The sequence below is a fragment of the Carcharhinus amblyrhynchos genome, chromosome X (genome assembly GCF_965287045.1).
Source record: "Carcharhinus amblyrhynchos chromosome X, sCarAmb.v2.hapA, whole genome shotgun sequence".
Lineage (NCBI taxonomy): Eukaryota > Metazoa > Chordata > Chondrichthyes > Carcharhiniformes > Carcharhinidae > Carcharhinus > Carcharhinus amblyrhynchos.
The window spans coordinates 5,091,023-5,163,111 of NC_137359.1; the positions used below are offsets into that span (position 1 = coordinate 5,091,023).

General features: G+C 43.7%; 1 protein-coding gene across 1 annotated transcript; it reads left to right on the forward strand.

Annotated features, from left to right (window-relative positions):
* Nucleotides 1–4,079: 4,079 nt before the first annotated feature.
* On the forward strand, nucleotides 4,080–48,494 carry marchf9 (membrane-associated ring finger (C3HC4) 9). The gene is made up of 4 exons (XM_080217956.1): nucleotides 4,080–4,644; nucleotides 35,176–35,331; nucleotides 43,170–43,362; nucleotides 47,739–48,494. Exons 1-4 carry the CDS (start codon nucleotides 4,294–4,296, stop codon nucleotides 48,059–48,061), a joined length of 1,023 nt encoding a protein of 340 aa, XP_080074082.1. The 5' UTR covers nucleotides 4,080–4,293; the 3' UTR covers nucleotides 48,062–48,494.
* Nucleotides 48,495–72,089: the final 23,595 nt, after the last annotated feature.

The window sequence follows — 72,089 nt, forward strand, 5'->3', positions numbered from 1 at the left end:
CGAGGAGTCCGGCATGCCAGTTTAATATCCAGAGCTAGCTGCACAGTCTGGAGACAAAAGTAAACCCCATGAAACACCAAGCCCCAAGAATGTAGAAGCATCTTTCAATTCAAACCTTAGCATTACACAGCTCGCACTGTGGCGAACCCCCAGGCAAGATAAGATGGTGTTAGCTGGCACCACTCCCCCTTTTCAACATCATGACTGGCACCATCTCTGATGTACCCCGTCAGGATGCCATTCTTGATGTCATGCATTGTCTCTGAAGCACTTTAGTGCTATGCAAGGTTGGGATTAATGTTATTTACAAGGACATGGGGAAATGTGCAGGTCTGATACCATGGCGTAATGGAGGCTATTCATCCTGCTGGAGTACAGGGGAAGCTATGTGGGGATTGGTTGTAGTGTCGAAGGGGGTGCTGTGAGGGAGAGCAGAAATTCACAGTTAATGGAAGCACTGGGGTGGAAGTCACAGATGTGTGGAGCAATAAGGGTCAGGCTCTGTGATGCCTCCTCAGCAGATGGAATTTAATCCTGAAAAGTGTGAGTTGATGCACTTTGGAAGGAGTAATTTGACAAGGAAGTATACTATGAAAGGTCTCACACTGGGAAGTTCCGAAGAACAAAGGGACCTTGGCATGTTTGTCCAGAGATCTCTGAAGGTGGAAAGGCAGGTTAATAGGGTGGTGAAAAAGGCATATGGCACACTCGCCTTTATCAATTGGGGTATAGATTACAAAAGCAGAGAGGTCATGTTGGAGTTGCATAGAACTTTGGTGAGGCCACAGCTGGAGCACTGTGCGCAGTTCTGGTCACCACATTATAGGAAGGATGTGAACACACTGGAGGGGGTGCAGAGGAGATTTACCAGGATGCTGCCTGGGATGGAACATTTAAGTTATGAAGAGAGGTTGGATAGGCTTGGGTTGTTTTCATTGGAGGAAAGAAGACGGAGGGGTGACCTGATTGAGGTGTTCAAGATTATGAGGGGCATGGACAGGGTGGATAGAAAGCAGCTGTTCCCCTTAGTTGAAGGATCAGTTACGAGGGGACACAAGTTAAAAGTGAGGAGAGGGAGGTTTGAGGGGGATTTGAGGAAAAGGTTTTTACCCAGAGGGTGCTGAAGGTCTGGAATGCGCTGCCTGGGAGGGTGGTGGAGACGGGATGCCTCACATCCTTTAAAAAGTACCTGGATGAGTACTTGGCACATCATAACATTCAAGGCTATGGGCCAAGTGCTGGTAAGTGGGATTAGGTAGGCAGGTCAGGGCATTTCATGTGTCGGTGCAGACTCACTGGGCCGAAGGGCCTCTTCTGCACTGTAGTATTCTGTGATTCTGTGAAATCTAGGATCCAGTCACAGAGGGAGATGAGTTTTGTAGGAATCATGGTGTTGAAGGTTGAGCTGTAGTCAATAAATAGAAGGCTGACATAAGTGAGTCAGTGGACTGGTCAATATTTAAAAATTCAGCGACCAGCCTGAACGAGTACACCATTATAGTAACTGACTTCATTAGTAAGTGTGTGGAAGACTATGTGCCAAAGAAGCAAATCTGTGTGTTGCCCAACTGGAAACCATGGACGAACAAGGATATCTACTGCTTGCTGAAGTCCAGGTTTGAGGCGTTCAAGTCAGATGACCCTGAACTGTACAAGAAATCCAGATACAATCTATGGAGGTCTAACAAAGATGCCAAAGGACAGTACTGGACCAAGATAGAGTCCTAGGCTAGTCACACGGACCTCGCTGACTATGGCAAGGTCTGCACAACATAACAGGCTACAAGATGAAGGCATGTAAAATCACCAGCACCAATGCACTCCTCCCTGATGAGAACACATTCTATGCCCATTTTGAGCAAGAGGTCAGCTAGAGCACGTCTTTTGCCCTAGAAGTCTCGGCCAAACCAGTATCCGAGGTCACCATCGCAGACATCAGATCAGCCTTCTCGAAAGTCAACTCACAGAAAGCGACTGGCCTGGATGGAGTACCTGAACAAGCACTCAGGTCCTGTGCAGACCAGCTGGTGGGGGTATTTGCAGATATCTTTAACACCTCTTTTCACCAATCTGAGGTCCCTGTCTGCTTCAAGAAGATCACCATTATTCCTGTATCACAGAACAGCCAGGCAGCGTGACTTAATGGCTATTGCCCTGTGACTCTGACATCCATCATCATGAAGTGCTTCAAAAGGTTAGTCATGGCACAAATCAATTCCAGCCTCCCACTTTGCCTGGATCCACTACAGGTCAGGCTGGATAGACTAGTTGGCATTTTCGACAATAACTTGCTTTTACATCGTGCCTTTATCATAGCAAAACATCCCAAGATGCTTCACGTGAGCGTATTTAACACAATTTACATAAAGAGATATTAGGACAGGTGACCAAAAAGCTTAGTCAAAGAGATATGTTTTAACGAGAGTGTCCCTTTGGGTATATTGCAGGTAAAATCTAATATTGTCGTCAACAGAAACGACAATAGAACATAGAAAAACTACAGCACTAACAGACCCTTCGGCCCACAAGTTGTGCCGAACATATACCTACCTACTAGGCTTATCTATAACCCTCTATCTTACTAAGTCCCATGTACTTATCCAAAAGTCTCTTAAAAGATCCTATCGAATCCACCTCCACCACCACTGCAGCAGCCGATTCCACGCACCCACCACCCTCTGAGTGAAAAACTTACCCCTGACATCTCCTCTGTAACTACTCCCCAGCACCTTAAACCTGTGCCCTCTTGTGGCAGCCATTTCAGCCCTGGGAAAAAGCCTCTGAGAATCTGAGATCAATACCTCTCAAAATCTTATACACCTCTGTCAGGTCACCTCTCATCCTTCGTCTCTCTAAGGAGAAAAGACCGAGCTCTCTCAACCTATCCTCATAAGGCATGCCACCCAATCCAGGCAACATCCTTGTAAATCTCCTCTGCACCCTCTCAATAGCTTCCACATCCTTCCTGTAGTAAGATGACCAGAACTGAGCACAGTACTCCAAGTGGGGTCTGATCAGGGTCTTATACAGCTGCAGCATTATCTCCCAACTCCTAAACTCAATCCCTTGATTAATGAAGGCCAGTACACCATACGCCTTCTTGACCACATCCTCTACCTGCGAAGTGGATTTGAGCGTCCTATGAACTGGACCCCAAGATCCTTCTGATCTTCCACACTGCTAAGAATCTTACCCTTAATATTATATTCCGTCATCCCATTTGACCTGCCAAAATGAACCACCACACACTTGTCTGGGTTGAAGTCCATCTGCCACTTCTCTGCCCAGTCTTGCATCCTATCTATGTCTCATTGCAACTTCTGACATCCCTCCAAACTATCCACAACACCTTCAACCTTTGTGTCATTGGCAAACTTACTAACCCATCCCTCCACTTCCTCATCCAGGTCATTTATTAAAAATCACAAAGAGCAAGGGTCCCAGAACAGATCCCTGGGGCACTCCACTGGTGACAGACCTCCATGCAGAAAAAGACCCATCCACAACCACTCTCTGCCTTCTGTGGGCAAGCCAGTTCTGGATCCACAAAGCAATGTCCCCTTGGATCCCCTGCCCCAACATGGAAAATATAGAGAATGGGATCAGATCAATTATTCCCAGGAACCCATCCAATTACATCTGCTGAAATTGACAAGGTGCTGGTTCAGATTCCGCGGGAAATTTACACGTGGACGACGTCAACGTGCAGCCGCTAAGTTTCAATAGCATAAAGAAGGAGGGGGATAAAATGGCAATAAATATTTAATTTGAAAATATTAAAAATATGAATACTGGAAGGAAGACGTGATTTGAAGTGTGTTGGGAAGAGACTGGGCCGGAGGTACTCTGTGCGTGTTGGGAGGGGGAGGGAGAGTGATCCCTATGTTTTTTTTCTCGTTTGGTGGAGAATCGTATCGCCCAGGGGATGAAGGCAAGGCTCCGGCTGGTTTGAAACGCACACACGTCGGGTTTAGACGTGCGCGGGTTAGGGAATGTGCCGAGAAAAGATGAAAGAGGCCGGCGGGCGGCGCCTGGTGCCGGGGAGGAGCGGGATGGTAGAAAGCGGCTCGGAAGAAGCTATCAGCACCCTCTCCTCTGGATAAGCCGTGGACAATGGGATGTGCTGCTACAATGGCATCGGCGATTTCTTTCGCAGCACCAATTTTACGCCCAATCGAGGAATTTAGCTGCCAGGAATTTTAAATCCATATTTTTAGTTGCAACCGATAATCGACTATTAATTTTTCGGATTTTTTTGTTTTGCATACCATTTAGTGCAAACACCAGATGTAAATGATGTTTAAGTATCACATCCGCATGGTTTTCAATGACCTAAAAGTGCTGGTTTTGATGAGATCTTTCGCAATGCAAAGGAGCGAGCAGGATTTAGAGACGGGCCAGAGGAGAGAAAGAGAAGAGGGAGGAGGAGGAGGACGGCTGGCCGGATCGGGATGCGGTTGGCCTTCGTTCCCCAATTGCTCGTCCCGGGCCGACGAGGATTGTTATGGGGCGGACGGTGCCGGAGCTGGAGGAGGAGAGGAGGAAAAGGAGAGGAATGCATCTCTTCAGACCGGGATAGACTCGGTATCGCTCAACAGCACCGAGAGCCCTTTGTGCAGGATCTGTTTCCAGGGACCAGACCAGGTACAGTGAGCATAAATGCTGAGATAGTACATTCTGCTCACATATTCCCAATGAGGCACGATTCTCATCACCAGGTCTTTGCATCGAGTTGTTAAAGGAATAATAATATAACAGGATTTGTAGATTTTTGAAAATATACATTTATGATAGAAACGTTATCCCTCCCAATGAACTAATTGAGGTGTCTAAAATGATTAAAGGATTTGATAGTTTCTCTACATCTGCCCTTTTTCCTCTGGTGGGGGAACTTCAGAATAAAGAATAATCTCAAAATTAGAGCCAGGACGTCCGTGGGGGTTGAGTGTCAGGAAGCACTTACTCAAAAAATGGGTAGTGGCAATCCGGACCTCTCCCCACCCCCCACCCTACGCCTCGCCAAACAAAACATAACCTGTTCAGGCTGAGTAAAGGCAGATAGGTTTCTGTTGGGTAAGGGATGTGGATCGAACGTAGGTAAATGAGTGAGGGTACAATTCAGTCGTACTCTCGATGAATGGTGGAGCAGCTACGAAGGGCTGAATGGCTCCCTCCTCTTCTGAGGTTACAAGAAGATAGTTTTCATTGCTTTTATTGGTTTGAGTATATCAAAAGGGCTGTAGCCTGAAATCACTGGCGATAGCACTATTGGCATGCCTCTGTTATCAGAAGATGCTGCAAATGCACAGCAGGTCCATCAGCGTCTGAAGAGGAAAGGTGCCTTCATCAGAAATGACATGGTTAGAGTGGAGAGGTCCCTTTTACTGAACTAACCAAAATACATTTGGGGTAAGAGGGGGAAAATGGGCTGATGGTCAAAGAGCCCAGCAGGAAAATGGGGTTGAGGCCTAATGTTATTGGGATTTGATGATGTTGGGAGCACCCACGAGGAAGATCAGATCTTGTTTCTGAAATCTGTGCTGAGATTGAATCTGATTTTGTCTTTTGGTTCAATGAAATTAGGTAGATTATATTGACTGTCTCTTCATTTTTTGCAACAATTTATATCCTAATTAATCCTCCAGTTTGGAAGTGATTGCTCACGAGATTCATGGACTGTTAGCACAGAACCAACACAGAAGGGATGAAAAACTGATTTAAACAGTCTCCCAAATTCCACGGTGCTATTAAGGAAAATTGGTGGCTATATGAAGAATTGAGGTATAAACTTTGCTCTCTGTTTACGGGGTTATGTAAACCATTTGAGAAAATCACTATTTTGGCCATAATTTTCCACAGGGAATAATTTTAACCTAACTTTCCAAGCAGACATAGGATTGGATGGGACGCAGGTTTTTGACTCATCCATTTAGACTGATATTGGGCAGGGTATAAAGCTAGCATTGCATCTAATTCCGTCAGATTATTGACAGTCGGATTAGGTTAAAATTGCTCCCGATTTGACCAAGAATGTGAGCTACTGCCTCTTGGAGTGTAGGTATGAACTGAGATGTTCAGTGATGCTCTGTCACTTTAGCTGCTTAACAACACCATAACCCAAGGAAGTGGTTTTCTGGTGCTAAGGGAACATTTCCTCTTGTTTGCTGTGCCTCAGTGACATTGTGAACGTGGTGGGTAGATTTCTTGTGTGTGCTACTTCTTTTAAAATTGTAAGCACATTAAATGACCAGGAGACATCCACCCCCACCGTGCTCAGCTGCAGTCAGTATTGTGGTGAATGGAACCTTCTTTGATTAAGCTGATTTTATGGAACAGAGCAAATTCAACAATGGTAAATATTAATATCTGATGCTGTCACTCGGGGATGTAGTGAAGCACCGGTGAGAGATTGTCTCTTTGTCCAGTGTTGTGTCTCTGACTTGTGGTTGAAGATTGCATGTAGTGAGAACTTGTGATGGTTCACGCTGGGTGGGGGAGGGGTTAGGGGTTCTGTCACATGTGCACATATGGGGTGTAATAGTGTCATCTGTGGCTTAATGGTACTATTCTTGCCTCTGAGTAAGAGGAAAGTAATGGATTTAAATCCCAGTCTCGAGCTTTAATAAAATAATCCAGGCAGACTGACACTCCTAGTAGAGTGGGAGACAAAAACTTTGGCTGAGGGACTGCTGTACTTTTGGAGGTGCCATGTTTTGAAGGAGTTATTAAACTGTGGCCCTCAACTACTTCATTGGGTGCTATTTTGAAAAAGAACAGTGGTTCTCCTTGTGGCTGAACCAATATTTATCCCTCCATCAATATTTAGAAACCAATTATCTAGTCACTGTTGCTGGGTCAAAACCCTGGAACTGCCTCCCTAACAGCACTGTGGATGTATCTACACCACATGAACTACAGTGGTTCAAGGAGGTGGCTCATCCACCACATTCTCAAGGGGAAATTAGGGATGGGCAACAAATGCTGGGCCGAGCCAGCGACACGCACATTCCCTGAATGAATAAATAAAATCACATCACTGTTTTGGGGGGAGCCTGCTGTGCCCAAATTAGCTGCTGTGTTTCTGACATGATAAGAGTGACTACCCTTCAATCCGATTCATTGGCTGTAAAATGCCTTGGGACATCCTGAAGTTGTGAAAGGTGCTATAGAAATACAAGTCTCTCTTTACAGAAGCCAGTGGCGGAAGACCAAAATGTCTTTTGCCTTACAAGTGAGAGGGTAGAGTGGAGTAACTGAAATCCAAATGAGGACAATATCTGGCTCTTTTCTATGGAGCTGAAATAGACCAATCTTTGATTTGTAGACAAATGCCATATATGTTTAACTTCAGCTATGTTGGATAGCTAGAAAATAAATACACCTCCTTCCATTAAATTCTATTGACTGAGAATGTGAGAATTTTGGGTTCAGAGAAGTTTGTTTCTGATTTCTTGTTATTTGTAGTGAATTTTCATAACATTACATTCCAAGCGCTGTACCTATCATAGGAGGACATTTGGCCCATCCTTTTGAAAGGCTATTCAAATTGTGCCACTTGCTTGCTCTCCCACACTCCCTTTGTCCCTCCCCTCACCCCCCCCACCTCCCATGACCCCAAAATAATGTTTCTTTCAAGACCATGGGCAGGACTTTCCGGCCGCGCCGGCCCCAAAGCCAGAAAATCTCGTCCAAGGTCAACAGAGCTTTGCATGGGCTGTGTCTCGCCTGCTACGATTCCCGTGGTGGGTGGGATGGGAAAATTCCGTAACATGAGTCTGGCAGCGGTTGCAACTCTCAAAATAGCCCTGGACCCCACCAACTTTGCAGTCCCATAGTTGCATTGTATTCTATAGTGTGGTTATTTGCAACTGTTTCATCTGCACACAACTGATTGCAGTTCCTGCTGGTTTTGTGTTTCGCCGGATACATCGCAGTGTTATCTTTGTTTTGAGGACAGGACTGCCATTTAAACAAGTTTTGGTAAATTTTACTTTCCCACATTGGGTGCTGTCAGAATTGGAACCCCTACTGTGCCAGGGCAATAATTCCATTCTCCACACCAGCTATTTTGTGGCTGGTCAGAATGAGATTGCCAGTAAGTGCCACATTAATTTTTTTTCATTTATTCATGGGACATGGGCGTCACCCAAGGACAATTGAGATTCAACCACATTGCTGTGGCTCTGGAGTCACATGAAGGTCAGACCAGGTAAGGACGGCAGATTTCCATCCCTTAAGTGAACCAGATGGGTTTTTCTGACAATTGACAATGGCTTCATGGTCGTCAGTCTTCATTCCAGATTTTTTTTATTGAATTCAAATTCCACCATCTGCCATGGTGGGATTTGAAACCTGGTCCCCAGTTTCTACATTAATAGTTTGGTGAAAATACCAGTAGGCCATCATCTCTCCGTGCTTTAAGTCCATGCACCATAAACTGCTCAAAAGGCATTTTACACAGGACCTGCAGACAGCAGGCAGAGGGGAATTTTCATCTCATCAATCTGGGCTGGTTTAAAACACAAATTCCAGAGGTGTGTGCCAATTGCTTACTGATCATCATGTAGACAGTTTTTAAAAAGCTTACAGAAAGGAATTTGTACATCTGTTGAGGGAAAACCAGATAACTGCATGCGGTACAAAGGAATGGAAGCTTAGTGCCATACTGTTGGGGCAGTGCCAAGGGGACGGAGCCAGAGTTGGCGGGGGGGGGGGGGGGGGCGGTGGCGGATCCATGACAGGGAGCGAGGGAAAGGGAGCTTCACAGGGGTGGGAGGAAGACCACTCTGCAGGGGTGGCGATCAGAGAGGGAGATGAAATAGGGATGGGAAGATGCTTGTAGAGCATAAATGCAAAGGATAAACCAGTTGGACAAAATAGCCATCTTTTGCATGGTCTGCAGAATTCGATGGTCATTCTTCTATTAACCCCTGCCCCCTGCTGCCGATCACCCCTGTCTGAAGAGTTACCCCCCTGCTGATTGCTCCTGTCCGCAGAGATTCCCCCATTCACCCAAGGACTTCAACCTCCTGTAGAATTGGAGAGCCTCTTCTATACAGATTTTCTGTATTTATCTCTCCCTGATTGCCAGTGCTGGCTGTTGGAGACTTAGGGTGCAATCTTATGAAAAAATTACGAGTACCGAACAAGTGAGAAACCAGAGGAAAATCGTATTGATTTTTTGGCCAAGCTGCAAGTTGCAATCTTGTGGCACTTAGTGCAAAAAAAAGAGCCAGGATGTGAGCCAGAGCTCACCAGAGAAGCCAGCTGCTGAGTTCTTGGGGCACCATTGCGTAGGCGCTCTGATCTTCCAATGTACTGGGACATCTCCTGTACACCCCCCCAACCTGCCCCACGACATCGCCCCCTTCTCTACCTCACCGATTGCCCCCTGTGCTGGTCTCTCCACCCCCCACCCCCAACCACGCACGGACATTGGACCATCCCCCCCACCCCGGCTGATTGCCACCCCTGCAGAGTTCCCTCCCACCTCGATCGCCACCCCTGCAGAGTTCCCTCCCACCCCGATTGCCACCCCTGCAGAGTGCCCTCCCATCCCGATCGCCACCCCTGCAGAGTTCCCTCCCACCCCGATTGCCACCCCTGCAGAGTGCCCTCCCATCCCGATCACCACCCCTGCAGAGTTCCCTCCCACCCCGATTGCCACCCCTGCAGAGTGCCCTCCCATCCCGATCACCACCCCTGCAGAGTTCCCTCCCACCCCGATTGCCACCCCTGCAGAGTGCCCTCCCATCCCGAACACCACCCCTGCAGACTTCCCCTGTCGATCGCTCCCCCCGTCTGCAGAGTTCTCCTCTTGCCCCCCCGCTCTGATCGCCACCCCTGCAGAGTTCCCTCCCTCCCACCCACCCCTGTGAAGCTGCCCTTCCCTCACTCTGTCATGGATTCACATTCCCCCCACCCCCCACCCCCCCCCGGCTCTGTCCCTTTGGCACTGCCCCAACAAAGTCATGGTCCCTGGTGGGTGGGCACTGCCAGGGTGCCAGGCACTGCCAGGCTGGCAGTGCCCCATGGGCACTACCTGGCCCTGGCTCCCAACCACCCGGGGGGTTCAATGGCCTCCAATCCCGCCAGTGAGGCCATTACATCTGGTCTCTGTCAGTGGAAGCCATCCGTGATTCTTGCCGGTGAGAACCTCGACTGGTGAGTAGGTAAATTGAAGTGAGCCTGGACAACAGCGAATGGGACTTGCTCATGACATTTAAATTATGTTATTAATATGTCTGATTTCACAGGCAAAACAGGGCCAGTACGATTGAGGAGGCAAAAAACCAGGCACATTTTTTTGCCTCTCACCCGATTGTATCACCTCACCTCGCTGAAAGTCGGATGGGATGAGGTCGTAAGATTGTGTCCATAGTCTGACTCTGAATCCAGCCAACTCAGGGAAACAGTTCCTTTTTTTTGAAGGAAAGTACGATCTTGCATTTGTATAGTGCCTTTCATGAGCCCAGAGCATTCCAAAGTGCTTCACAGCTAAGTGTAAGTTTCAAACATAATCACTGTTTTAATGTAGGAGCCACAGCAGCCAATTTGTCTTTGAGATAATGTTTTAGCAATGTTATTTGTGGGATAAATATTGCCTGGGGCACAAGGGAGAATGCCCAAGCTCTTCTTTGAACAGTGTCACAGGACTTTTTACAACCACCGGACAACAAACAGGGCCTCAGTTTAATGTCTCATCTGAAAGACAACACTGAAGGTGCAGCACTCTTTTAAGACTGCATCAGATTATCAGTCTAAATTTTGTGCTCTAGTCTCTGGAATAGGATTTACACCCTCCTTCTGACTTTGAAATGAGAGTGTTACCAACTGAGCCACAACTAATGTTTGAAAGGAAAGTAATTGATTGGCACTTTGTCTGATAGTTGAATGAAGTATTGTGATACTGAGCCCGATTAAAACAGTGAAGCTCCACATTTGATTTTTGATCTGTTCTCACCTTACAGCATTAAGGTGGGGAATAATCAGCCTACAGCCTGATCATTATTTTGTGACTTGAATATAGAAGTTTGTGACAAAGATCAGGCTAATCTGTGATGCCATCTACAGTCAAATAGCCCAATGATGTGGGGCAAAGCTTCCCACTATGAAAGGAGTAGTAGATTGGCCACCAGTTATCCTCTCCCTGCAATAGATTTTTTTTGATTGAAACCAATAGACAGTGATTGGGTTGTGTTTGTAACAGCCACTTGATCCATAACCACCCACTTTACATCCCTGTCCAAGTTGAAAGCTTTTCCCGCTCTGATGAGGCTCATAGAGGAAAAATGACAATGTACCAGAAGGCAATGATGAAAATATCCCTGATATGTCAATGCTTTTAGGATGTGGAGGAGAGGGCAGAAAGTGAAATGATGACTGCAATTTATACACATAAGTGTCACTCATTCTGCTGCTTGTCTTTTAACAGAAATGCCAAAAACTGGAGATTGGTTAGTGACAATGCTGTAAATGTTATGTAAACTGTGTAATTGTTCTTGTGCACATGTGTAAATCTGTGAGTTTTATATAACGTAAAATTGGCTGTGTAACTTCCTTCAAGCTTTCTAAATACACTCGTTCACTACTCTACTGTTTAACATCAATCTCTTCTAATCCTGTTTTTCAGTCCCCTTTCGTATTTTCTACCTTTTCCCTTCGTTTTCCTTTTCCTGTCAATTCTTCTGGCTGTCTTGGCTTTTTCTTATCTCCAGTTAGCAGTGCAGCTGTTCTTAAAACACAGACAAGAAAGGAATTGGCTCCAAATGATAAGATGCTTTTGCATTCCTTGTCAAAGTGTGGGGGTGGTGGGTGAGACTTAAGCCGCCTCGAATGCTGTTCTTACGTTGCTAAACTGCTTGAAGGAATGGAATTGGAAATATTGCCCAACTGACTGTCTCATATTGGGTATGGTGGGGGGCAGTTTCACAAATTCAACTGCACCTGTGCAAAAGCTTTCAAGTGCATGTGTTTTTCACCTCAGCAACCTGTATTTCTGCAGCACCTTTACCAAGATGCTTCACAGGAGCATTATCAAACAGAATTTGACAGTCACATAAGGAACATCTTAAAGGCAGAATTAGAGATTTAGGAATTGAATTCCAGTGCTTGGGGTCATCAATGGTGGAGCGATTTAAATTTAGGATGGTCAAGAGGCTGGAATTGGAGGAGTACAGATATCTTGATGCATACTAAAGTTGGAGGAGCTTAGAGAGATAGGGAGGGGGTGAGGACCACGGAGGGAGGGGAATTTTAAAATCAAGGTGTTACTGGATTTTGCATTTGGCAGTTAGACCTTCACCAATGACTCGGCAACCAACAAAAAAACAGGCGTCACAAACCAGAATGTGGGTGGAGAAAAGATAATAGACTCTACTATGGACAGCCAGCATTATATTGCACTGTTTTCCATAAAATTCCACCCCTCCCCGCCCCCATCCCTGCCACCACTATTAGCAAGACCTTTTATATTTCAAAATGGGTGGATGTTGAGTGTGTGTGTGTGCATTGGGGGGGTGGTGGCAATTGGATGTATGGATAACTGAATCTTCCACAAAGATTTCAGGAAAGTAACCTTAAATGGCCTTAGGAGTGATGGGGTGATGTCAGGAAGTGCTTCTTAACAGTCAAGGGAGTGAAAATCTGGAACACTTACCCACTCCCCTTTAGGAAATGTAGGGATTGGTTGAAAATATTAAAACTAAGTGGTAGATTCTTGTTAGGCAAGGATATTAAAGTTATGGAACCAAAATGGAACTAAAATACAGATCAACCACAATTTGACAAACCTTGTGGAGCAGGCTCGAAGAGGAACTGAATTACTTCCTCTTGTTCTTACGTAACAGGCTGGAGGGGTGATGGGGCTGAATGGCCTCTTCCTGTACTTGTGTAAACCACTATCATCATTGTCCAAGTTGAGTTTTTTTCTTTTAAATCTGATTTTGAAAAGCTGAACACGTAACTCACCTATATCTGTGTGGTCTTTAAGAATGGTTTAATTGCACCTAACAAATGAATTAATGAAAATACAGTTACGTAGGTGAAAATTCATAAAATGCCTGAATTAAGAAAAGATTGAATTTTTTGAAGATACTATCAGTAATCGTCAGAAAATCAAAAGGAATTGTCTGTTATTTCTCTTGGTGTATAATTACAGACAATTTAGCAGTGATTGCAATTGGAGCAGTTTGAAATGCGATCAAACATTTGTTGAGGGAAATTCAAGCTTTTTTTTGGATATTAAACAGAGGCCTCCATCTGTTCTCCTGGGTGGTCATAAAATATCCCGTGGCACTATTTCACAGAGGAACAAGACATTCCCCTGGTGTCATGACCAATATTCATCCTTCCGTCAGCATTGATCAAGACCAGATAAGGGCGTATAGCTGATGGCCAACTTCGAGCAGGCTCCTGGACCAGGAGGTCACACGTTTGACAAGGGTTGGGCCTCAGGACTGATTGTAATCATTTGTGTGAACTGCCAGTGGCTCCAGAGGCAACTTATCTGTGCAGTCTGATCCAATTTAAGGCCGTCTGCCTCATCAGTGGCAGATTCCTCTCACTTCAATGTCTTTTTGAGGGCTTAGAGTAACTGGGGTCAGAATTGGGGGGCAGTGGGATAGGATCTGACTATTTTGCATTGGCTATTCTCACCAATCTGGTAGGGTTGCCAACTGTGGTTAAATGTATTCCTGGAGGTTTCATCACCTGACTTGTCTCATACTCCAGCCTTTCGTTGGCCAATACATGCATCTTTGTGACGCATTGCCTTCCTATACCAATTGGAAACTTATTTTCCAATTAGATAATGTTTGACTGTCAGCCAAACAGCCATTCCTCCTCCCCCCATTTCCAATATTTCTATGTAAAGAGAAATGTTCAAAGCAGATGATTCAAAAAATCTCCAATTTTTAAAAATGTCCATATATTTCTCCAGGATTGCACAGCTGTATCCTAGAAATTGATCTTCAATTCCTGGAGACTCCAGGCCCATCCTGGAGGGTTGGCAATCCTTCAGTTTGGGTGTAACTTGGGGAAATGGAGGTTTGACTGAGAGGGAAAAGAGGTGCTGGCAGGCTGCATTGGTGAGTAATCAATAGGTCTAGTTTGAAAGATTTTTACTGGGTATAAATTGGTCTTGTTTTCAGGCCAGGAGGTCTATAAATTGTGTTTCTAGGATTGTCTTGTCTATTACACAATCCAGAAGGCCCCTTTCAACAATCCAGACGCCTGGATGGTGGCAACTTGCTGATGCAACAGAAAGCCCAGTGTGGGGAGACCATCTTGCCCACCTGCCTTATTGTGGGCTTTCAGTGGCACAAATAAAGATTCCACCTGTCCAGGCCAATGTAGAAATTCACCTCAGCAGCTCCATGAGACAGAGATCTGACCCAGAATTTTCTGGCCATTCACTTCCCGTCGTTGCAAGCATTCACTGCATTGGGATCAGAAAATCCTGCCAGCATGAACAGAAGGAAAATTCTGCCCCTGTTGTTTCTGGGTCCCATCGGATTTTTGTCCCCCCACCATTCAAGGATTTCTGTTGCCTTTTTCTTTATTCTTTCATGGAATGTGGGCATTGCTGGCAAAGCCAGCATTTATTGCCCATCCCTAATTGACTGGTATAGAGGGATATGGGCCAAACACAGGCAATTGGGACTAGGTTAATGGTAACATCTGGGCAGCATGGACAAGTTGGGCTCAAGGGCCTGTTTCCATGCTGTAAACCTCTCTGATTCTATAACTTTGAGCTGGGCCATTTCATTAACTGCTAGGCAGTTAAGAGTCAACCATATTGCTGTGGGGGGCCCTGTGGAGGTGTTGAGAGGCTCTTGTGGGTGGGGGGGTGTGGGCTTCCAGCTTGGAGGTCTCTATAGGAGGAGGGCTAGAAAGGTGAGAGGGAAATCTCAGTAAGGGAGCTCCATGGAGGGGTTTACAGCCTGTGGAGGAGAGGTTGTAGGGGTGGGGGATCTGGAAAGGTTGCATGGGGGGCTGTCTGGGATGGGTGAGGGACCGAAGGGGTGAAGAGCTCTGTGGGGGTTAGAGGGGTGAAGAGCTCTGTTGGGGGGGGGGGCAGTGGAGGGGTGAGGGCTTCTGGGAGTTAGGAGTTGGCTCTCTGCTGGAGGAGTTCAGGGCGTTCTCTGGGGAAGTGGATGGTGGGATGCGATTGGAGGTGTTGGTTCGGGGGGGCTCTGGGGGGTAGAGGGCTTGGAGGTCTATGGGATGGGGTTTTGACAAGTGGTGGTGGAGAGTGTTGGTGGGTGTGGTTGGGTTGTGGGGTGCAGGGGACATTAGGGGGCTCTGTGGGGGTTAGAAGAATGGTGGGTGTTGTGGGGTATGAGGAGTGGGGAAGGTTGTCACATTATTTTTGCCATTGGAGTTTCATTCATGTCATTTTATCCATTTTGGCTGTAAATTCACAGTATATAAACAATTTGTGTGACAGCTTATGGGGAAAGGCAAAAAAATCCAGTTCTTGAGTTAAGGTCATGCTGAATTTACGTGCCATGTATCAATCTTCTCCTGAGCTGTTGGTGGATGTCTAAGTGACAAATCCTGGGGATTATATCATTAGCATAAAAAGGAAAGGTGCCAGTTATGGTATGTTGTGGGTTGTTGCCAGAGAAGTCAGAAAAATATGGTTGTATTGTCTACGAGATGTTTTGTAAATGTGGTGATTTATTTGTAGGCACTTTGCTAATATTGGATGATTGCTCTGATTAATTATCCACAGAGAATCAGCACTGGGCCTCCAATTTCACCATTGCTACAGTCATTCTGCCTACTTTATTCAGATGTAATGAAAGAAAGACATTTATACAGCACCTTTCACAAAGACTCAAATCGATTTACAGCCAATTAAACGCTTATGAGTTGTAGTCATTAGCATAATGTAGTAAATGTTATCAAATGGCAGAGCAGGCATGAGGGGCCAAATGTCTTCTGCTTGTAATATGTATGTTCATATGTCATTCTGGATGGGTGAGATGAGCTGAGCTAGATGACCTTTGTCACTCATAATTATCTTGCAAACAGAGAGTGGAATCAAGGCTGGAGTTCAGTTTATTTTGTTCCTAATGAAAGTTTACTGGGAGCAAGCTTTGTGGGGTGAAATTACCAGGATAGGAGTGCATAATGGGTTCCTAGTGAATCAGTAACCTGTTTGAAACTGCACATGATTCTCAAGAGTATTTTCCATTGATTTCAATCTTGTCCTTTTGTCGACTTGCCTATTATCCCAGTCTACCATGGTGCTTTTATGAATTTTTTTGAGGAATGAAATATTGTGATAAATTGTATTGCATAGTAGACATTGAAATTATATTGTAATGAGAAGGAGTGATTAACAGAGTCTTCAGACTTGCCGTTCAAAAAAGCACAGATACAATTGTCTTTGCCTCTGGCCTCTTAAATGTTTTGTCGCACCAATATACCTAAGGGCTCCAACACTTCTCCCTGACAGTGAAGACCTTTGTTGTTCAATTATTCCACTTTGCCACTTGGGAGTCATTTGATCTTTCTACCCTGAGATTACTGATAAACTAGAATCTAATTCTAACCCCTTGTATGAAATAATTACATTGAAAAGTATCATGCGCCCAGGCAGGAGATAGTCTTCTACAGAATGGAAAAGATCTTGTGCACTACTGAATTCCCCAAGATGAATTTCCTGTCATTATGTTCATATGGTGTAACGTGCAGAACATGTTATTTTACTGGCAAATTAACAATATTGCACAATGCTGAGAAAATTAAATTTGTACTCGGGCTTAATAGAGTGGGAGCACCTATAGGATGCACACAAACTAACAATACATTAATATTAAGAGCTGAAATTATATAATGACTCATGCTGCATATATATTCAGCATGTTGGCAACTGGATATTTGTATCCACTTGCCAACAATGGGCCTTATCATTTTACAAGTACCTTGCTGTGATTAGTGAAGCTTGAAAGGAGAAAAAATACCATGCATGATTTGGTGAGAATGGGGAATAAGGGGCCTGGAAAAAGAAGCACCAGTTGTCCATGATTTCTCTCCTTGACCCTGCCAGCATCCTAACCATCACCAAATCCCATTCCTCTGTCATCCCTGTGTTGACCTACATTGGCTCCAGGTTAAGCAGCACCTTGATTTTAAAACTTATATCCTTGTTTCCAAATCTCACCATTTCCCTTGCCCCTCCGTATCTCAACAACTGATTCCCCAAAGCCTGTTCACAATCTACAAGGCAAAAGTCAGGAGTATAATGGAATACTCCCCTTGCCTGGGTGAGTACAGTTCCGGCAACGTTCAAGCTCAACACTATCCAGGACAAAGCAGCCCCGCTTGATTGGCAGCCCTTCCACAAACTTTCACACCCTCCATCATCAATGCACAATAGCAGCATGGCAGCAACTCACCAAAGCTCTTTCGGCAGCACCTTCCAGACCCAGTACCACTATCATCTAGAAAGACAAGGACGGCAGACACATAGGAACACCATCGCCTGCAAGTTCCCCTCCAAGCCACTCACCATCCTGACTTGGAAATATTCCTTCACTGTTGCTGGGCCAAAATCCAGGCACTCCCTTCCTAATAGTACCGTGGGTGTACCTACCTGGACTGCAGCGGTTCAAGAAGGCAGCTCACCACCACCTTCCCAACAACAATTCGGGATGGGCAGTAAATGTTTGCCTAGCCAGTGAAACCCACATCCTTTGAGTGAATTAAAAACTTCTCGCCATAAAACCCTACAAAATATCTATGCAACTCCAATTCTGGCCTCTTGCACATACTTGATTTTAATTGCTCCACTATTAGCAGCTATGCTTTCTGCTGCCAATCTTTTTGGCAAATCAATTCAACTAAATCAAATAAACTGAGGGACAAAGTAAAAGGGGCAGCCCCCAAAAAGAAGGGAACCGCCGGAAACAAAAAACAAAGTGGAAAGGAAACTGAAACATGAAATTGAAATGTGGTTAAAGGGGTCGATAATACACCCCAGTCCCTGCAGTGCCCAAAGAGCATGGAAGGCCTTGATGGTTCCCTCGGACACTGCATGCTCCCTCTCCAGGGATACCTGGCCATGAATGTAGCCACAGTGGATGGGCAAACAGTCAGGCTGGATGAACCCCCCCTCAGTCGCCCACTGCCTGGACCTGTTTATGGTGAGTCTGCACAGTAAGAAGTCTCACAACATCAGGTTAAAATCCAACAGGTTTATTTGGTAGCACAAGCTTTCGGAGTGTCGCTCCAGAAGCTTGTGCTACCAAATAAATCTGTTTGGCTTTAACCTGGTCTTGAGACTTCTTATTGTGCTTACTCCAGTCCAACAACGGCATCTCCACATTATGGTGAGTCTGGCCAGGCCCAGGAGCAGGTTCATGAGGAGGTCTTCTGCTCCTCCCCCTCTCCCCCCAACCCCCATCTCCATCCCAGGTGCCCATAGATCTGGTACATGGAACTGAAGTGCAAACAAAACAATAGTAATAGGTTTTTGAGATAACTAAAAAAGGAGTGCAGCCTATAATGCTTTCTGCTGTCTGGGCCTAAAGCTCTGGAATTCCCTCTCTAGACCACTCCACCTTCCTACCTGCTCGTTTTAAGTTGCTCTGTAAAACCAACCTCTATGACCAAGCTTATATTTGGTATCTTTATGTTTAGTATCTTTCTTCTGAAGCACTTTGGGACATTTTGCTACATTAAAGGTGCAGGTTGTTGCTTAGCAACACCAAGCTCTCCAGTACCCTATCCAAGTGGTCATCCTTCAGTTGCAGCTTTGGTCTGTTAATGGGCAAATTAACAGCCAGCAAACTGCTTTGTTGATCATGTTTGTAAAATATTGCAACGCGCTGACGGAAATGGCGTGCAAGTGATGATGCCATCGCCACAAAAACATGGGGTCCTTCTGTTCTCCTCCCCTTGGCTGCAGAAACAGCAGCTTCAGATTGCGCTGTTGATTGATCCGTTTTGAGTGCTACATTTCTTCTCTTGTCATTCACCTAGAAAATGCTGTCTGTCGCCAAACAGTTGTCAAGATGATTTTCTGATAGGTAGCAGCTCAGTGCTTCATCTGTAACTGTGTTTTTTCCAAGGGATTCCAGTTTTGTTACTTTTGCTTTTATTGATTTGGTGAGCTGGAAAGGCAGCACTGCAGAATTAAATATAGATTTTTTTCCTACTGCTCATGGAGCACTTTGTTCAAACCTCCTGCATGCTGGGCTAAGTTGAGAAAGTATCTCGTAACCAAGACCTGATGCTCTCTGACCTCTGGTGTGTTTTCTGGGTCCACTATGTAGGATGTGATAGAATCGAGACAAAGGCTTGAATGAAATTTGCCTCCTTCAGTCCAAGTCAGAATGGATATGATCTCATGTTACACAGCACACCTCCAATTTCCCTAGTTTGCAGCATCAATAGACTGAAAATATGAATGTACAGTGGAGAAGAATGTTTCACTGTATCAGTTCAGTGGGAGGGTGATGTTTCACTGGACATCCATGCAGGAGCACTTGTTCGCTGGACTTGCAGTCGCACGAACTCTGAAAGATTCCCCTGCCACCCCAGACAAACTGTACCACTTCCCCATCACCACACCAACTCAAATATCGGCTAATTCAACACAGGGCTGAGGTCTAAGCTTGGGATCTTCTGACTGTATGTGAATTAGCTATATAGTGGCTGCTGAATTTACTCGCTGAACAAGCAGGGGTGGGGAGTGTGTGTGGCAGGTTTAACACAGCCACTGGCAGCAGACAAGAGGGATCCTCTTTCCATTTTTAATGTCACTACTTCACAAAGCTGACAGCCAGAGAGAAACATTCAGCACGGTGCACTGCACTCTGTAAGGGAATGACAGCAATAATATTTCAAGTACACGAAGGTCAGCTCCAGACTTGGGCAGAAATCCAGTGGTGGTGGAAAACCTCAGGCTGGGGTGGAGAGGGGACAGTGACAGGGGACAATGACAAGGTGTGCTTGTATAGCACCTTTAACAGAGTAAACACAATTTGATGCCGAGACACCTAAGGAACTACTGGTGCAGGTGAACAAAGTTTAGTCAAAGAAGTAAGTTATTAGCAGGGAGAAGATTCTAAATCATGGGGCCTAAGCAGCTGAAGGCATAGCTGTCAATGGTGGAGCGATTATAAAACTAGGGATGCTCAAAACATCTGAATTACGGAAGCACAGATCTCTCAGAGGGTCACAGGAGCTGGAGAAGCTTACTGGGATGAGGGCAGGAAAAGGTTTGCAGATGAGGATGAGAGTTTATAAATCAAGGTGCTGCTGGACTGGGAGCCACTGTAGGTCATTGTGCACAGGGGGTAATAGTTGAACGAGGCTTGGTGCAAATTGGAATACAGGCGCAGAGTCTTGGATGACCTCAGGTTTATGGAGGGTGGAAGATGTGTGGCCGGTCAGAAGAATGTTTAAATAGTTAAGTCTGGAGATGACAGAAGCAATGTGCAGGTGGAACAAACAGTTAAAACCCAGCTCAGCGCTGAATAACTAAGCTGTGTTTGATTTTTGCTCATTGCTTTACCTCTACTTATTTTCCAGTTTATTGCCATCTTTTTTTCAATCGTAATGACTCATACTCGAACAATGTGCTGCAGTCAATTTGTGCACAGCAAGCTCCCATAAACACAGCAGTGTGAATATGACCAAATAATTTGTTTCTAATAATATTGGTTGAGGGATAAATATTGGCCCAGGACACAAGGGAGAACTGTTCAAAACAATGCTAGGGGATCTTTCTCGATCTGAGAAGGCAGATGGAGGCCTCAGTTTAATATCTCATCCAAAAGACGCCCCTATGATAGTGCAGCAGTCCCTTAATACTGTACTGGAGTATCTGACTGGATTGATGTGCTCTAGTTTCTGAGTCAGAAAATTCAAGCACCATTCCAGAGGTGAGATAGGGGTCATGGGTAGAGAGGTGGACTGGTGGTGTTGAGATGGCAGCGTGGGCTCGTTGGGCCGAAGGGCCTGTTTCCCGGGCTGATTTTGTTCTTTGTTCTTTGAGTCTGTGAGGTGACTCACTAAGCCCTAGCTAATTTGATGAAAGCTCCCAGCGCCATGTGGCTGGAAACCCAACTTTCCAATTCTAGAGAACAAAAGAAGCAGAAATAATTCATGGTGAGACATCTGGTTCTAATGGGCAGGGTAGTGGGGAAGTTTCACCACCAGAACAACTGCAGGTCATGCGACATTTGATGCACATTTGACCTCTCCAGCTCAGGCAGCTTGTCACTGCACTCATTGCAAGATGGTCCATCTACTTACTGTGTGGCTCTGTTCTGTGTCGAGTGTGAAATGGTCCTGGTTGTTGTCTTTATGTTTTCAAATGGCTAGGAATACAGTAGATTACAGGTCTTATTTTATTCCATTGGCCTGCTTTTGGCTTTAGTTCAAACACCAACTGCATTACCTCTTCAACTGATTCAATTTGAACTGGCATAGTTTTGGCAGTCTTTAAAAAAATAAATAAAAGGCTGGCTCTCATAACAAAGGATGGCACAAGTGACATTAGTCTGAAGTGCCTCAGTTGGTGAATGTGCAGCTGGGTGTGGTGTTGAGTCAGAAAGACCCAGGTTCTATCTTAACAGACCTCAGCCTGGGTGATGGCTGACAGATTAGATGCTCCTTGTCTGTCTCTTGTTTCAAGACAGAAAATCAGCCAGGACCCCCATTTGTGATCACAATCCAGTGAGCCTGGATGCAGTGGCACTGGCGAAGAACAGAATGAAGCACAGGAACAAGAAGAAGCCATTAACCCCTCAAGCTTGTTCTGCCATTCAACTGGGTCAGATTTGATCAGCATCTCAACTCCATCTACCTGCATTTGCTCTATAACAATAATCTGCTGCTTGATCATAACTGGAAGGGGCTGGGAGTGCTCTAATGTTCAGCACAGACTAGTAATCCGGAGGCCCAGGGTAATGCTCTGGGGACCTGGGTTCGAATTCCACCATGGCAGATGGTGAAATTTGAATTCAATAAAAATATGGATGATTGATAATCTAATGATGACCATGAAACTGTTGTTGATTGCCCTTTCGAGAAAGAAATCTTTTTGAATGCCCTCCAAAATGGCCCAGCAAGGCACTCTGTTCAAGGTCGCAGCCAATGACACTCACATCCCATGAATGAATCAAAAAAAAATCTGTACAGTACACTCCACCTGTACATTTCAGTGCACAAAATACAAATGTGTCCGCCTACAACTGTTTCAAACACTTTCTCTTTTTGCACATCAAAAAATTTTGCATTTTTCTGAGTTTGTTACCTGATTTTCCTGTACCTACAAGTTCTTGGATGTGTCTTTGTTGCTAATGTTGCATGCGTGTTTATAACAGTGATTGGCAAACTTTTTTTGTTTGGAGGACCCCTTTTCAAATAGATCAGTTGTCATAGATATCCTGTGCTCCCAATCTAAATTATAATACTGTATAATATTCTTAAGGGAGCCAGTTAACTCAGCTGTTAGATGGTCAACAGCGCAGATTTGATTCCTGTTCCAGCTGACGTAAACTTGGGGTCTGCCTCCTTGCTTTGCTCCTGGGAGTGAAAGCCAATGGAAAACCACCACTGACAAAAGCTGCTAAGGAAATGGCTCAGGATGAAGTATCAGCAGACAATGAGCCAAGGACCTGCCTTCAGCAGAACACACATGAATGAATGAATAATACTTCTAATACAAAAGGGCTGCATGTAAAGAATGTTTTAAGAAAACAGGTATTCAATTACAGACATCAGTGAGTTGAGTGTACCTGCTTCTCACTGCACTGGGCTGGGAGAGAACACTAGAGTGGGGCAGTGGGGTGCGAGAACACCTCTCGTGCTGTGGATGGTCACCCTGTCCTGTGGATCTCCTGGAATGTTTCTGCACACCCCAGTTTGAGAATTATTGGTCTAGTGGGTACACATCATACACAGTGGTATGGGAGCAGTTTTCAAACTGGCTTTATTATATAGAGGACTGCTAGAGGCAGACTCCCCCAGAAAACATTCACATGACATGTGGTGATGTGTCCCTTTGTGGGAGGGGGTTCAGGGCCACATGACCTATCGGGCCAATCACGGAGAGGCGGTTGTTTGACAGTTGGCGTCTGGGAGTCATTGAGTTTAAGCTTTCTTATCACTGTCCTATGTATATGGTTGTTTATTTCTAGAATAAACCTCTAGTTTGTTTAGTAGCATTGTTACATAGAACATAGAACACTGCAGCACAAACAGGCCCTTTGGCCCACAAGTTGCGCCGATCACATCCATACCTACCAAGCCATCGAACTATCTGTAACTTGCAATGCCATTAGATCCCAGGTACTCATCCAGAAGTCTTTTAAAAGACCCCAGTGAGTTCGCCTCTACCACCACCGGCGGCAGCCGATTCCACTCACTCACCACCCTATGAGTGAAAAACTTTCCCCTGACATCTCCTCTGCACTTGCTTCCCAGCACCTTAAACCTGTGTCCTCTCGTAGCGACCATTTCAGCCCTGGGAAATAGCCTCCGAGAATCCACCCTATCTATTCCTCTCAACATTTTATAAACCTCTATCAGGTCGCCTCTCAACCTTCGTCTCTCCAGGGAGAAGAGACCGAGCTCCCTCAACCTATCTTCATAAGGGATGCCTCCCAATCCAGGCAACATCCTTGTAAATCTCCTCTGCACCCTTTCAATAGCTTCCACATCCTTCCTGTAGTGAGGCGACCAGAACTGCGCACAGTACTCCAAGTGGGGTCTGACAAGGGTCTTATAAAGTTGCAGCATTACCTCCCGACTCCTAAACTCTTGTTGTTCATCAATTCCCCGCAGTCATTACATTTGGCAATGAGGTAAAGTGGAATTTTTTTCTGTCATCTGCTGTAAATTGGGAGAACAATCCTTGAATCACAACCCTTTTGAGGAATACTACTGCAACAACTTGTGAGTGCCAAAATTCAGTTTGGAAGTTGGAATCATTTGACCCTGAAATAGTGCAGTGAATCCAGTATGTGGAGTATCTCCAAGTAGTTTATCGGCAGCTGGTGTGGGGGGGGGGGGGGGGGGGGGGGGTGGAGAGAAGAGGGAGGGAAGGAAAGAAGCAAAATGTAATCCTTCTAACCATCTGCAGGGTTCAGACTTATCATCTAATTTGAAGTTTGACTTCTTCAGACGCCCCAGATAGTAAAGCATTCAAGCAGGTGGTTGAACTGGTCAAAGAGCACTACCACCCAAAACCATCAGTAATAATGCAGCGATATAAATTTAATTCTACAATGAGAAACCCAGGGGAGACATTAGTGGCATTCATTGCATGGTTCAGGATTGATACTAAACAAAATGTTAAGAGATAGGTTGGTTTGTGGTGAATAACTCCACCATACAAAAAAAATTAGCAGAGACAGAACTTACCTTCACAAGAGCGTTGCTCAGGCTACAGAAAGTGCTGAGAAAAGCACATTAGAGTTACAAAGCGTGCAGCTAGGCAAGGTCAACTTACTTTGGCAGGAAACCTCAGGAAGTTGTGGTTCCAAGGATGAGGATACTGAAAGCTGTGAGTCAAAGATGGCGAGCAAGATAGGGGACAGAGATACAGAAACTCCGAGCTGCAGACCATGAACTTTGAAGAATGCTGCCGGTGCAGGGGAAAAGCACCCCAAGGAGAGGTGTAAATTTAAAGATGTAACTTGTTTTGCCTGTAACTGGATATTAGGATTAAATGCAGAGCCACACAAAACCTACCAAGGGCCAACGAAAAAAAATCCAACTCTGGTGCATAGTTTTGAAAACAACTCCAAAGATGAATCTAAAGTTTACAGAGTAAACAATACTAAAATAAGCAAGTCAACCGCAATTGTAACTGTATTAATGGCAAATGGTTCACTACTAAGAATGGAGATTGTTGTACCTGTTAATTCTCAGATACTTTTGACCAGTTTGCTTACTCCAAGGTTTTAACCCAGTGCCTTTACTTGCAAGATGGACAAAGGACAAACACAAATAAAGGTTCAACAAGTTTATTAATAATAACACTATTAACTTTTAAATTACCCATATAAAACAAGAGGATACGCCAGATTCAAGTATACTCCTGCAAAGATGGTTTGGTTAAAACTCAAGGCTCAATTCTGAGTCCCTCTGGTCTGTCATCACGAAGGTGAGTCTCCATGGCAGCTTCTTCCTTCCTTCCTTCTCTGGTCAGTCTTCCGAATGGTCAAGGTCGTCTCCCTCATCGAGTCTTCGAGTGTCTGAAAATGTATCCATTTATCCCCTGCCTGCTTGCCTTTCCAGAAACTTCTCTGGCTTCTGGCCAATGAGGTCCCAGGTGGGGGTTCCAATACCCAGTGGGTTTCTTGATGTCTGCCTGACAGGACACCAGGGTCCGCCCCCAGGTGTCCATCTCCAAGCTGTTGCTTACATGTTATCAGATTAAGCCAACTGCAGGAACTCTTGGTGACAGAAAGTCTGGCCCGATCTGGGCTTCCAACAATAGACTGGTGCATTTCAATGGGGTGCAATGATCTCCTGCTAAGTATCCGTAGAGTGCAACGATCTTTGATGGGTGCTTGATGAATCAGGCCCAGACATGTTTGTGTATTGTACAATTCATCTGCCCGAGGTTTGACTGTGTTTGATTTTAATATGCCCAATTCTTTAATTTAGGATATCCAATTTTATCAGCCTTAAAACTAGGCCCTGTTTATATTACAAGATGGATACAGGAGCCTCTGTCGCTGTCATAGAAGAGCAGACATATTGGTTGGCCACGTGACCAGAGAAGTCTTGAAGATACTCAGTACCACAGCAGCACCAGTAACCTACCAACATCAATCAGCCCAGTTACCAATCATTGTGGCCAAGTCTAATGGGGCGAGATTGGTTCCGTCAGATCTGAATAAATTGGTTGGAGATTTTCAGCGTTTATGAAGACAATTTTCATGGAATATTTTGGAAATACCAAGAAGTATTTCAGAACAAACTGGGCAAGATATAGCATATCAACACAAAGGTTTATGTTGATCCTGAGGCAACACCCAAGTTCTACAGAGCTCGTCCAGTGCCCTATGCTTTACATGAAAAAGCAGAAGCTGAGCTCGAGCGGCTGGAGAACTTGGGAACAATTGAGCCTGTACAGTTTACTGGGGCTACCCCCATTGTCTCTGTTGTTAAGCCAGACTGCACTGTCAGGATTTGTGATGAATATAAGCTAATCATCAACCAAGAAACAATACTGGATCCGTACCCGACACCAAAGATCAAAGATCTGTATGCCAAGTTAGCTGGAGAATTAACTTATACAAAACTCAACATGAGTCATGCTTATCAGCAGATAGAGTTAGATGAGGGATCTAAGGAATTTGTAACAATCAACACCCACAAAGGCTTATATCAATATACATGGTTGCTGTTCGGAATATGTTCAGCATGCACCATATTTCAAAGCACTATGGAAAACTTGTTACAGGACCTGCCCAAGGTCGTTGTCTATTTGGATGATATACTGATTATGGAAGAAGAACACTTAGCAAATTTGGAGGAAGCGTTGAAAAGATTAAAAGAAGCAGGGGTAAGGTTCAAGAGAGAAATAGGCACGTTCCAAGCACATGAAGTAACATATTTGGGATTCAGGGTCAACGCTCAAGGGCTGCATGTTATGGAGGAGAAGGTTAAGACAATCCAGGAAGCACCAGCCCCAGAAATGTATCTGAACTTAAATCATTCTTGGGGAAGATAAATTATTATGGACGATTTATCCACACGCTGTCCACGATGCTGGCACCTTTGCATACGCTTCTCAGGAAATACCAAAGGTGGCATTGGAATGAATATCAAGCAAAAGCATTTGAGCGAGTTACAATGACATTGCAATCTTCAAGCTCCTCAGTTCATTTTGATCCTGCAAAAGAAATATTGCTGACCTGCGTGATGCCTCGCCCTATGGAATAGGAGCAGTATTGTCCCACAGACTTGAGGATGGTGTAGCTTTTGCTTCAAGAACATGAACAGATGCTGAGAGGGTCTCTTTCCAGATCAAAAAGGAAGGTTTGGCTCTTCTTTGGAGGGTCAAAAAGTTTCATCAGTACACTTACAGATAGCACTTTACAATAATTACCAACCATAAACCACTTTTAACATTGTTCAGAGAGGAAAAATCCATTTCCCCCATAGCTTCAGTGAGGGTCCAATGTTGGGCCCTGCTGTTGGCGGCATATGATTATACATTCCAACATAAGCCAGGTACCCACATTGTCAATGCAGATGCTTTAAGCTGCCTTCCTTTGCCACAAAGTATTCCACCACCACAAATGCTCCAAGAAATTGTGCTTGCTGTTAACTTTCTAGACACATTACCTGCATTGGCATGACAAATCAAGTTGCGGACCCAAAGGCACCCCATTTTGTCTAGAGTCAAATTGATGGTCCTTTACGGTTGGCATTGTGAGAAGTCTGAACAATTCCAACCTTTCCAAATCAGGAAGGATAAGCTGAATTGCAAAGATAGACCACTGTAGTGGGGAGGTACGGTGGTTATTTTTACTCCTGTTTGGACAGCGCTATTACAAGAATTGCACTGCACATCCTGGTATGATGAAAATGAAAACGTTAGCCCAGAGTTACATGTGGTGGCCTGGGATCAATACAGACCTCGTTGGACACTGCAGCCAGGATCAAGTACAGCTGGGGCAGCATGATGGCACAGTGGTTAGTACTGCTGCGTCACAGCACGAGGGACCCAGGTTTGTTTCCCAGTTGGCTCACTGTCTATGCGGAGTCTGCAGGTTCTCCCTGTGTCTGCGTGGGTTTCCTCCAGGTGCTCCCACAGTCTGAAAGATGTGCTTGTTCGGGTGCATTGGCCATGCTAAATTCTCCCTCAGTGTACCCGAACAGGCGCCAGAATGTGGCGAATAGGGGATTTTCACAGTAACTTCATTGCAGTGTTAATGTAATCCTACTTGTGACACTAATAAATAAACTTTAAACTAGTTAAACAATGCTTACCATCCTTGGCTCTTTTGCAACTGTGGAAATGGCCAGGTCAGCTGTGGATGCAACTCCATATTGATTTTGCGGGCTCCTTCATGGGCAGCATGTTTCTCATCATTACTGACACTCATTCAAAATGGGTGGACATGCATAAGATGAAAACCACAAAATCCTTAGCCACAGTCAACAAACTACGGCAGACATTCACCACACATGGGTTGCTTGAAGTGCAAAGCCTCTAACAATAGGACTCCATTTGGGGGAGAAAGAAATTACAAAATTTCACGTAAACCAATGGAATTTTGCATGAAAGAACAGCGTCCTATCACCCGGCCTCAAATGGGTTAGCTGAAAAACGCATCTAGATGTTTAAATGTGTCATGAAGAAACAATCCTCTGCACCTTTACAACTTCGATTGGCCCATTTTCTACGAATGTACAGAACTACTCCTTGTGCCACAACAGCACTTACCCCTACTGAATTGCTCATGGGAAGATGTCTTCGGACAAGACTCGATCTAATATTTCCAAATTTGGTAGGAGATTCGAGGCAAACAAGATGCACAGAAGAGATATCATGTCTCCACTGATGTTGCGAGGGTTTTTCAGGTAAACAATTTAGTTTATATAAGCAATTCCAATACTGGTCTGAATTGGGTCCCTGGGAAGATCATGGCTAAGGCAGATCCAATTGTAATAACTCACAAATCCTGACTGGAAAGGGACACAGTTTATTACAGAATGCAAAGTAAAACCACTGCCCTGATGACATTAGACCTTGCCTGGGACTGCAATTCAGCAGGCCCACTCCTGGGCCTGCCTTATAAAAGGCTCATTTAATGAGTTCCAGCGGGGTAGGCTACTACCAGTTACCAGTGGAATTCATACTCGGTGGGCCCCACAGGGAGATCAATCAATGATTCCCCATGGACCTTATGGGGGTTATTGCACCCTGCCCCACCCCTTTGTCTGAGGCTTCTCCCTCGCTCCCATGATGATGGAATCCACAGGGAGCCATTGCCGAAGTTCTTCATCTGGGCTGTATTTCCCAGTTTGAAGTCTCTCTCTTGTCTCTAACCATCGTGGTCTTTCTGGGCTGCTTCTTTTAAATCGATGCTGCTGGCCAAATTTGGGAACTTCAGGTTAAGCCTAGTCCGCAGGTATCAGTCCATCAATAGCTCTGCCGGGACTATTCCCGTCATCATATGCAGCATAAGATCATAGGATATAGGAGCAGAATTAGGCCATTTGGCCCAATCAAGTCTGCTCCGCCATTCAATTATGGCAGATAAGTTTCTCAATCCCATTCTTCCACCTTCCTCCCATAACCTTTGATCCCCTTACCAATCAAGAACCTATCAATCTCTGTCTTAAATATACTCAATGACGTGGCCTCCTCAGCCTTCTGTGGCAATGAATTCCATAGATTCAGCATCCTCTGGTTGAAGAAATTCCTCCTCAGCGCAGTTCTAAAGGGTCGTGTCTTTATTCAGAGCCTCTGCTCTCGGATCCGAGTCTCTCTTACTAATGGAAACATCTTCCCCACGCCCACTCTATCCAGGCCTTTCAGTATTCTGTCAGATTCAATGAGATTTCCCCATATCCTTCTATACTCTCATCAAGTACTGGCCCAAGGTCCTCAGACTCTCCTTATACGTCAAGTTTTTCATTCCTGGGATTGTTCTTGAGAGCCTCCCCTGGACCTTCTCCAAGGGCAGCACATCCTTTCTTAGATATGAGGCCCAAATCGCCCAAATGTGGTCTGACCAGAGCTTTATAAAGCCCCAGCAGTACATCCCTACTTTTATGTTCTAATTCTCTCAAAATGAATCCCAACATTGCATTTACCTTCCTAACTACCAAGTCAATCTTAAGAGAATCCTGTACTAGGACTCCAAGTCCCTTTGCGCTTCCGATTTCGGAATTCTCTCCCATTTAGAAATTAGTCTGCACCTCTATTCTTTCTATCAAAGTGCATAACCTCACACTTTCCCACATTGTATTCCATCTGCCACTTCTTTGCCCATTCTCGTAACCTGTCCAAGTCATTCTGCAGCCTCCTCGCCTCCTCAATACTACCTGTCCCTCCAACTATCTTTGTATCATTTTCAAACTTAGCCACATGCCCTCAGCTCCTTCATCTGGATCATTTATGTATAGAGTGAAAAGCTGTGATCCCAACACTGACCCCTGCGGAACTTCACTAGTCACTGGCTGCCATCCTGAAAAGGGCCCTTTTATTCCCATTCTCTGCCTTCTACCAGTCAGCCAATCTTCTATCCATGCCAGTATCTTGCCTCTAACACCATGGGCTCTTATCTTATTCAGCAGCCTCTTGTGCGGCATCTTGTGAAAGGCCTTCTGGAAATCTAAGTAGATAATACCACTAGCTGTCCTTTGTCTAACCTATTCATTACCTCCTCAAAGAATTTTAACAGATTTGTCAGGCATGACCTCCCCTTGGGGACTTATCTTATTCAGCAGCCTCTTGTGCGGCATCTTGTGAAAGGCCTTCTGGAAATCTAAGTAGATAATACCACTAGCTGTCCTTTGTCTAACCTATTCATTACCTCCTCAAAGAATTTTAACAGATTTGTCAGGCATGACCTCCCCTTGATGAAACCATGCTGATTTTGCTCTATTTTACTATGCACTTCTAAGTATTCTGAAATCTTATCCTGAATAACGGACTCTAAAATCTTGAATTTCTGATATGTTACTGGTGTTGTCCCCTGTGAAGACTGACATAAAGTAACCGTTTAGTTCCTCCGCTATTTCTTTGTCCCCCATTACTACTTCTCCAGCATCATTTACCAGTGGTCCAATGTCCACTCCTGCCTCTCTCTTACCCTTAAATATCTAAAAATACTTTTGCAATCTTCTTTTATATTACTGGCTAGCTTACCCTCATATTTCTTCTCCCTTCCTTATTTTAGTTGACGTCTGTTGGTTTTTAAGGGCTTCCCAGTAATCTTCAGCATAATGTGTGTGCTTTTCCATTTGCTTTTATGTGGTTCCTGACTTCCCGTCAGCCATGGCTGCTTTGTCCTTCCGTTAGTATGCTTCTTCTTCTCTGGGATGAAATTTTTCTGTGCCTCCCAAATTACTCCCAGAAACTCTTGCCATTGCTGTTTCACCTTCTTTTCTGCTAGGCTCCTATCCCAATCAACTCTGATGATTAGTTCCTCCCTCATGCCTCTGTAGTTCCCTTTACTCAACTGTAATACCGTTACATCTGATTCCAGCTTCTCCCTCTCAAACTGCAGAGTGAATTCTATTTTATTACAGTCACTGCCTCCCAAGGGTTCCTTCATTTTAAGCTCCCTTATCATACCTGCTTCATTAAACATCACCAGATTCAGAACTGACTGTGCCTGAATGGGCTCCATCACAAGCTGCTCCAAAAGCCATCTCATGAACATTCCACAAATTCCTTTTCTTGGAATCCACTACCAACCTGATTTTCCCAGTCCACCTACATATTAAAGTCCCCCATGATTACTGTAATATTGCCTTTTTTATATGCCTTTTTTATCTCTTGGTGTATCTTGTGCCCCACATCCTGACGACTGCTCAGAGGCATGTACATAACTCGCATCAGGGTCTTTTTACTTTTGCAGTTCCTCAATTCTATCCACACAGATTCTACATCTTCTGACCCAACATTGTTTCTTGCTACCAATTTAATTTCTTACTAACAAGGCAACTCTGCTCCCTCTGCCCACCTGCTTATCTTTTCGATGGGATGTGTATCCTTGGATATTTAGCTGCCAGCCCTGATCCCCTTGCAGTCACGTCTTGTGACGCCCAAAACATCGTACCTGCCAATTTAAATCTGCGCTACAAGCTCATTTACTTTATTTCGTATACTGCGCACATTCAAATACAACACCCACAGTCCTGCATTAACCATCCCACTTCTCATTGTTGTCCCCTTATCTGCTATGCACAGTTCTATAGTTAAAAAAGCAACATGTGAGCTTTGTTTCGACAAAATCTGTGGTTTGTTTCTTCAGGCCACATTTAAACGTCTGGACTGCCCACTCAACCAGACCATTTGAGGACAGGTGGTAAGGTGCTGTGCAGATGTGCCTTACTCTGTTCGTACTTATGAAGGTCTGAAACTCCCCACTGCTAAGTGGGATCCTGTTCTCTGTCACAAGAACCTCAGATACACCATGCGTACTAAAAGACTGACAGGGTTTCTCTATGGTATTGTAAGAGGTAGTAGAGGCCATCTGGTGCATGTTGATCCATTTTGAATGAGCGTCGATGAGAATTAAAAACATGGAGCCTATAAATGCCCCAGCGAAGTTTGCATGTACTCACACCCAGGATCTCCCCAGCCATTCCCAAGGATGCAACGACACTGCTAGTGGGGTCTTCAGGTTTTCCTGGCAGGTTTTGCACCACTCGACCAGGTTTTTGATACCATTGTTTCCGCCAGGTCACCAGACCAAGCTCCTTGTGAGCATTTTCATCTTAAAGAAATTCCTGGGTGGCCATTGTGCAACTCTTGAAGTATTGGTCGCTGGGCTGGATACAGGACAAGCACCCAGGCGCCCCACAAAAATGATGTCATCTTCTATACTCAACTCCTGATATTTAGAGAGATAAGGTTTCAACCTTCTGTAGGACATCCTTTTGGTCTACCATTGAGGACAATGTGATGTTTTACCAGCGTAGGGTCCCTTTGAGTCCAAGCCTGGATTTGCTTGGTCGATACTGGCAGAGTGTCCATGAGGTTCAGAGACATGAAGACTTCATCCATCTTCGGAGGAGAAGTTAGGCTGATGGGTAGCGGCAGGCAGCTCAAGGCATCCACATTGGCTAGATAGTTCCCTGAGCAATGTTGAAATTTAGCCCTGGAGCCAACATCAGTCCAGCAATGGAGGGAAGAGCATTAACACAATGGTGACCAAAAGTCCTCTTTCTTCTAAATCTTAATCTTGTTGCCATGATCATTTACTTCGTTATTTTCATAAGAATGTGATTGATTAGCGCATTTAAAAGCAGCAGTTTTTTTGTAACATGAATTTTTTTCTATTTGAAATGCGCTGTTGTGGGGTGGTGCAGGAGGCAAGCTGCGCTGTCATGGGGGTGATGCTGAGGGAGTATCATGTGGTCACGGTGCCAGTGCTGAGGGAATGTCACAGGGTTGGTGCTGGGGGAGTGTCACAGGATTGTGCTGGGGCAGCACTGCACTGTCATGACACTGGGAGACTGACCCAGGAGCAGGGCAGTGCTGGGGGAATGGCGTGCTGTCGCGGGACGGTGCTGGGGGAACGGTGCGCTGTTGTGAGACGGTGCTGAGGGAACGGCGCGCTGTCGTGGGGCGGCGCTGACGAACGGCGTGCTGTCGCGGGGCAGTGCTGGGGGAACAGCGCGCTGTCGTGGGGCAGCGCTGACGGAACGGCGCGCTGTCACGGGACGGCACTGACAGAACGGCGCGCTGTTGTGGGACGGTGCTGGGGAAGCGCTGCACAATTGGACGTTTGGATAAGATTTTAATCTCACAAGCAGTATACCCTCTCGGGTGGGTGTCACAGATTCTATGGTATTATTGCAAGAAGAGAAATGGTGTTCCCTCTGGTGTCCTGTCTAATATTTATCTATTAATCAACATCAAAAAATTGATTGTTTGATCATTATATATAGCTGTTCGTGAGAGGTTGCTGTCCGCAAATTGGCTGCTGTATTTCCTACCCCATAGCACTGAGTAACTGCACCTTAATGTCATTCATTGGCTGTCAAGTGCTTTGGGATATACTAAGGTTGTAAAGGCACCATATAGATACACCACATGTGCAAGTGATATCATGATGGGTTTCAATGTTAAGAAGTGATCATGTTGATTTTTTATAAAGGAATGAGGCAAGGTTTGGCGTGACCTATTCTCAATGGTACTGCTGCTTTAAAAGGAAGAGTAGTTTTAAATTGTGGGAAATAGGAGAAATTCATGGTCAAAAGTTAAACAATAGAAATAACCAGACTTCGAGATCATAGAATCCCTACAGTGCAGAAGAGGCCATTCGGCCCACTGGGTCACAGGGAAATGCACTGGGCCTCCTCATAGCCTGAACATGTAAAATGTAATAAAACTTTATATGGATGTGCCTGCACATGAGCAAGTGTTACAATCGGCTAGTTTTTGGTCCTGGGTGTTACCCGGTGATCTCTCACCCCGTTCAATGATTTGACTACATGTCTAGACATTGGATGATGTTGGCATTGGACTGGGCTACAGTATCCATCTTGGTTGAATAGCCTGGCAAACCTCGCTGGGCTCACACATGAAGAATATCAGTTTTGGGTAGAGTTTTGGAGGGCTGTTGTATTCCAGTAGGAGTCACAAGGGATTGGTGGTGGTGATGGCGGGGTGGCAGGGAGAGGGGGCGCTGAGTGTGCATGCGCGGGCCATTTGGAGATGGGGAGTTGTTGAGGAAAGATTAAATCTAATCAAAAAAGATTAGATCAAGGAATGTGTTCGACAAGAGCACTTGTTAAGAGCTTTTTTAAAATATGTGTGAAAATAACAGGGCTGAAGTAATTCAGGATCCCTGTGGGGATGTCATCTGTAATTGTGCCACCTAGAATGGATAATAATAGACTCCATGTATGTGAGGGCTGTGTTATCATAGTTGATGTGGATCTGCAAGCATTGAGACATGTTGGAGACGACAGGAGCAATGTGGTTCATCGCCACTTCAAAAACCAATGGAAAATTCTTATCTAGTTAATAAATCAGCATATGTCAGCTGTGGCTCTGTGAGTAACAGCTTGTTTCCCACTCTGGAGACTTGAACCCAAAATCCAGGTAGACATGCCCAGGTCAGTCATGAAGGAGCGCTGCACTGTTGGAGTCTCACTCTCTCAAATGAGACTTTAAACTGAAGCCCTGTCTGCATTCACAGCTGTGTGCAAATGATCCCATGGTACTATTGGAAGAACAGCAGAGGAGTTCTCCCTGGTGTCTTGAGCAATATTTATCCTTCAATCAACATTTGACCTTTTTCAAAAAAAAATTAATCACTTTGCTACTTGTGGGATCTTGCTGTGTGCATAAAAGCTGCCATATTTCTGACACTGTGACCGTGACGACACTTAAAAAGTTCAAGTTTGTTCTTTAAATGTTTGTGACTTGCTGTGTACAGCACCTATGAGATCTCCCTGAACATTTGTGATTAATGTGCTGTACATTTTCTGTTTTTACAGGGTGATTTACTGAGCCCCTGTCGTTGTGATGGTTCTGTGCGCTGCACCCACCAGCCGTGCCTAATCCGCTGGATCAGCGAGCGAGGCTCATGGAGCTGTGAGCTGTGTTACTTTAAATACCAGGTCCTGGCAATCAGCACCAAGAACCCCCTGCAGGTCAGTTGCGGATATCCATTGGCATGTTGGGAAGCAGAAATGTACTTTGGATGTGTTTAATCTGTCTTGGTTGTAGTCTCTTGCTTGGCCTCTCCATGACAGATCACCCAGCCCACAGTTTGAGTGAGTATACATTATAGTCCCCGCCAATTCTTCAAGGCTGTCAGATGGTGTCTGAACCGCCTTGTAATGTTCCAGTACTTTCTTCCTCAGGGCTGGGATTGGTGAGTCATGTCACGGGAGGCTCTACTGCCTCCTGGTAGCTATTTAGTCCCGGCAAGCTGTCAGATCCAGATATGAAGAAGGAGGCAGGGTAATTATAGAGATGCCTCCTAAAGATTCAAATGTGTATTGGAGCTTCAGCCCACTGTCATCCAGTCACAAACCTCTTGGTGCTATGCATGGTGCTCATGCCATGTTGGTGGCATTTATCCATTTACCACAAACAAGGCAGTATCGCCAGCAGGATAGGAAAAAATAAAGCCCCACCCCACCTCTGCTACTATCAAATGTTGTTGTGGGATATTAATTCCAATCTCGGCAACACTTTCTTATCAGTTACTCTTTCTACAAAGAAAGGTGTTAATGCTGATAGGAAGGTACTGGTGAGTACACAACACCATTTCAGATCCACTGGAGAAAGAATGTATTCAGCACAAATCAAAATGATGACAGGCTTTTAATTCAAAAAAAAGACTCCACCTCCTAACTGCTCAGAATGTGTCCTCACCTCCTACACTTTCCAGTCCTGAGTCGAGAGACAGTGAGGCCTCCTCCGTACCTTAAGCCTAACAACAGCTTTTGCTGCACACTGATACGAAGGTGTGGTGTGAATCCAGAGCAGCTTTGGTACAGACTCAGCAGCAGAACAAAGCAAGACATCCTCCTTCCAAGCAATATAACACCACACTCTATCTCAACCTGACTCCAGCCTCATGTGAACATGTTTGTGTCAGTGAGCATTGATTCCGATTTGTACTGATGTCACAGCTGTTCTATGAATGTTGGCCAAGATGGATAAACTTTCTGATTTACAAACAGTAACACCTACATAGTAACAGAGAGACGAGAGACTGATGTATATGTGGAATTTCCCAGAAGCGTGCAAGAAATCTGTAGTCATTTCACCTCCTCCTAGTTTTTGAACCTCTCCCTATCTTCACTACCACCACTCTCTTGACTAAGGGGCTGGCACAAAGTTTCACATGCACCAGCTTCCCTCAGGTACCTCACTCACTCGCTTGTTTATTACATGGAGCCTGGACATTAAGGTTTAGCAGAGCATTCAACCCTGGGTGGCATTGTAGCAAAGCTTGAGTGTGTTGCCATCCCAGCATCTGCACACACGCACTTTCCGGTAAGTGAGGGAGCAAGGGGTGGAATGATGATTTTTAAAAAAAAATAAGGCAGCACTCTTGGTTAACTCTCACCCTCCATAACCCACATCGCTGGGGACCACTGCAACTTAGCTGAACTCAGCCAGCGCAGAAGCTAATTCAGCACCAACTGAGGACCTGATCAGGTCCATATGGCTCAGTACTGCACTGGGTCATGCAGTTAATGACCTGAATCACAAACCTACCAACTAAGGGCATTAGTCTTCTGGGGATGTCGCTTAAGAGACACCACAAACCCACTGTCATGCTTTTCTTTTGGACCCAGGTGCCATGTCTTACGTGAATTGCACAACACAACTGGTATGATGAGGGCGGGGGTGAAGATGGAAAACCTATTCTTACAGGCGCAGTGTTTGCATGAAAAAGTGCTTGGCAACTGTTTCACATTTGCTAACAAAAACAACAGAACGTTGGTTACCTTGAATGTGACATCGATGTGATATAAAACAAGTCTCTGGATGCAGCTCTCTTCACAAGCAAACAACAAACTCTGCACCCCCACTGCCCAACCCCATTCCACTCTTCCCAGCACTTTTTCTTGAAATCAGTGTCCCCTTTAAACATTGAAGCGAATGGTTTTATTAATGAGTGATCAATCTAATGTTGTACAGGGAATTTGAAATATGAACTGGATGTGGGGGCTGGATGGGTGGGGGAGGCGGTGGCGTGAAGAGGAGGGGCTGGTTTAAATTGTGTTTTCTATGGGTTGATTATTTTTGGCTTACTGGTGAAAATGTTCCTAAACAGTCACACTCCTCCAAATAGTTGTCTTCAATTACAAAGTACTGGAACATCAAATAAATTGATGCACTCCCTGCAGCTAGTCTAAGCCAGTTACCAGAATGTGTATATTTATTTCTCGGTCACCTCTCCTCAAATCCCAGTGCATGCTGTCACATATCCAGCTGAAGGACTGTGGATGAGCTATAAGATGCGACATGCTAGGCCACTGATAACAGACATCCAAATAACCTGAGGTGAGTTACATGACAGTAATCCAATCAGAAGATGAAAAGATGTAAAGAGTGTGAGTGGCTGATTAATGCCATCAGCTCTGATCAACTTTGCTTTGAGATTCTGCAATGGAAACATAGCACAGCTTTAAATCTGTAAATTGTCTTCGCTTTGACTTTCGATGAGAAGCTATTATTTTTAATGGACGTCAGCCGTGGCTTGGGGTTAGACCTCTTACCTCTGTGTCACAAGATCATGGGTTCAAGTCCCACTCCAGAGACTTGAGCACATAATCCATGCTGACACTCCCTGTCTGGTGCTGAGAGACTGCTGCATGCAGAAGTGCTGTCTTTTGGTTGGACTGAGACCCCATCTGCCCTCTCAGGGAGATGGGAAAAATCATGATCGTTATTTGAAGGAGAGCAGTAAAGTTCTCTCTTGTGTCCTGTGTGCAATATTTATCCCTTAACCCACACCTAAAATCAAATGATATGGCCATTTATCGCATTGCAGTTTGTGAGACCTTGCTGTGCGCAAATTGGCTGTGGCATTTCCCTAATGGTCAAAGGTACTTTGGCTCTAGAGTACTTTGGGATGGCCTAAGGTTATGAAAAGCGCTATCTAAATGCAAGTCTTTCTTTGTTTCCAAATTAAACCTGGAAATCCTTGGCATTACAGTGAACATTTGCGCTATTTGTGTGCTAGAGAGCAGGAAATCAAGAAAGCTGATCAGACAAAGGAGATCACAGATGCATCACTGAACACTTTCACTCATGACTGCCAGTGCCATAATACAGCAACACAATTCTTGACGGCACATAGGATCATTGTCCGCGCCTATGTTGCCTTTCAGGCTCTTGTGCACAATCTACGGCCTCTAGGAGCTCAAAGGCATTTTAGTCTTTCAGAGCCTAGCTGTTAAATGACTATCAACTCTCAATATCTCCTTCCATGTGTTTTCTTGACAATGTCCCTATGTTAAAGCAATCCCTCTTATCTGATGGGAAGGAAGAGTGGAGGGAAAACCAAAACCAGCTTCTGAGGGTGGGGTCCTGGCCCCCTTTTGGAAGAAATAGAGTGCAGGTACTGTGAGCCTCATTCTATATACAAAATGATTGCACATCCCATTATCCTCATTTGCTGCATGTTCCATAACTACTTCTTGCAAATAGGTCATGCCACAGCAGCTGAAGAACAAGATGGAAGAGCCACACTGAAGAAATCACCTGCTGATCCACTCATGCACCAAGAAAGCCTAGCAGACCAAGCACTGATTGAAGATGCCTTCCATGTATCTGGCCTGTTTCTTCTACATTCTCCAAATGAACGATTCTCTAAATCATCACCTCTGACAATTTCCTGGGCAGTTCCTCAAATCCTATCTTTTGCTGGCCACTTGCTTTTAATATTGATGCATGATTGTCATCATCTTGTGATGGTGACTGGATTGCATGTGATGCCGAACATCCAACTAACTGCTTTTCCAAAGGGATTCCTTTATGAAAGGAGTAAATGTGTTGGTGGCCTGCTGGAATTCTGGGGCACTATATCATCTTATGCTGTATATGACAATGGCCCTACACTTGCTTTGGCCACGCACACTTCTGTTGCAGCTATTCACCCCTGTTTCCTGGGGCCCCTCCATTGTCATATGTGCAAGGATGTGTGGTGGCCCAGAAGTGGACACGTCCTTGAGAGGCATTCCTTCAATCATTTTGACAGCACTCTGGATAGTGAGACCAATTCCTCCCCCTCTCTATCCAATTTCCCAACAGCTCAAAGGTGGCCAAGAATTGACATCTATAAGATTGGAGCTCAAACTCTACAGCAGGAGTGTGAGAATTCCGAAAGGTGTGCTCCTACTGCTCATGATCTATAGCACCATCAACGACTCCCCTGCAAATTCTACAGTAGTTGATTGTGTTTCAGAGTGGACTGCACTGCAGATAAGTTTGTTCAAAGTTGTAAAATTCCGGCTCATGGATTCCTCATAGTCATCCCCAGAAATTTGCAGAGGACACAAGTGACTGATGATCCTCCTCAGACAGAAACCTCCAATTGTTAGCAAATCCAGTGAGATCTGAATCTCTACCTGTTGGAGTAAAGGCAGGAACTATTGTAGACTTCCTGCCCACAGATCATGGCTTTGAGCCATGATCACTTGCTTCTTCTGACTGTGGAATGTACTTTACTCCAAAATTTATCCTTCAGCCAACATCATTAAGCAAATTATCTGGTCGGTATCAAGTTGTTGTTTGCAGGAGCTTGCTAATTGACTGCCAGGTTTCCTGCTTGACAACAGTTACTGCACTTTACAAAATAGTACTACATTGGATGCAAAGCACTTTGGGACGTCTTGAGGTTGTGAATGACCGTAAATGCAAACCTTTCTTGCTTTACTCCTCATTCTTGTTGCCTGGATCCTCCTGGACTGTATCTAGCTGTGCTGTAGAGATGGTGATTGTCACTGATAGTGCTGTGAGGAGTTGGTTCTCTAGAGCACGCTGGCTTTCCCTTCATTTAGTTTTTCCATTCATGAAAAGGCAAGAGGATTGAAATTGTTAACCTCTTGCCTCAGTCAACCACCCTCACTATTCTCTTAAGTGGATCAGATTTTTTTGGAAAACATGTCATGCAGTAGATGATTACGTGACTGGAAAAAGTTTGGGGACAGTGAGCAGGAGACATCCTCCACTTCCATGATGCTCTCCCACCCATTTATATCAGGATTGACTTTCTTGAATGCAAACAGGGTCTTTGGTGCTTTGGACAATCAGCATCATGACTCCTTCTGCTGATTATGTACCACCTCTGCAGTGCTGAGATACTGCAGATAGGTGGAGCACTGGTGGTGGTTACATAGCTTCAAGGCTACACAATGGAGAAGCACTGACCTCCTCAGCTCAGAAGCAAACATTTCTCTTCAAGAATTGTTGTTGTGCACGTAATGTTGACATTTAGACATACTCATCAGAGATTCTTCTGTGTGGGAAGGTTCATTCATGCAAAGCCTCCATTACCCTAGTCCTCCCACACCCGCTATTTTGATTAACGTCCGCTTGCTAAAATATATAGCATGTTTTGTGCCTTTCATTCATGCCCAATTTCACTAACGTTATTCTACACCTGAGTTTTCTGGGTCACTTTTAAATCTTGTGACGGATTGGTCCTTAGGCTTATGCTTATTACTTGATGATATGACCACTTAAATTAACACTTGAGACCCAAGTTATGAGCAGTGCTGGCTGTGGCTCAGTGCGCAGCACTCTTGCCTCTGAGTCTAAACGTTGTGGGTTCAGGTACCACTTGCACAAAATCCAGGCTGAAACGAGTGCAGTACTGAGGGAGTGTTGCACTATCTTTCAGATGAGACATTAAACCAAAACCCCCATCTGCCCTCTCAGGTGGGCAAAGAAAATCCCACAGCGATTATTTGAAGAGCAGATGGAGTTCACCCACTGTCCTGAGCCCAATATTTATCTCTCAACCAACATCACAAAAGCTGAAGAGTAAACTTGCCAATTGCTACTTTCTCTCTTCCTTTAGCCCCTGGAGAAATGCCTCCAGCACCTGACTGCTTCCATTGCCTAGGGAAATTACAACACAAACAGCTGTCTTGTTTTCCTACTCTCCCTATCTCAGGGCTTTTGCATTTTTAAGAGGAGTTCACTTGTTTTATTGATTTGGATGCCCTGGTGAAACCTTGCCACACAGACGCTATAAGCATGCAATTTATTGCAGGTCCTGGAGAGAGTAAAAAATTGGGTCACATGGCATGCCCATTGACGCTGAGTAAAGTGTAAGCAATATGCATAATCCCTTAAATCTTGCTCATATGTTAATTTCTGCATGATGGCATGATAATGCATTGTGCTATTCAGTGGCTCAGTTGGTAGTGACACGGTCAGGTGTCACCTGGCAGACCCCAGGATTAATTCCTGCTCTGTGTTGAAGTAGCTGATCCCTTGAACACTGATGAGAGATGCAGGGTGAATAGTTGGGTTCCTACTCCTCCTTGTCACTTTCCACTGGGCCCCTAACTTGGAAAATGCATATGTGTGTGGCTGTCAGGTAAGAGCAAAATCAAGCTTAGGTTCTGATTCCTCCAACCTCCATCTCCCACCAGATGAATAGCCTGCCAATACTGTGTAGACTCAAGTGAAGAATGGTGACCTGAGTGAGATACCAGGGAGTTGCTGGCACTGACGAAACTGTACCACAGCATGACTCACCATAAGTCAAAGGGTATTATTGATTTTATGTTTATAGGACCAGACCAAACACATGCCCCACATGTTCTGCATTGCCCTGTTTTAATATTTCCAACACACAATCTGTGTTGTAGAATATGACCTCAACACCATTCATTTTTGCTACCCATAACTGCCAGGCACTATGAGTTTAACCTTGTGTTTCACAAACCTCTCAAGCACCTTCTGATTTTAGTAACTCAGTTTTAAGCTTGGAAAGCCCAATTATTACTCGGCAACAATCTCCTGCACCTCCTGATTGCTGCCTCTAAAAGCCAATGGCCTAGGAACTTGCCTCACCGAGGGACATAAAGCAGGATGTGGGGAATGTCAAGAGAGAGAAAAAAATTAGCACAACTAAAAGACAAGGGCCAACAGCTTGAGGTAAATGGTGACCAGGGACTGCATTTGTGAAGTTGGGGAGAACACTGGCCTTTCAGCTCAGGTGAAAATCCAACCCAATGTGAGGGATCTCTGCCTGGTGAAAGGACCCTATGTGCAGTGAGTTGAGAAACTGACAATCCAGTCACTAATTTGCAACATGTAACTGCTGATAATCCAGCCCACTCAGAGACCATAAGGATGAATGATATGCAAAATTAAAATGCTGCATTGCTTCTGAGCCCTGCCGTACTGAAGTTTGAGTTAAGGCACCTTGTTGGGACAGAGTACAGGGAACTTTACTCTGTATCTAACCTGTCCTTCATCTGACCTGAAGCTGCTTCATACTGTCACAGCTACTCAATGCTACTCGATCTGTCATGTCTGAGTGCCTTTGTTCTGACCAGTGCTCGGGATTGTTCGTTTTGACTATAAGATAGATTCAGACTGGCCTTAACATCTCTAACCACCACGGCAACTTAAGCCAGCCCATGAGCCAGATCTTTAGATGACTTCCTGTCTGCCATTCAGAGTCCAATGCTGTCATAATGTCATGCGCTATAGCAATCAAGTCATGTGATACTGGCATAAGGTGCTTGGCTTTAATGTTATTCTCTTTCCCTCTTATGTCTCCAACCCTGGCCCACTCATTCTCTTTTGTCACAATTTTTTTCTTAATTTCTCTTTCTCTCCTAATTTTTCATTCCATGTTTATTTTCTGTCTTTCCTATTTTTTTTCTTTTTTCCTGCCTTCACTTTGTCATACTTCTTGTCTCTTCCTATTTTTATCTCTCTCACCGCTTCATCCTTCCACGCTCTTCTATTCCATTTTCTGCGCCCTTCTCTCCCATTTCAGTGGCAGGCAATCTCCCTCACAGTGATTGAAAAGGTCCAGATAGCCGCCATCATCCTTGGCTCCCTCTTCCTAATTGCTAGCATCTCCTGGTTAATTTGGTCCTCCCTCAGTCCGTCGGCTAAGTGGCAGAGACAGGACCTGCTCTTCCAGATCTGTTACGGCATGTATGGCTTCATGGACATCGTCTGTATAGGTAAGGATCTCTGTGTCAAACATCAAAACTGTACATCGTACTATGGTAGGTGTCCCCTGAACTTTTCTTTCTTTTGACTTCTAAAGTTCAAACATGCCAGTTTGCACCTCTTCCTCCCACACTGTGTTGAAATCAGGACCATAATCTCCTAGTTTAACTTTTGTAGGACCTGAAGGTGGAACCTTTCTGCCTCCTTTCCTTTGACCATCTCCAAACTTTTAAAACACAGGGTTGGTGTCACCCAATTTATCTTGTCTTCTCTAGTTATCCGTTTCGCTCAATTGGTAGCACTTTTGCCTCTGAAACAGAAGGTTGTGGGTTCAAGCCCCACTCTAGGACTTGAGCACATTATCTATACTGCCACTCCACCTTATGGAATGCTACGCAGTTAGAAGATCTGTCCTTTAGATGAGCTATTAAATCAGTGACCCGACAGTAAAGATTTTATAGAGTACTCTTTGAAGAGCAGGGAAATTTTCTGGTGTCCTGGCCAATATTTCTCTCGGAACCGACTCTGGCAAAAACCAAAGAGCTAGTCATTCATCTTATTGCTGTTTGTTTGATCTTGCTGTGCGCAAACTGCCTGTCGCATTTGGCTGTATGATAGTGACTACTTTCTAAGCAATTCATTCAGTGAGATGATTCTGAGAGATGTCACGAGGCGCTATAAAATTACAAGGCTTTTGTTTTTCTTATGCTGTTTTTCAATCCTGGTGGTATGGCACTATTGTTTTTCACCTGAGCGTTGTCACGTTTAAAAAAACAATCACAAATTACTGTCATCTGGTTGTACTTCCTCACTTACTGAGCATGTGCAGAAAGGGTTTAAGGCATCATGGGAGTGTAACTTCCCTCCCCTATTTAATTGTTACCAAGGAGAGCGGCAAAGCTCCTATGATGCACTTCACCAGCAGAACAAATTCAGTGACCTCATTTTGTAATCCCATTGACAAATCAGCAACATGAAACAGATTGTGTATTTATTTGTTATCTTCACTTTGAGTTGAAATCTGTCTGATTATACACCAGTCTTTTACAAAAGGAATGATTGTGAGCTGTACAATACAAACTGCAGCAGGTCATAATGAGAGATTACTTGGCTTTTCAGTCAGGAGACCCCATGTTCAAATCTCCAATCCACCATGCTCCCAGGCTTTCTCTGGAGATGAGTTTAACTGTCTCAGCCTGTATTGGTTGACTGAGGAAGGGATAGTGGCTGGAGAAGGTTTCCTTCCCTCCCCACTTCATCACTGTGCTGTGCCAGTTGTCAGGTCAATTGGTATTTAGTGTCTGTCCTCAAAAAACAGGTAGTGATTCAGTCACAATGTTGTGGTGACTTGCTGACAATCATGTGGGGGCATATGCCAACAGCAGTTCTGATCAAGATTCTTGGACCATATAACCGGAAGGCCCAGTGAGTCAATGCCATGTGATGTTGGGGAATGACACCTGCGACATTGTTCGTGTTAAGTCGGAGAGAATATTGTGCCATAATGATAGATGTATGATACCATGAAATGTATCATAATAACAAAGACAGTGTCACATTGTGATAGATGTTTCTTCATAGGGGTAAAAGGACTGTTTTGAAAGCTTTTCTGTTGGTTAGCTGATGCCTTTTAAGGCCATAAAGCATACTCAAATTTAGTAATGGAATATTGTAGTTCTGCTTGGCAAGATCAGTGCAATCAAAGCCAGGCAGATCAATCGACTGGATGAGGATATCCCATTCTCTGTTGGGCTGTGAGTTTTCTATGAGATTCTGCCTAGAACGATATCAGAATTGTTAATCTCCACAAGAACATAAGAGACTAGGTTTTGAGGTCTTGCCTCAATCCACATAATAACAACAGCTTGCATTTTTGTAGCATCTTTAATGTCGTACTTCACACGAGTGTTACCTAACACAGACTGACACCAAGTCCACATAAGGTGATATTAGGGAGGTCATCAAAAGTTTGGTCAATGGGATAGGTTTTAAGGAATGTCTTGAAGAAGGAGAGAGGGAGGCAGAAAGATTTAGAAAGGAAATTCCAGAGCAGTGAGGAAACTCACTCCAGATGGTGTCAACATCTGGAACTCTGCACCCCCGTTTGCATAGGGTCAAGGTCAAGTCTTACCTATTGCAAGATTGCTGAGGGCCTACAAATGGTGCCCGATCTAAACCATTCAAGTATTGCCATGCTTCCAACAGAGTTGTACCTGGCCTTGTTACAGATGACTTCTGACAGCTTGTCATCTAAACCTATATAGATGAGACTTCTTGTGAAAACAAGAGGAATTAGGACAATTCCATGCTACACATCTGGGATTTTGGATAACTTAGTGACTGGGAAACAGAACATTGGGTGCATATGCACAAACCAATTGTGCAGAATTGTCTGTAAATATTTTTTCCCAATGTGATCTGTCTTAAATGCTTTTAAATTTGGAGCAACCCTTGTGTCTGATCATGAAAGGATCAATCTGCACAATGACTTTTGGTTTAAATAGTCTTAAGTTAATGCACCATACCAGCCTGACCTTTTCCATGTGACCTCCACTGGGACTCGTCTTCTTGTGCACAGTAGTTTTGCTTTGCCTCTAGGCTAATCAGGATATTCTCTATGCAGCAGCACGTGACTTTTCAGATACTAGTAGAAGCAACAAAGAACATCGGAAACAAAGAGACAGTCAAGGACTTGAAAAGGCCATTCAGCCCATTGAAGCTTGTCCCTTTTGTACTCACATTTCCCAATCTAGTATCAAGTTGCATTTTGAATGCCCTCTGATGTTTCAGCCTCTACCCTTATTAAAGGGGTAAAATTTTTCTTTGAAAAAAAAGCAGGAGATTGACTGTAATTTAAAAAAAAATTGTGAGGGTGTCACTGTGAAGGTTGGCATTTATTACCCATCCATATTTGCCCTGAGAAAGTTTGCCACATGCCAGATTACTTTAGAGGGCAGTTCAAAGTCAACCATGGGACAGGAATCACATATAAGCCTAGGCCAGGTAAGAACAGCAGGGGCATGATATGATTTGAACTTGTATTCTCTGGATAACCAACCTAGTATCATAACCACCTTGCATCACCCCCCTCCCCCATTTAATTTGTGTACATTTATTATGGAGAAAAACAGGCCATTGCTATTTTGCTTTGTAAATACCTTCATAAAATTCCTCCCTAGTATTTATTTTAAAATTAATTCTTGAAGTTAAATTCGAATAGAAATGTTTTTACCTCACACATGCCATGGTTTTGGTTGCCTGGAACACTCATGGGGTTTGCATATTTTACTGTTGATGTCACCATCCTGACTTACAGGTTAACCTCCTCAGGTCTCTTGTTTTGAAGCTTGTTAATAATAATGAAACAAATTCAATAGTCAATCCTCATCTAACCATAAAGGCTTCCAATAAGCTGGCAGCAATGCCTCCAATGGCATTTACCACATGAACTTCCACTGCCACACTCCTGCAATTGGTCTATCTTCCAAATGTAACACTTTCCATAGCCAAATGGAAAGTGATACCCCATTGGATTTAACTTGACTGTTGGTGAGATGAGTCTATTTCTTCATCCCTAATATTTTGATAACTACCAACTAAAAAAGATTCAATAAAGGGAAAAAAAACCCTAATTATTTTTTTCCCTGGGTTTTACTCATAGAAATGCCTTGGAAATTTAATCTTTCATTCTGGAGGGTTGACAAACCATTAACAGAATACTAAATTCTAAACTGTACTTTTTTCAGGAAGATTTAGTGAGTAACAGTGCTCTTACACTCAGCTTTGATTTTTGTTCTAATTGGGCAGTGATTTTTCAGTGATTAGCCCCTGCCTCAATTTACCTTTGGTTGCACATTGTCAGTCTCTGGAGGCCTTTCTGAAGTCTGCTGCGTGCAACAAATACACCATTTATAGCAAAGTCACCTTGACGCTAGTTGTCTCTCATCTAGCTTTGCGTCCACAAGGCCTTCGATTCCTGCTGAGATTTTTGTCCAAAGTGTAACTGAGAGCAGGTGGACTGAGTTGTCACCTGCACTCCCCTAAAATGCATGTTTTATGGGTTAATCAACATCCTATCTTGAGCCCATGCTTTGTTTCCTCACGTTTATTCGTCTTGCCAAATCAATAAAGGGAAGTATCTGAGAAGTTGTCAAAACTTCAACGTGAGTGGAATGCTGAATGATTGTGCAGGTCAAGCTGTAGCCAGCTGAATGGGAGTTGAGTTACACCTGTTTGCTAGGGATTAAAGACTGAAGAGGCTTTTAAAAATGTTTGTGGATTGTCAGGTGGCTTGGCAGCCCTGAAATATTAATTACTGCTAAATGATGATAATATATTGCATAACACTGACGGTTTTGAGTTTAAAAATCTGAACACTCTTTTTCAGGCCTCATTATTCACGAGGGATCATCTGTGTACCGAATCTTTAAGCGCTGGCAGGCTGTTAATCAGCAATGGAAGGTACTGAACTATGAAAAATCCAAGGACCTTGGGGAAGCTATTAGTGGGACAAGCAAGATAGGGGGAAGGAATTCACGGACGAACCATTCGTCAAACAATGACAGGAGTTCCACTCAACGCACTGGAACCATTTTGAATCATCACTGTGGATATACCATCCTGCACATTCTCAGCTATCTGAGGCCTAACAACCATCAGAATGGTAACAGCTCAAATAGAGAGCTGGTCATGCGAGTTACAACTGTCTGAAACAAAATGTAAAGGACCGCTTACTGTTCATCACTTAAAAAAGTGCAAACTTTAAACTATCCAACAAAAAAGTACCACCAGGGTTGTGAAAGTACGTTAACTGGAGGCTCAGAATGACAACAGTATGTTCAGTGTGATGGACCAAAATAGGCCTGGTTACAGGCCCCAACATCAACCCGTGGAATTTGCTATCTTCATTGTTTTCTAAACATTTTTTAAAAAGTCTCACTTGAAGCAAAGCTCAGAAACCCCAGACTCAGTATTTTATAAAGGGAGATAAAAAAGAACAAAAAAACTAAATTGAAGCAAAATGGAACGCAAGATAGTTTGTTTAAAAACTGCCCCCCCAAAAATGTGCAATAACGAATATCAGTTCCAAGATGCTGTGGGATTTCGGCAATAAGTTCTCTGTGTACTTCACCTTTTATTTGAATGCATGTCACTGTTTTCTTCTTCTCCCACCTCAAACTGGGAGAAAAATAATTTATATGCAAATGGTGGTCTGCAAATAAATTTGTTTTTTTAGGAGGGTGGCCCTAGAGTTTTTAGCGACCTTTAAATATAGATTTAACACAATACCTAAGAAGTGTATAAATATTCTAACAATTTGTCCTATCTTAATGTCACAGAGTGTACAAATATTCAAATAACTTAAGAGTGGTCTATCAAAGTGTCTACTTAATATACAAGAGGATGACAGAATTCATTCAAATACAATTCAGGATAAAATTCCTATATATGTTGTTATAACAAAAGCTTAACATGCAAACAGAGGAATTTCATACAGACCTGTTAACAAGTCTGTTACTAATAGCACACAAACATCATTCAGCCCCTGCAGTTAAATTGATTAAATTCTTTTTCCAGTTTCATTTTCTGCATTTGGGTTTGACAAATGGGAAGGTGCTATGGGAAAGGGATGGGGAGTTGGACATGATAGAGGAGTGGATCAGGGTATGATAGCGGGAGTGGTCCCTGCAGAATCCTGATTGGGGTGGGGGGATGTGTTTCATGGTAGCAGCATGCTGGAATACCCATGGCACTTTCCCTTGCAATTGCAGAAGCTGCAACACTTACCCCTTTACCTCCCTCCCTCACCATTCAAGGCCCCAAACACTCCTTTCGGGTTAAGCGGTATTTCACAAGCATCTCCCTCAATTTTGGTCTCCTGTATTTACTGTTCCCAATGAGGTCTCCCCTACATTGGGGAAACTAAACACAGACTGGGTGACCACTTTGCAAAACACCTTCATTCAGCCCACAAGCATGACCCCAACCTTCCTGTTGCATGCCATTTTAACTCAGGCTGTCATGCCCACGTCTGTCCTTGGCCTGCTACAATGCTCCAGTGAACCCCAACCTAAACTGAGGATCAGCACCTCATCTTCCAATTAGGCATGTTACAGCCCCCGGGACTCAACACTGAGTTCAACACCTTTAGACTGTGACCTTTCCCCTCAATCTTTAAACTCCGCCCCCCCCGCCCACAATCCCACAACACAAGGCCATATTTGCTTGCGTTTGGCCCATATTCCTCTAAACCTTTCCTATCCATGTACCTGTCCAAGTGTCTTTTAATATTGTCATTGTACATGCCTCTATCGCCTCCTCTGGCAGCTCATTCCATATATGCACCACCCTCTGTGTGAAAAAGTTGCCCCTCAGGTCCCTTTTAAATCTTAACGCCTCTCACCTTAAACCTCCGCTCTCTAGTTTTGGACTCAACTATCCTGGGGAAAGGACCTTGGCTATTCACCTTATCTATGCCTCTCATGATTTTATAAACCTCGATAAGGTCACCTCTCATCCTCCTGCTCTCCAGGGAAAAGAGTCCCAGTCTATCCAGCCTCTCCTTATAATTTAAACCTTCCAGTCCCGGTAACATCTTGTAAATCTTTTTTGCACCCTTTCCAGTTTAATAACATCCTTCCTATAGCAGGGTGACCTGGATTGTACTCAGTACTCCAAATGTGGCTGTACCAATATCTTGTACAGTTGTAACATCTCAACTCCTGTACTCAGTGCTCTGACTGATGAAGGCAAGTGTGTCAAACCCTTCTTCACCACCCTGACTATCTGTGACGCCACTTTCAAGGAACTATGTTCCTGCCCCCCCAGGTCTCTCCGTTCAACTCAACAACACCTCCCAGAGCCCTATCATTAACTGTGTAAGTCCTGCCGTGGTTTGCCTTACCAAAATGCAACACCTCACATTTATCTGAATTAAACTCCACCTGCCATTTCTCGCCCACTGCCCAGTTGATCAAGATCACATTGTGGTCTTAGACAACCTTCATCACTGTCCACACCACCACCAATTTTGGTATCACCCGCAAACTTACTAACCATGCCTCCTATATTCTCCTCAAAATCATTTATAAGAATGACAAACAACAGTGAAACAGTCAAACAGCCTCAAAACATTAACTCAGTTTTCTCTCCCTACAGATACTGTCAGACCTGCTGAGTTTTTCCAGCATTCTCTGCTTTTGTTTCAGATTCCAGCATTCACAGTATTTGGCTTTTTGCAGGGTGGCAAGATGCCCAAGCTGTGTAGGAGACAGATGAATGTCAGGAGCATACATGTAATGCAAGGTTACACAGGTGGGAAAGGTGCAGCCTTCAAACTAAAAGGATGCTGGTCCTTAATGGAAATTGTGATACTATTCGCATTGATTTAAGAAATGAAGTGAAAATGTAATGAAACAAATTTGTCAAGAAACGGGAAGTAAAATGTGTTAATAACTGATCAGTCCGAACACAAACTGATGCAACTTAGTGAAAGATCATTGATCACCAGTCTCCGTTTTCTGGTGTACCTTTGGTCATCCCATTTTTAGTGCAGTTCTTTGAATTACTCATTTCAAACTATGACCTGTTGACTCTTAACACATGCTTAGTGCTCTCATCTCTGTGTCAGAAGATCATAGGTTCAAGTCCCTGAGATTTAAACACACAATCCAAGCTGACATTCCAGTGCAGTCTTGATGGAATGTTGCACTGTGGGAGGTGTCATTTTGTTGCATGAGACATTAAGCCAAGGCCTCATCATAAGCATGCAAAATATCCCATAGCACAGTTTCGAAGAACAGGGGAGTTCTCCCAGTGTCCTGTCCAATTTTTATCCCTAAATCATCATCATTAAAACAAATGATCTGATCTGATCAGAATAAAGTTGCTGATTGTGGAAGATAGCTGCACGCAAATTGGCTTCTGTGTTTTATATATTACAATGGTGGCTACACTTCAAAAAATACTTCTTAGTGCATTGGAACATCCTAAGCTCATGAAAGTTGTTTTTTACTTTGAAACATGTGTTTCATTAATCATCTCTCACCATCCCTAGTCCAGGTGACACAGTCCCAGTCTATTAAGATGGTTTCCCATATGTACAAGACTCCTCTTTGGTTAAATCTATAATTCAATGTAATTTCTGCAATTATAGGGACATAGGACTTCAGAGCAAGACTTAGGGCCATTTGGCACTTTCAGCCTGCTTCACCATTCAATAAAATCATGGCTAATCTGATTGTGGTTTCAACTGCACTTTCCTGTCTGCCACTCCTGCCGCCCCCCTCCCACCCCACTCCCAAATCCTCTGGGTATCCACCCTGTCCAGTCCCCTCAGGATCTTGTATGTTTCAATAAGATCACCTCTCATTCCTCTAAGTATCAATGGGTACAGGCCAAACCTGCTCAATCTTTCTTCATTAGACAATCCCTTCATTCCAGGAATGAGTCAAGTGAGCCTTTCCTAAGCTGCTTCTAACACAATTATATCTTTTTTCAAATAAGGAGACCAAACTGTACATAGTATTCGCGATGTGGTCTCACCAAGTGACTACATGGTCTCACCATGTGGGTGGCATGGTGGCACAGTGGTTAGCACTGCTGCCTCACTGCGCCAGGGATCCAGGTTCAATTCCTGGTTTGGGTCACTGTCTGCATGGGGTTTGCATGTTCTCTCTGTCTGCATGGGTTTCTTCCAGCTGCTCCAGTTTTCTTCCACAATCCAAAGATGTGCAGTTTAGGTGAATTGACCATGCTAAATTCTTCCTCAGTGTACCTGAACAGGCACCGGAGCGTGGCGACTACGGAGTTTTCACAGTAACTTCATTGCAGCGTGAATGTAAGCCTACTTGTGACTAATAAATAAACTTTAAAACTTTAACTTTAACTTTACCAAGGCCCTGTACAAACGCACTATTTTGTAAAACTTCCCTATTTTTAATATTCCATTCCTCTTGTGATAAATACCAACATTCCGTTTGCCTTCCAAATCTCTCGCTGTACCTGCAGACTCACTTTTTGTGATTCATGTACCAGGACACCCAGATCCCTCTGTACCAAGAGTTCTGCAATCTCTCCCTATTTAAATAGTATACTGCCTTTCCAATCTTTCTGCCAAAATGGACAAGTTCACATTTTCCCACACTATACTCCCTCCGCTGAATTTTTGCCTCCTTGTCTACATAACTTTGCAGACTCTTGTCTTCTTGACAAATTACTTTCCTACCTACCTTGGTGTCATCAACAACTTTAGCTATCATACATTTGGTCTCTTTATTCAAATCATTGATGTAGTTTATAGATAGTTGAGGTTCCAGCACTGATTCTTGTGAAACTCCACAGTTACAACTTGCTAACTGAAAAAGATCCATTTATCCCTACTGTCTATTTTCTGTTAGTTAACCAATTCTTTATTCATACTAATATGTTAACCTTATACCAAACTTGACCTCCTCTTGGGAAATAAGGAAGGGCAGGTGCCAGAAATGTTAGTGAGGGATCATTTGGGATCAGTGACCATAATTCTATTGGTTTTAAGATAGCTATGGAGAATGATAGGTCTGGCCCAAAAGTTAAAATTCTAAATTGGGGCAAGGCCAATTTTGATGGTATCAGGCAGGAACTTTCAAAAGTTAATTGGGGGAGTCTGTTGGAAGGAAGAACATAAATAAGAACATAAGAAATAGGAGCAGGAGTAGGCCATCTAGCCCTTTGAGCCTGCCCCACCATTCAATAAGATCATGGCTGATCTGACGTGGCTGAGTTCCACTTTCCCGCCTTCTCCCCATAACCCTTAATCCCCTTGCCTATCAAAAACCTATCTACCCGCGTCTTAAATATATTTAACGAGGCAGCCTCCACCACTTCAATGGGCAGAGAATTCCAGAGATTCACCACCCTTTGAGTGAAGAAGTTCCTCCTCAACTCTGTTCTAAACTGTACCCCCCCCTTATCTTGAGGCTGTGCCCTCTAGTCCTACTGTCCTTTCTGAGCGGGAAGAGCCTCTCCACCTCTATCCTATCCATCCCATTCATCATCTTATACATCTCAATGAGATCTCCCCTCATTCTTCTAAACTCTAACGAGTACAAGCCTAGTTTATTCCGCCTCTCCTCATAGCTCAACCCCCTCAACTCCAGTAGAAGAGGGATGTCTGGTAAGTGGCATGCTTTCAAAAGTGTGTTAACCAGGGTTCAGGGTAAACACATTCCTCTTAGAGTGAAGGACAAGGCTGGCTGAAGTCGGGAACCCTGGATGACTCGGGATATTGAGGCCCTGGTCAAGAAGAAGAAAGAGGCACATGATGTGCATAGGCAGCTGGGATCAAGTGAATCTCTTGAAGAGTATAGGGGGTGTAGGAGTAGAGTTAAGAGAGAAATCAGGAGGGCAAAAAGGGGACACGAAATTGTTTTGGCAGATAAGGCAAAGGAGAATCCAAAGAGCTTCGACAAATACATAAAGGGCAAAAGAGTAACAAGGGAGAGAGTAGAGCCTCTTAAGGATCAACAAGGTAATCTATGTGCAAATCCACAAGAGATGGGTGAGATCCTAAATGAAAATTTCTCATCAGTATTTACTGTTGAGAAAAGCATGGATGTTAGGGAACTTGGGGAAATAAACAGTGATGCCTTGAGGAGTGTACATATTACAGAGAAGGCGGTGCTGGAAGTCTTAAAGCAGATCAAGGTACACAAATCTGCGGACCTAATGAGGTATATCCCAGGACATTGTGGGAGGTTCGGGAGGAAATTGCGGGTCCCCTAGCCGATTTATTTGAATCATCAATAGTCACAGGTGAGGTGCCTGAAGATTGGAGAGTGGCAAATGTTGTGCCTTTGTTTAAAAAGGGCTGCAGGGAAAAGCTTGGGAACTACAGGCCAATGAGCCTCACATCTGTGGTGGGTAAATTGTTGGAAGCTATTTTGAGAGACAGGATCTACAGGCATTTAGAGATGCAAAGACTGATTAGGGATAGTCAGCATGGCTTTGTGAGTGGAAAATCATGTCTCACAAATTTAATTGAGTTTTTTGAAGGGGTAACCAAAAAAGTAGATGAGGGCAGTGCAGTTGATGGTGTCTACATGGATTTTAGCAAGGCCTTTGACAAGGTACCACATGGTAGGCTATTGCATAAAGTTAAATCTCACGGGATCCAGGGTGAGGTGGTTAAATGGATACAAAATTGGCTTCTTGACAGAAGCCAGAGGGTGGTTGTAGAGAGTTGTTTTTCAAACTGGAGGCCTGTGACCAGTGAAGTGCCTCAGGGATCAGTGCTGGGCTCACTGTTATTTGTCATTTATATTAATGATATGGATGAAAATGTAGGGGGCATGGTTAGTAAGTTTGCAGATGACACCAAGATTGGTGGCATGGTGGACAGTGAGGAAGATTATCTCCAATTGCAACGGGATCTTGATCAATTGGGCCTGTGGGCTGGCGGATGGAGTTTAATTTAGACAAATGCAAGGTAATGCATTTTGGTAGACTGAACCAGGGCAGGACTTACTCAGTTAATGATTGGGGCACTGGGGAGAGATACAGAACAAAGAGATCTAGGGGTACATGTTCATAGCTCCTTCAAAGTGGAGTCAAAGATGGACAGAGTGGTGAAAAAGGCATTTAGCATGCTTGGTTTCATCGGTCAGAACATTGAATACGGGAGTTGGGACGTCTTGTTAAAGTTGTACAAAACATTGGTAAGGCCACACTTGGAATACTGAGTGCAATTCTGGTCACCCTATTATAGAAAGGATATTATTAAAATAGAAAGAGTGCAGAAAAGATTTACTAGGATGCTACCAGGACTTGATGGATTGAGTTATAAGGAGAGGCTGAATAGACTGGCACTTTTTCCTCTGGAGCGTAAGAGGCTGAGGGGTGACCTTATAGAGGTCTACAAAATAATGAGGGGCATAGACAAGGTAGATAGTCAAAAGCTTTTCCCAACAGTAGGGGAGTCTAAAACTAGAGGGCATAAGTTTAAGGTGAGAGGGGAGAGATACAAAAGTGTCCAGAGGGGCATTTTTTTCCACACAGAGGGTGATGCGTGTCTGGAACAAGCTGCCAGAGGTAGTAGTAGAGGCAGGTATAATTTTATCTTTTAAAAAGTATTTAGATAGTTACATGGGTACAATGGGTATAGAGGGATGTAGGCCAAATGCGGGCAATTGGGATTAGTTTAGGGGTTTAAAAAAAAAGGGCAGCATGGACAAGTTGGGCCAAAGAGCCTGTTTCCATGCTGTAAACCTCTATGATTCTATGACTCTATGTTACCTTACCTGGTGTCATCTTTCTTATAGCACTTTGTCAAATGTCTTTTGAAAATCCAGGTACACCACATTTACAGGCTGTAACCACCTTGTTACTTTCTCAAAAAACATTCCTCATTGAACCAGGGTTGATCCCAGCTTGATGGTAATGGTAGAGTGGGGGATATGCCGAGTCATGACGTTACAGATTGAGGTTGAGTACAATTCTGCTTCTGTTGATGGTCCACAGAACCTCATGGTTGTCCGTTCTTGACACTCTAAATCTGTTTGAAGTCTATTCCATTAAGCGCGGCATTAATGCCACAAAACTCAGTGTGAAGATGGGACCTTGTTTTCACAAGGATTGTGCAGTGGTCAGTATTGATACTGGATAGCTGCATTTGCAGCAGGTAGGTTCATAGAGTCAAAGAAGTTTACAACAACCTTCAGCCCTACTTGTCCATGCGGCCCTTTTTGTTTTAAACCCCTAAGCTAATCCCAACTGCCTGCATTTGGCCCATATCCCTCTATACCCATCTTACCCATGCAACTATCTAAATGCTTTTTAAAAGACAAAATTGTACCCGCCTCTACTACTTCCTCAGGCAGCTTGTTCCAGACACTCACCACCCTCTGTGTGAAAAAATTGCCCCTCTGGACCCTTTTGTATCTCTCCACTCTCAGCTTAAACCTCTGCCCTCTAGTTTTAGACTCTGCTGCCTTTAGAAAAGATATTGACTATCTAGCTGATCTATGCCCGTCATTATTTTATAGACCTCTACAAGATCAGCCCTCAGCCTCCTATGCTTCAGAGAAAAAAGTCCCAGTCTATCCAGCCTCTCCTTATAACTCAATCCATCAAGTCCCGGTAGCATCATCCATGGGTGAATAAGAATAAAATCTGTTTGGTCTCAGAGCACATCTTGCCTGCTGACAGTTGCACCGTATTTTTCTTAATGCTGATAGAATTTGCATTGCAGATGTGAAATAGTTTGCCACAGAATGACATTCTCTTCTGGGTTTTGGTTTTTACAATGCTGTTAATTCATCCTTTTCCAGAGTAAAGGATAGTTGTGTGGCTTTTCCCATATGAAATGACAATTTCACAGTGATTCATAGCTGCCACAAACATACTCAAAAAAGACATCTTTCAGGGATTACAGCTACAGATTTAATATTTACACCAATGTAAAACAGTGCATTGACATTAACACTAAATTATCAAATAAATTGTGATTTGATGAGGACTGAAATTGGGAGCATTAGGCTCACATGAATTATTGGTACTTTTTAAAATTCATTTGTGGGACATGGGCGTTGCTGGCTGGCCAGCATTTATTGCCCATCCCCAGTTGCCTTTGAGAAGATGACGGTGAGTTGCCTTCTTGAATCGCTGCAGTCCACATGCTGTGGGTTGATCCACAATGCCGTTAGGGAGGGAATTCCAGGATTCTGACCCAACGAAGGAACGGTGATATATTTCCAAATCAGGATGGTGAGTGGCTTGGAGGGGAACTTGCAAGTGGTGGTGTTTTTATGTATCTGTTGCCTTTGTCCTTCTAGATGGAAGTGGTTGTGGGTTTGGAAGGTGCTGTCTAAGATGGTGAATTGCTGCAGTGCATCTTGTAGATGGTACACTGCTGCTACTGAGCTTTGGTTGTGGAAGGAGTGGATGTTTGTTGATGTGGTGCCAATCAAGCGGGTTGTTTTGTCCTGAATGTTGTCAAGCTTCTTGAGTGTTGTTGGAGCTGCACCCATGCAGGCAAGTGGGGAGTATTCTATCACACTCCTGACTTTTGCCTTGTAAATGGTTTTCAGGCTCTGGGGAGTCAGGAGGTGAGTTACTTACCACAGCATTCCTAGCCCCCGACCTGCTCTTGTAGCCAGTGTGTTTATATGGTGAGTCTCACTGAGTTTCTGGACAATGGTAACCCCAAGGATGTTGATAGTGGGGGATTCAATGATGGTAAAACTATTGAATGTTATGGGGCAGTGGTGACAGTGTCTCTCATTGGTGATGGTCATTGCCTGGTATGTCTGCACGAATGTTATTTGCATTCTTCCTGTCAGTTGACCAGATTTCACTTTTTTTTATACATGAGTTGCAATTCCCCCCTTTGTTCGGACTAACAGAGCCTAAGCAAAGCTCTGAAGTCATAAAACACCTTCAAACATCCCTGCAGCAGAAGAGCTGAGAAACCTTTCAATCTCATTGCTGATTTCCCAATCTAATAGGTTGCAACATATGTATCCAATACACCTACAGCAATCTCTTGCACAGGTACATGTTACTGAGGACATTCCCATGTGCATATACCAATTTACTTGGTAGGACTCTGCCTGGATCAATTCTAAATGCAATGAGAAGGGACTAACAAGTGGATGCCAGGTTAAGATAATAATCTTTGGATGCTGGAATCGGTTAGTCATTTTTAAAAAATAATTAAAAGTTGTTTCTTTGGGGCAGATGAAAAAGGCAATGATCTGAAATCACTTGTGATTTTAAGCTCTTAATTACTTTCGCCAAAGACTTGATCTTGACTTTTTCCATCCCTTGCCAGAATCTCCTTCCTAAACTTCTTATTGGAAGCAGACCTATGGATATCAGTTGTCCATTATTACCTCACCACAATCATCATGATTAATGCCTGAGTCTTTGACGGTGGGTGCAGAGGCCAAGTGTTTCACAGAAAGTAGCAGAGTTGCTAATACGGCACAAACGGGAATGGATTTCAAACTTTCCTGGTCAGATACTCATGGAATAAAGTGACTGAATTGCCAGGAGAGCCCTAACTTGCATTTTTAAATGTCTTTTAATTTACCAAATATACAATTTGTGGACACAGTAATCTGTGTTCTTAGAAAGTTATCCACCATAACTTAGGAATATCTATTCTCTTCATGTCAGAAACGCCTGTACAGAACGATACAATGTGGGCCACTTTAAACCCTGCAATTACTTCCCAGCAAACAGCTGCATTCGACAAGTTCATCTGAAACAGCATGCAGTAACATTCAACTGAGACTTACTTAGCCTCCAACAGGTGTGTATTTTCCTGAATAAGATTTTCAACTTCACGGCCCATTCCTAGCAAATCAACTTCACCTTCTCTCTGATCGACAACAGTTCTAACTTTCTCACAGGTTTAGCCATCTACAGGAGTGTGATGGAATTCTTTCCACTTGCCTGGATGAGTGTAACACCAACAACACTCAAGAAGTTTGACACCATCAAGGACAAAGCAGCCCCACTTGATTAGCACTCTATCCACAAACACTCACTCCCTCCATCACCAATCCACAATCTACAAGATGCACTGCAGGAACTCATCGAGACCTCCCAAACCAAAGACACGATCATTGAGAAGGACAGCAGACACATAGAACACCACAACCAGGAAGTTCCCCTCAAAGCCATTTGGACTTGGAAATATATCACTGTTCTTTCACTGTTACTGGATTAAAATCCTGGAGCTCTCTCCCTAATAGCACTGTGGGTGTAGCTATATCACCTGGACTGCAATGGTTCAAGATGGTAGCTCATCATCACCTTTTCAAGGGCAAAGAGGGATGGGCAACAAATGCTGGTCTAGCCAACAACACCCACATCTCATGAATGAATTAAAAAAAAACTCGCTGGCTTTGCACATCCTTTCACAGAGAGAATTCAATGTCAAACAATGGTGTGCCCAGCACTCCAAGATTTCACACTTTTGTGTGCTCTAACTCTACTCTTGACAAATGAAAACTAATGATGTGGAGATGCTGGCACTGGACTGGGGTAAACACAGTAGGAAGTCTCACAACACCAGGTTAAAGTCCAACAGATTAACCTGGTGTTGTGAGACTTCTTACAATGAAAGCTGAGACAAGTTTGCTTAATCCAGAATTGCCAGTTTGGAATGTTGGCTTATCAAAGACATCGTACTATGAGGTTTGCTAGTCTGTGAGCAGGAATAATTGGGGACTTCGACATAACCAGAATCTTGTGTCATCTGAGTTTGAGTCACTGTAATTCCACTGTAAGGGGACTAAAACTGTACACAGTATTTTAAGTATGGATTTACCATTGCCCTGTAGAATTGTAGCAATTTGTGGGTAGCTGGCAGCCTGACCGTGGAGTGAAGGGGGGGCCATCGAGGCCCTCCAGGAGGTTGGGGGTAAGATGGGGTGCCCCCTAGCAATTGCCAGTTCGGCATTGCCAGCCTGGCCCTCTTGCACTGCCCAAGGGGCAAAGTGCCAATGCCCAGGGGACGCCTTGGCACTGCCCACCAGGCATCAGACAGTACCAAGGGGGCAGTATCCAATGGGGCGGGGCATTGGTGGGGGTGGGGGATCCCGCTGTCACTCTGCACTTGGGATTGCAAGCAGAGGGAGGGAGGCCAGCGGTCTGGCTGGGAATCGGGGTGAGGATTGGGGGAGGAGAATCTTGGCCTGTTGGCAGGGGGGTGGGCCTGCCGGGGGACGGGTGAGGGGGAGTCGGAAGATCAGGGCTGCTGGGAGCAGGGAGAGGCTCAAGAGATCAAGGCAGACCGGGGCAGGGAGGGGCGAGGCTGGCCTGGACATCTTCGGGGGGCCAGCGATTGGGACGTGGGGGTGTCGGAGGGCCAGTGATGTGGGGTCATAGGGCTGGCCAGTGATCGAACTGGCCAGCAATCAGGAGGCTGGCAGTGCGGGTCTACTGCGCTTGCACCGATCTCGGTATTGACAGATTGGCACATGCACAGTGGCCCGTTCAGCGCTGTGCTGTTGGCCTCTCCAGTGGGAACAGGCCCCATCCTGGATTTTTCGTAAGATCTATGCTCGTGCACTCTGCAGTGCAGAGTGTGGGAGATTCATTTGAAAATCCCGCTGAAAAAACCAGTGTGATTTACTCCAGTTTTTACGTGAATTCAGCACTTAGAATTTTTTTGGGAGAATCACCCCTCTTGCAATAAAGGTCAACATTCTGTTTGCCTTTTGCTTGTTGTACTCGCACGCTAACATTTTGTGATTCATGTACGAGGACACCCAGATCCCTGTATTGCAGCATTCTGTAATCTCTCAGTTTAAATAATATTCTTCCCACCAAAGGTCAGATCTATTACAATTCATGTTCATAAGGCAGATTGCCAGTTTGCAGATTCCTGAGTATAGGTCACTGCAAACTTCCTTCAGCCAAATTGATTGACTAAGCATGAGCTGACTGGTGTTTCTTTCAAATTGATTTGCATTTGTGGTATCTGGTATGTGATTTTTGTTTTACAAACATAAACTGATATCCTTTGGCATTCTACACAAGTAGTCTGGGGCGTGGAGCATAAGTTTAGCCGCTAATCAACCTGGCCTTTAACACTACAGGTCTGAGTTGATAATCCAAAGTGCCACTACATATGAAATCAATTGATAGCAATTGTAAATTTCAAGATTCAGTTTCTTTCTCTTTATTTCTAAACAAATCAGTTTGCAACAAAGTGTAATATGTATCTAGAACGTGACACTAGTATTTTACATGAATATTTATGTATATATGTATATGTTGCTTTATAAGGATATTGACCACATCATGGACAACATCTGCTGCTATGATGGAAAGTTGTCTCTAAAGCCACACAGTTAATGTGTTGTCAAGTAAGCAGACTCTTAGGTCTTTTTGGTGAAGATAATGACATGGCAATGTTAGAATCAAATTGATCACAAGGCTGCCAGTCAAAACTCAGAATGAAATGCCTACCTTTTTAAACAAAAAGCCAATTGTTCAGCAAGACATGGTGACTCCAGTGCTCTGGTATTTTCTACTCCAGGTGAGTTTCTCTGCCTATTCTATGTGACTTGCTTTTAAATAGACTTCAAGCAGATCTCCATAGATGCTGTTTTCAGTGAGCTCTCTCTCTCATGGTATTGTACTTAAGGTTAGATGGTGGAGGGAGAACGTGTGGAAGTAATTCCGTTTCCATTTTAAAGCCATAAGACTTTAATTTAAAATAAGCAAAATACCATAGATGCTGGAATCTGAAACAAGGGAGGAAGCTGGAAAAAATCAGCAGGTCTGCCAGCATTTATTAGGAAAGAAGCAGAGTTAATGTTTCGAGTCATAGACTTTTTGTCAGCAGTGAAAGGAGGGAGAATGTGTTAGAGCTGTAGAAACTCCAAGAAAAAGTAGCAACTTTAAGAACAAACAACAGATGGCCTGGTGTAAGATGGGGAGGAGGTGTTGTGCACAGAGGCAACGCATGTATGGAATACTAAAAAAAAGAGAAATGAAAGAGGGGCTTAGATGGAGGAGAGAGGTCACAGTTTAAAGTTGTTGAATTCAACATTGAATCCCAGAGGCTGCAACACGCCAAACCAGAAGACAAGATGCTGCTCTTCCAGCTTGCACCAGGCTTCACTGGAGCATTGCAGCAGTACAAGGTCAGACATGTGGGCATGAGAGCAAGTTGCCTCAGTTAAAATGGCACGCAACAGGAAGGTTGGATCATGCTCGTGGATAGAGCAACGGTGTTCCACAAAGCGATCACCCAGTCTGCGTTTATTCTCCCAAACGTAGAGGAGACCACATTGGGAGCAGTGAATACAATAAACCAAATTGAAGGAAGTGGAAGTGAAACATTGCTTCACCTGAAAAGAGTGTTTGGGGCTTGGAAGATGAGGAGGGAGGCGGTAATGAGGCATTTGTTGTACCTCTGCGATTGCAAGGGAAGATGCTGTGAGAAGGGGATGGGAAATTAGGTGTGATGGAGAAGTGGACCAGGGTTTCACCAAGGGGGCAGCGATAGCATAGGGTTGGAGTTGGCGGTAGGAGGATGGTGGAGAATGATCCTTTGAGTGCGGAGGCTAGTGAGGTGAAAGGTGAGGACAAGGAGGATCCTTTCTGGGAGGGAGGGGAAGGGATGAGGGCAAACATGCAGGGGATGAGCCGAACCCGGTGAGTACCCTTTAAACCTCAGTGGGAGGGAAACCCTCAGTTAAAGAAAAAAGCAGACATGTCAGGTGCACTATGTTCGAAGATGACATCATCAGAGCAGACACGATGGAGGCGGAGAAACTGGTAGAATAGGCTGGAGTCCTTACAGGGACCTGGGTATAAGGAGCTGTAGTCGAGGAAGTTGTGGGAATCGGTGGGTTTATAATGAAAATTGATGGTCAGTCTATCATCGAAAACGAAGACAGAGGTCAAGGAAGGGAAGTGTTAGAGATAGACCATGTGAAGATGAGAGAGGGGTGGAAATTGGAAGTAAAATTGATAACATTTTTCCAAGTCTTTTTTCCAGACTTTTATTTAATCTTGTTATTTATAGTTAGTAGCAAAGCATGTTACAATTTGGAAATCAGAGCTGATTAGAGCATTGGAGATTCTCTACTGTACTGTACTGCCTAAAATGGGAAGGCACCATACTGGGGTACCGCACTACCACCACTGCTGTGAGAGAGTAACTACAGGGCAACATGTTTACGTAAGCAAATTCCATTATAAAGATGGAGATAGGAATATATGAAGAGAAAAAGCTGACAAAGTGTGACAAAAATATAACAGCACGAAGTGAAGTTTTTACAAACTATACAAAATATAGATGATCTGGAGGAGGGGGCTGAGTGTAGGGTGACGAAATTTGCTGATGACACGAAGATGAGTGGAAAAGCAAATTGCGTGGAGGGTGTGGAAAGTCTGCAGAGAGATCTGGATAGGCTGAGCGAGTGGGCGAGGACCTGGCAGATGGAGTATAATGTTAGCAAGTGTGACGTTATCCACTTTGGCAGAAATAATAGTAGGAGGGATTATTATTTAAAAGGCCAAAAGCTGTAGCATGCTATGGTGCAGAGGGACCTGGGGGTCCTTGTGCACGAGTCGCAAAAACCCAGTCTGCAGGTGCAGCAGGTGATCAAGAAGGCGAATGGGATGCTGGCCTTTATAGTGGGGGGGATAGAATATAAAAGCAGGGAGGTCTTGCTGCAACTGTACAGGGCACTGGTGAGGCCGCAGCTGGAGTACTGTGTGCAGTTTTGGTCGCCAAACTTGCAGAAGGATATATTGGCCTTGGAGGGAGTGCAGAGGAGGTTCACTAGGCTGATACCGGAGATGAGGGGGTTGGCCGATGAAGAGAGACTAAATAGACTGGGTCTGTACTCGTTGGAGTTTAGAAGGATGAGGGGGGATCTTATAGAGACGTATAAGATAATGAAGGGGTTGGATAGGGTAGAGGTAGAGAGATTCTTCCTGCTTAGAAAGGATAGCAGGACTAGAGGGCACAGCCTCAAGATAAGGTGGGTGGGCGGGTGGGGCGCAGTTTAGATCACAGCTGAGGAGGAACTTCTTCACTCAAAGGGTGGTGAATCTCTGCAATTCTCTGCCCTTTGAAGTGTTGGAGGCTACCTCGCTAAATATATTTAAGTCACGGTTAGATAGGTTTCTGATAGGTAGGGGAATTAAGGGTTATGGGGAGAAAGCGGGAAAGTGGAACTGATCCACTTCAGATCAGCCATGATCTTGTGGAATGGCGGGGCAGGCTCGAAGGGCTAGATGGCCTGCTCCTGCTCCTATTTCTTTCTTATGTTATGTTCAAACAGAAAGTGTATGTAGGTGTAAGATTTTTAAAGTATTATAGATATGGAAAATGTTGGAAACTCTTTTTCCCTTTAAACAGATTCATAAAGCTAGAGTCAGTAATTTAATAATTCACTTCATTGATTCATCACAAAATATTTATCTTTAATATCCATACCGAATAGCACACATTAGATTCATGTCTGATACATATGTGCATGGATTTCAATGAGGAATTTTGAAGATGACTTCTCCAAGCTTGGTCATGCCACCAGTTCCTGAAGGTAGAAAGAGGTCTCTTTCTTTCTAACTAAGTAGAAACTTGACATCATTTTCCACCGTTTTCTTTATGGCCTGTTTCATCCTGGATGCAAGACTATCTGATGTTTTATGATTACTCAGTTGTTTGAACCAATTGCAAAACAGAGAGGTTCCATGCCTTTTCACACCATACTATTACTTCCTATCATTGCTTTGCTTTCCCCAAACCGTAGCTTTGTTGTAAGCAACCTTTGATTCATGCTCTTATAGCAACATCATTGCTTTTTATATTGCAGCAATCTCCTTCTCTCAAACTACCCCCTACTGTGATGGAAAGCCTGCATTTTAAAAGCTTATGTGTCACAATGTCAGTAATTCTTTAAGCCCAATATTTTTCCACGTATCTTGTTTATTTGTGTGTTCCCATCTTTGCAGCACAAGCTCTTTGGTTCTGAAATTCATCCTTCTCTAATATTATCACTGAGGGGCAAAGTCGGGCTTGAAGAACATGATTTATACCAATTCCTTTTTACATTACTGTTTCTGTTGGAAATAAAGGTAATGGAAAAGCACATTGATATTCTTGTGGAGAGAGTGTGGTGAGGGGCAGGAAACCAATCAAGTAGTGAGATATATGAAGTCTGTCTCAGTGCCAAGGCACAGGTTTCCGATACTCATTTTGCTGACAGGAGCCTTGTCCACCCCTGGCGCTTTCCCCTATCATGTTTTTTGATGTCAAGAGACCCTTATTAAAATAGGTCACTTGAGAGGTAGAGGGGGCAAGCACTTTGCAATGCTGGTTTTGCAAATCTCTTTCTTAACTAATCTTTTTGCATTAAAAAAAACAGCTGAAGGATTAAAGTAGGTCTGGGGGTGGGCGAGAAAGCTTAATTCCTTTTGAAGTTTTGTTGAACAGCTCAAATGTGAATGCTTAAACATTGCAAGATTTACTGTGCCGGTAGAAGTATAGAAAGACAGCCAATAAAAAATGAGTGACACCAAGAATGCCATTAAATATACCCAGAGTGGATTAATTTCTGAGCATTGAAAGAAGCAAGCATCAAGGTTTAAATGCATATTTCACATTATTTTTAAATTATGTACTTATTAAATTGAGACATGGTTGTGTGGAGCCAACTATTCTAAATCACAACCGAGCTCAGCTTGGGGAAAGCTACATGTGGATAGGTCAAGAACATAAGAAACAGAAGCTGGAAAAGGCCATTTGGTCCTGCAAGCCAGCTCCACCATTCAACGAGATAATGGCTGATCTTCCACCTCAACTCCACCTTTCCATTCTATTTTCTTATACCTTATTCTCTGAGTAACTTGAATATACCACACATATTTACCCTACTAATCACCCTGACACTAGGGTCAATTTAGCACGGCCAATCAACCTAACCTGCACATCTTTGGACTGTGGGAGGAAACCAGAGCACCCAGAGGAAACCCACGCAGACACGGGGTGAACGTGCAAACTCCACACAGACAGTGACCTGAGGCCGGAATTGAACCTGGGTCCATGGCGCTGCGAGGCAGCAGTGCTAACCACCGTGCCACCCCTCAATGACTGAGAATCCACAGCTCTCTGGAGTAGAGATTCACCACCGTCTGAGTGAAAGAAACTTCTCATCTCAGTCTTAAATGGCTGAACCCCCAATCCTCAGATTATGACCGAGTTCTACACCAGAATTTTACCACCCTGCCCGCCACAGGAATCAGAGTGAGTAAGGGACAGACAATGGGAAGGTTTGTTGACATTGGGTGGGATTTTACAGTTTTGGGACAAGCGAGGCCTTAAAATCTTGACCCTAGACTCTCCAGCCAAGGGAAACTGATGACTACTTGACTAGTATCAACAACAATTTGCATTTATACTGTGCCTTTAACACAGTAGAATTTCCCCAAGTTATTTCACAGGAGCAATCAGTAAAAAAAAAAGCTGAATAATGAGATATTAGGACAGGTGACAAAAATCTTGGACAAAGAGGCAGAGTTTAAGGAGCATCTTAAAGGAGAAAAGCAAAGCAGGGTGTAATTTTTTTGTCTGATTTACTCTTCATGGATATTTTACTATATTCAACCTGCTATATTAAGGCAAGTTATTGTTCCTTGTGTTTAGTGGCGATTTTAACTGGAAATAAAGGGAAAAACCTATGGGAAGTGAACATTTACGTAAGAACATAAGAAATAGGAGCAGGAGTAGGTCACCTAGCCCCTTGAGCCTGCCCCACCATTCAATAAGATCATGGCTGATCTTGTAGTGGTTCAGTTCCACTTACCCGCCTGCTCCCCATAACCCTTAATTCCCTTATTGGTCAGAAATCTATCTACCTGTGACTTAAACATATTCAACGAGGTAGCCTCCACCGCTTCAATGGGGAGAGAATTCCAGAGATTCACTACCCTCTGAGAGAAGAAGTTCCTCCTCAACTCTGTTCTAAACTGACTCCCCCTTATTTTGAGGCTGTGTCCTCTAGTTCTTGTTTCCTTTCTAAGTGGAAAGAATCTGCCTCCACCCTATCTAGCCCCTTCATTATCTTATTTGTCTCTATAAGATCACCCCTCAGCCTTCTAAACTCCAACGAGTACAGGCCCAATCTACTCAATCTCTCTTCATGAGCTAACCCTCTCATCGCCGGTATCAACCCGGTGAACCTCCTCTAAGGCCAATATATCCTTTCGCAAATAAGGGGACCAAAATTGCACACAGTACTCCGGTTGCAGCCTCACCAGTGCCTTGTACAGTTGCAGCAAGACCTCCCTGCTTTAATATTCTATCCCCCTCACTATAAAGGCTAACATTCCATTCGCCTTCTTGATCACCTGCTGCACCTGCAAACTGATTTCCATTTCAAATTTCCATTTGGTTTGTTTGTTGTCTCTGCACTGGATGCAGAAGCTCTCATTAAATCAGATTGGAATAAAATTCTCCTTCTTTGATTTAAATCAAATTTGTTACAAATCAGTATGAGCAGCCTTGGTGCATTTGGGGTCTCGTAGATGATTGTGTTTAGAATGGAACAAAAATATCCTTCCTATGGATACAGCACTGGGTAGACAGTGTCCTTTGTATGAATACAGCATTGGGTAGACAGTGTCCTTTGTATGGATACAGCACTGGGTAGACACTGTCCTTTGTGTGAATACAGCATTGGGTAGACAGTGTCCTTTGTATGGATACAGCACTGGGTAGACACTGTCCTTTGTGTGAATACAGCATTGGGTAGACAGTGTCCTTTGTATGAATACAGCACTGGGTAGACAGTGTCCTTTGTATAGATACAGCACTGGGTAGACAGTGTCCTTTGTATGGATACAGCACTGGATAGACAGTGTCCTTTGTGTGAATACAGCACTGGATAGACAGTGTCCTTTGTGTGAATACAGCACTGGGTAGACAGTGTCCTTTGTGTGGATACAGCACTGGGTAGACAGTGTCCTTTGTGTGGATACAGCACTGGGTAGTATAATGTCCAAACAATGTTCAGCATTGTGGCTTTTAAACAAAAAGAAAAGAATATGGTTTGCACACTTACATTCAAACTAACAACAACAGATTTATTGAAAGAGATGTTGCTGTACAGAGTACAAACTGAATGTAAAATACAGCTTGTGCAACACCCTAATGACATCACCATTAAATCAAGTGATAATCTCTCAAAGCAATCTTTAACCGCTTAAATATATAACATCCCTCCCCCTTTAGTTCTGTGGTCATGACAACAAATTTCCACAATGTTATACATAGGATAATACTCTTGACACTATGCATTATTAATCATTATACACAGTTAATAAGAAAGTCAATCAAGAGAAATTCTGTTCCTCTTTGATTGTAGACGATGTTTTGAAATTTGGCTGTTGTTGACCCTAGAAATATGATTGTAACGTCAGTGGACACTTCTTCTCTTGGAACTAATTCTGCATCATTCTCATGTGGTATAGTAGCAAAGACACAATCATCAGGCAACTAAATCTTCCATCGTAGTATTCACAATACTAGGGACTAAAGAAGTTAGCACTTCTGGAGATGATTCTAAGAAATCATTTTGAGATGACAACAATTGATCAGCATGGTGTCACCAAACTAGTTCATCTTTGGTTTGAACTGTGTAAGAAATTGGACCTGTTTTTGCTAAAATTATGGCTGGTACTCATTTCTTACTTGTGGCATAATTACAAGCTAACGCTCGATCTCTTTGTTAAAATGTGCGTTGTTTTGTCCTCACTTCCTGTCTAGTAACTTGAGATTTTTTGTTAATGCTCCAGTATCTCTGAAGTTTCTGGAGGTAACAACAAATCAGATCTGGTTCTCAACTAGTCACATGAGTAGTGTTTCTATAAGATGCCAAAAAGCTAATCACACGACATGAAAATGAACCTTGTTCTTTTGAAGCTTTTAAAGAACGTTTCAAAGATTGTACAAATCTTTCAGCTAATCCATTGGCTGACAGATGATAAGGTGTGGATTTTATACGCTGAATATCTTTTATTTTGAGATCATCCTCAACTCTTGTGAAGTAAACTGTGAACCATTATTGCTAACAATCTGTTCCGGTTCACCAAATCTTGCAAAAGTTTTGTCAAGTTTTTCAATGGTTTATCCAGATGCAGTAAATCTCATGATAACAACTTCTGACCATGTTGAGTGTGTATCAATTATGACTAAGAACATGTAACCCTCAGATGGACCGCCAAAATCTATATACAATTGTTGCCATGGCATTTCTGGCCACTCCCAAGGATGTAAAGGAGACATGGTGGTGTATTTCTTATTCATGTCCCACTTTTTCTTCAATTTGAGCATCCAGACCTGGCTACCCAAAATAACCAGGTACTAATTCCTTCATCCGGATTATACCAGGATGTCTGTCATATGGCTCTTCAAGAACTCTTCCACGCAGACTAGGAGGAAATGATCACTCTGATTCCCCACCTGTAGACACCCACCTTGGTTGGTCAATTCAAGCTTCCTTGACATATATGGTTTCAAATCAGGATGTGTATGATGCCTTCTGGCTATTGTTCCTTTCAATACCATATCCATCACTTTCCCCACCACAGGATCATTTCTGACATCTCTCTGAACTTGAAAAGCTGTCACAGACAAATGATCTATTAGTGAAAGGATATTAGCAAAACTAGTTGGTGGCATCTGCTCAATAAGTAAAAGTAAGTGTGATATTGCATCAGCATTAACACGGCACTCTGATTGACGAAACTTCATACTTTACGCGTGTGCAGATAAGATCAGTGACCATCTTTGCAATTGGCTAGCAACTTACGACAGTATATCTTTATATGGCCCAAAAATAGTAGTTAAGGGTTGATGATCAGTCAATAATGTGAAAAGATGACCATATAAATAATGATGAAACCTTCCCATGCCAAAAATTATACTCAATGCTGCTTCTTCTAGCTGAGCAAAAGCTATTGGTTGTTCTTCTCCTGAAGACATAATATGTGAAATGATTGCCCCTATTCCATAAAGCGAAGCATCACAAGCAAGCAGTAATGGTAGGTTTGGAGTAAAATGAACCAAATACTTCAGACTTCTTGACATTCCTATATGCTTTTTCACATTCTGTTGTCCAGTTCCATGACTGTTTCACACAGTAAATTATGCAATGGCTTCAATATGTAGCTCAATCAGGAACAAACTTGCCATAATTTACTAATCCTAGAAAGAACTACCATTGTGCCACATTCATTGGATGTGGTGCTTCTAAAATAGAGTGCATCTTTTTAGGTGCTTTGTATAGGCCTTCACTATCAATAACATGACCCAAATACTGGACTGATGTTCCAATGTTGCTTCTGAAGTATTCAAGTGCTCTTGTTCACTGGACCCTATAGTTAGAATATCATCCAGGGAATGTTGCACACCAGAGAGACCATTTAAATTCTGATCCATCAATCTTTGGAATAGGGCTGGTGCAGATGTAATCCCAAAAGGCAATCTTTTCAAATGAAAAAGACCTTTACGAGGAACATTGGTAAGCAATGGTTGAGATTCAGCGGCTACATTCATCTGTAAAATATGCTTGTGAAAGATTAGTCTTGCTGAATTTCTGCCCACCTATTAACCCAGCAAACAAATCTTCAGCTAAAGAAAGTGCATATTGATCAGCACAAAACACTGGATTTATGGTTGTTTCAAAATCACCACAAATATGAACTGAACCATCTGGTTTCACGACAGATACAATGGGGGTAGCCCAGTCACTCGTTGTAATCAGCTCTAACACACCAGTGATGGCAAGTTACACTAATTCTTCTTCAACCTTGGGACGAATTACATATGGTACCACTCTTGCTTTGAGACTTTTTAGTTGACTATTAGGCTTTATCTTGAACTTGACTTAAACTCCCTTCATTGAGCCAAGTGTCTCTTTGAATAAACTCTTGTATTTATCCAGATGGTGCTGTAGGTCTTTTAACATCAGCCAATCTGTTGACAGCACTCCAGTTAAGCTTTAGCTTCTCCAAATATGATCTTTGAAAAGAGCTGGAAAATTACACAGGCCACATGTAGAGGCAACTTCACTGTTTGTCTACTCAACTCTACATTGATCATGATGTAACCTTTTAACAGCACAATCTCTTCCATATATGTCCTTAAAATCACATCAGCTGGTTTTAGAGGAAAATGTTTCAGCAGGAATTAAAGATACAGCGGCGGCATTATCAACTTCCATCCTAATATGCTGTCCACTTAACTTCAGAATCAGAATTTTCTTCTTCACAGTTGTAATTCTTTTCTTTCATGTTGTAAGTTCTTTTTGCAGAATGTTCTTCTTCTTGAAAGTACCCAGGTTCTTCTCCTGAATATTCTTCTCAGAGGAAGCTGGTCTAACCCAACAAGCTGTTGCAATTTGTGATCCATTTTGCCACATCTCTTGCTGAGACTATTCTTGCTCTAGCACTCACTTGCTGAATCACCCATTTTGGCACATCTATGACATGCTTGTTGGTACGTTGACTTCATATGGGCAGTTCTCAACTTGTGGATTTTCATTCCTGCACCAAATTGTGAAGCCTCTTTAGCAGCCAGTTCCAAAAATACTGCAATTTCTACCACTGTCTTTAAAGTCAAAGCTTGTTCAGTGAGCAATCTTCTTTGGATAGCCTCATTTTGGAGACCATAAACTAGATAATCTCAAAGAGTATCTTCTAATGACTCACCAAACTCTCAATGTTGTGCCATTTTAAGGTTACTACAAATTGAGCAATGCTTTTGCCTTCCATTTGATTCCTTTGGTGGATACTAAACCATTCCATGATAATCTGTGGCTCTTCAAGGATATTTATCTAGTCATCGTAAACTTTGGTTCCTGGCTTTGCTGGATGAAACAAGCACTGGAGCAAATTGAAGGTTTTACTTTCTATTGTATTGAGAAAAGCTGGTGCAAGGAACTCATCTGTAATTTTATTCACATGTACGAAGTAATGAAATGCTCTATGTGGGAGCGCCATTGTACATTTTCTTAACTGAAAGGGCGCATCAATCCCAATTGACCCCCATCTTTCTTGCAGGCACTAACGACTCGAGACTGCTCAATATATATATATTTTTACTGTCTTCCCAGTACTCCCCTTTTTTACCCTGGAGACCAGTGAATTGATGTTTTTTTTTCCAAACGACCCCAACCATACAGCAAAGCATCCCTTCTTTTTAAATACGACAGATACTGCCTTC

Bases quoted from the DNA above. Each gene is read 5' to 3' on its own strand.
- marchf9 (XM_080217956.1), top strand. From the start codon at position 4,294: ATGATGTTTAAGTATCACATCCGCATGGTTTTCAATGACCTAAAAGTG. The intron at 4,645-35,175 runs GTACAGTGAGCA...CTGTTTTTACAG, and splicing joins GTTTCCAGGGACCAGACCAG to GGTGATTTACTGAGCCCCTG. The intron at 43,363-47,738 runs GTAAGGATCTCT...ACTCTTTTTCAG, and splicing joins CATGGACATCGTCTGTATAG to GCCTCATTATTCACGAGGGA.